The sequence below is a fragment of the Arachis hypogaea genome, chromosome 18 (assembly GCF_003086295.3).
Source record: "Arachis hypogaea cultivar Tifrunner chromosome 18, arahy.Tifrunner.gnm2.J5K5, whole genome shotgun sequence".
In the NCBI taxonomy this organism is placed as follows: Eukaryota; Viridiplantae; Streptophyta; class Magnoliopsida; order Fabales; family Fabaceae; genus Arachis; species Arachis hypogaea.
In genome coordinates, this window is record NC_092053.1 from 16,249,388 (window position 1) to 16,321,476 (window position 72,089).

The 72,089-nt window shown below is 35.9% G+C and overlaps 6 protein-coding genes across 6 annotated transcripts; 2 read left to right on the forward strand and 4 right to left on the reverse strand.

Annotated features, from left to right (window-relative positions):
* Positions 1-17,159: 17,159 nt before the first annotated feature.
* Positions 17,160-17,636, reverse strand: LOC140181258 (uncharacterized). The gene has a single exon (XM_072224785.1). It carries the CDS (start codon positions 17,634-17,636, stop codon positions 17,160-17,162), a length of 477 nt encoding a protein of 158 aa, XP_072080886.1.
* Positions 17,637-26,370: 8,734 nt separating this feature from the next.
* On the forward strand, positions 26,371-29,569 carry LOC112773169 (chitin-inducible gibberellin-responsive protein 1). Its single transcript, XM_025818229.3, has 2 exons — positions 26,371-26,803; positions 27,638-29,569. The coding sequence occupies exon 2, from the start codon at positions 27,673-27,675 to the stop codon at positions 29,434-29,436; it is 1,764 nt and encodes a 587-aa protein (XP_025674014.1). The 5' UTR covers positions 26,371-26,803; positions 27,638-27,672; the 3' UTR covers positions 29,437-29,569.
* A 9,128-nt stretch (positions 29,570-38,697) lies between these two features.
* On the reverse strand, positions 38,698-39,678 carry LOC112769646 (uncharacterized). The gene is made up of 2 exons (XM_025814133.1): positions 39,004-39,678; positions 38,698-38,838 (listed from the first exon to the last, which is right to left on the reverse strand). The coding sequence occupies exons 1-2, from the start codon at positions 39,676-39,678 to the stop codon at positions 38,698-38,700; spliced, it is 816 nt and encodes a 271-aa protein (XP_025669918.1).
* An 8-nt stretch (positions 39,679-39,686) lies between these two features.
* Positions 39,687-41,012, reverse strand: LOC112769647 (uncharacterized). Its single transcript, XM_025814134.1, has one exon. The coding sequence runs from the start codon at positions 41,010-41,012 to the stop codon at positions 39,687-39,689; it is 1,326 nt and encodes a 441-aa protein (XP_025669919.1).
* A 7,236-nt stretch (positions 41,013-48,248) lies between these two features.
* LOC112771671 (probable terpene synthase 2) lies at positions 48,249-51,766 on the forward strand. Its single transcript, XM_025816472.3, has 7 exons — positions 48,249-48,470; positions 48,700-48,982; positions 49,074-49,452; positions 50,031-50,249; positions 50,390-50,531; positions 50,659-50,907; positions 51,213-51,766. The coding sequence occupies exons 1-7, from the start codon at positions 48,354-48,356 to the stop codon at positions 51,279-51,281; spliced, it is 1,458 nt and encodes a 485-aa protein (XP_025672257.1). The 5' UTR covers positions 48,249-48,353; the 3' UTR covers positions 51,282-51,766.
* Positions 51,767-63,478: 11,712 nt separating this feature from the next.
* On the reverse strand, positions 63,479-63,889 carry LOC140181259 (protein MAIN-LIKE 1-like). The gene has a single exon (XM_072224786.1). The coding sequence runs from the start codon at positions 63,887-63,889 to the stop codon at positions 63,479-63,481; it is 411 nt and encodes a 136-aa protein (XP_072080887.1).
* Between the last annotated feature and the right edge of the window lie 8,200 nt (positions 63,890-72,089).

The following is a 72,089-nucleotide window of genomic DNA, read 5'->3' on the forward strand; positions in this document are numbered from 1 at the left end:
AAATTATTTGTTAGTAATAACATTTTTTTTCTTGATAATTATTAAGATAGGTGAAAGAGAAGTGCCAATGAATTATAGCTTAAATGACATAGTCTTTCTATATTCTTCTAAGAAGTATTCGGTTCACGTCTCTCTATTTTTAGTAAAAAAAAAAGATGAGAGTATGTGTTCGGTTGGTCGGTTACCGGACGATTCGGGTTTGGACTTCTGGGAAATGGCAGGGGCTCGTCAGGTCGTGGACTGCCGGGCTGGTGTATGCGAGGTCCCGAGTACTTCGTGTAGAGAAGGGGAGTGTCACCTGCAAAGACACTCCAATGCTCTTGTCAGTAAAATGTGCAGGCGAAAAGGGGTGATGTGATATGTGACGTACCTTGGGGGAAGGGTAAATCCTTCCCCTTATATATTGTGCTAGGGGTGGGCCTACAAGGACAGGCCCACTTTCTCTGGGACGTTCTCCCACAGCCGTGAATGAGCTGTTTGGGACGCGTGTCCGGGTTGGTTGCGGGGCGCCTCACCCGTGACCGTCCGGGTCGGGTGGCGTTCGGGTCGGGCCAACCCGTGGAGGATTTGGGCCAGGCCGTAACAGTGCTCCCACGCGCCAGTGATAGTCGTGGGAGCTATCAGTGGCGTGTTACTTTGCGTTTCATTTATCATTGTTAGGTCGGCCGCTCGTGGAAATCTGCCATCGCTCGTGGAGCCTCCACCGTGTGCCCGTTTCCTCGTGGGGGTCACCGGTTACCTCTACCAAGAAATCTGCCATCGCCTGCGCCTTGATTGCATGTCGGGGCTCATACTGCAAGTCGTATTGGGAGAGTTCGATGGCGCAGGTCATCATCCTTCCAGCCAAATCAGGTTTTTGGAGTACTTGGCGAATTGCTTGGTCCGTTCTCACGATTACGCGATGGCCCTGGAAGTACTGCCTCAACCTTCGGGAGGAGGTTAGGAGTGCCAGCGCCAGCTTTTCCAGTTTGCTGTACCTTAGCTCTGCTCCTTGTAGAGCTCTGCTTACGAAGTAAATCGGTTGTTGAGCCTTCCCTTCTTCTCGTACGAGCACTGCTGCAAGGGCTTCCTCTGTTACTGCCAGGTAGAGGTAGAGTGGCTCTCCGGCCTTGGACTTCCCGAGCACCGGAGGTGCTGCTAGGATCTCCTTGAAGTGGTTGAATGCTTCCTCACACGCTGGGGTCCATTCGAATGCTATCCCCTTTTTCATCAGATTGAAAAAGGGCAAAGCTTTTGCTGCCGATGCGCCGAGGAAACGGGATAATGCAGTCAGCCTTCCTGCCAATCGTTGGACGTCTTTGATACAACCCGGGCTCTTCATCTGGAGAATGGCTTGGCACTTCTCAGGGTTGGCTTCTACTCCTCTTTGGGTGATCATGAACCCTAAGAACTTCCCAGCCTCCATGGCAAAGGCGCATTTGAGCGGGTTGAGCCTCATGCTGTGTTGCCGGAGGGACGCGAACACGCCCGCCAGGTCGTTTAGGAGATCGTCGGGCCGTGTGATTTTCGCGAGGATGTCGTCCACGTAGACTTCTACTGTCTTGCCTATGAGCTCGCTGAATATCTTGTTCATCAGTCTCTGGTACGTGGCGCCAGCATTTTTCAGACCAAATGGCATTACCTTGTACCAGTAGATCCCTCCCAGTGTTATGAACGCTGTTTTGTCCTCGTCGGGTCGGTGCATCGGTATCTGATTGTACCCGGAGTAGGCGTCCATGAAGCTCAGATATCGGTACCCCGCCGCCGCGTCGACGAGCACGTCAATGTTGGGAAGGGGATAGCAGTCCTTGGGACATGCCTTGTTGAGGTCGGAATAGTCTACACACATTCTCCACCTCCCATTGTGTTTTTTCACCAAGACCACGTTCGATAGCCAAGTCGAGTAGTCCAGTTCTCGGATGAACCCTGCTTCAAGGAGGCTGGCCGTCTGCCTGGCCACCTCCTCTGCCCTTTCCTGCGACATCTTCCTCCTCCTCTGGGCCACTGGCTTAGCCTCCGGCTTGACGGCCAGATAGTGTGACATGAGCTGGGGATCTATCCCTGGCATGTCGGCTGGCGTCCAAGGAAAGAGGTCGGCATTCGCTCTGATCATCTCCATCAAAGGTTCCTTTAGTTCATGGGGGAGATTTCTATTTATGAATGTGAACTTCTCCTCCCCATCACCGACCCTAAATTTTTCCAAGTCTCCCTCTGGCTCGGGCCTGGGCTTGTCGTCTATTCTGGCATCCAGGTCGGCAAGGAAAACCCCTGATGCTTCTTTGGACTTTTTTCTGAGAGAGAGGCTGGCGTGGTTGCAAGCGACTGCCGTTTCCAAGTCCGCTCTGATGGATCCTACGGATCCGTCATCCGTAATGAACTTCATTACGAGCAGCTTCGTACTAATCGCTGCCCCAAGGTCGTTGATGGTTTTTCTCCCCAGGATGACGTTGTAGGCTGTGGAGTCTCGCAAGACTACAAAATTGGCCATTACTGTCCTTCGCCTCTGTCCTTGTCCCATGGAGGTCGGGAGGGAGATGATCCCATCCGGCTTGATGAAGTGGTCACCCAACCCTACCACACCGTGCTGGTGGGTCGCTAGGTCGGCGTCACGCAGTCCCAAGGCATAAAAAACGTTGCGAAACATGATGTTTGAGTCCGCCCCTGTATCCACTAGGATTCGTTTGACGAGGCCGGTTCTGACTCTGGCCGTGATGACCATGGGGGGACTTTCCGGTACCTCGTCGAACCATTGGTCCTCGGGGCCGAAGGAGATGGATGGGAGTCCCCGGGAACTTCTCGCGGGTTAGGAGGAGACAGCCAGGACTTTGGCGTCTTTCTTCTGTGCCGATCTCGACCTCGGGGCGGAATTCCTCGCTGTTACCACGTTCACTACCGTGAGACCGTGGTCGTCCCTCTCTGGTTCTTGGCGTCGTCTTGTCGCCCGGGGCCTGTCCTCGCCCTCGTGATCGCGATTCCGTCTCCTCGGCTCCCTTATGAGGTGGGAGAATTCGGCAAGCTTTCCGTCCCTAATTGCTTGCTCCAGGGCATCCTTCAGGTCGAAACAGTCTTGGGTCTTGTGCCCGTACCCCTTGTGATATTCGCAGTAAAGGCTTTTGTTTCCCTCCGTTCTGTCCTTCAGAGGTCGGGGTCTCGACAGTATCCCCTTCTCGGCTATCTGTTGATAAACTTCCGTGATTGGTGCCGTGAGGGGGGTGTAGTTGGTGAATTTCCCTACTCGGGGAAATGGCTTTGGCGTCTTACTTGGACCGCCGTCCCTGGCGTGTTCCTTTTGTCTTTCTCCACCCTCGTAGTGGCGGGTTTGGTTGTAGGGGGTTGCCGTTTGTTGGCAGCCACGACCCAGCTGACTTCTTCATCGTTTATATACTCCTTAGCGACGCATTGGATCTCCTGCATTGTCCATACTGGCTTTGTGGTAAGGTGCTTCCTGAAGTCCTCGTTCAGGAGCCCGTTCGTCAAGCACAAGCTCGCCACTAAGTCCGTCAACCCGTCGATTTCCAAGCATTCGTCGTTGAAGCGATCTAGGTATTTTCTGGTCGGCTCCCCGGCTCTCTGGGTCACCCCCAGCAAATTGATCGGGTGCTTGGCTTTGGCAATCCTGGTCGTGAACTGAGCCAGGAAGGCATGGCTGATGTCGGAGAAGCGGGTTACCGAGCCCTGCAAGAGGTTATTGAACCAATGTATTGCAGGTCCCGCCGGGGTGACCGAAAAAGCGTGGCACCTTACCTCGTCTCCCACTCCCTCTAGGTTCATCCTGGCCTCGAAGGCTGTGAGGTGTTCCAGCGGGTCTTGCGTTCCATCGTACCTCATGTCCGTTGGCTTGTCAAAGTAATTTGGCAGCCAGACCTCGAGTATGGAACGGTGGAATGGGGTCGCTCCCATTATTACGGGTCCCCGTGTTCCCGTCGTTCTTCCCTTGTCGTTCTCCCGACGAGTGTCCTCGTCCCCGCGGTTCGCGGTACACCGCCTCTCACGTCTGGCGTAAATGACGGGGTCATGACGTCTTCTCGCGCGCCCTCTCTCCCCGGTGCTTTCGGACTCAGCTTGGGGGGTAGGCATGCGTCTGGAGCGACTCCTGGAGCGAGAGCGGGAGTGACTCTGCTCTGGGGTATGTTGGTCGCGTTCCCTATTTGCTAGCCGGCGTTCCAGGTCTTGCATTCTATGGCGTAGCTCTTGCATTGTTCTGGCGTGGTTGTCGCCAGTCCCCCAAAGGGGCGTCCCTCGTGTGACTGTGCTGCGTTCCTCAGAGGCGACCTGGGATGTTGTCGGATTTCCGTCGCGGCGGCGTCGCCTCCGGGCACGGCCTCGCAGCCTGTCCCAGTTTGGACTAGCACGAAGTCCATGAACGAGTCCCCACAGACGGCGCCAATGTTCGGTTGGTCGGTTACCGGACGATTCGGGTTCGGACTTCTGGAAAATGGCAGGGGCTCGTCAGGTCGTGGACTGCCGGGCTGGTGTATGCGAGGTCCCGAGTACTTCGTGTAGAGAAGGGGGGTGTCACCTGCAAAGACACTCCGACGCTCTTGTCAGTAAAATGTGCAGGCGAAAAGGGGTGATGTGATATGTGACGTATCTTGGAAGAAGGGTAAATCTTTCCCCTTATATATTATGCCAGGGGTGGGCCCTACAAGGACAGGCCCACTTTCTCTGGGACGTTCTCCCACAGCCGTGAATGAGCTGTTTGGGACGCGTGTCCGGGTTGGTTGCGGGGCGCCTCACCCGTGACTGTCCGGGTCGGGTGGCACTCGGGTCGGGCCAACCCGTGAAGAATTTGGACTAGGCCGTAACAGTATGATTTTGCATGTTTTTGTGAATTTTGTTTCATTTTTATATATTTTTAAATTAATTTTTTTGTAAAGTTATATTATATATCATTGAATAACGACAAATTGGATATCCATATAGAGATTGTGTTGTCATTCTTGTTCAAGAGTACGTCAAAGGTGAAAAACGTTACTCTTTCGAAAATCTTCACTGCAAATGAACCTGAAAACGAATTTAGAGCACCCAATTTTTTTATTTCTTTTCTCTTTCTGAAAAAAAAAAAAAAGATAAACAACAAATGACAAAATTGATTTACAACAATCACTCTATTAATTACAAAACTTAAATGGATAAGAGTTCCAATATCAAATTCTAAAATTTCATTTACATTGGCTATATATATAAATATGTTGTTTTAAATTATTAGGTTTGATAACATTATATTACAACAACAACAACAACAAAACGTTGTCCCACTAAATGGGGTCGGCTACATGAATCAAACGACGCTATTGTACTCTGTCATGTATCATGTCTACAGAGAGACCGTTTACATGTAGGTCTCGTTTGACCACCTCATGGATAGTCTTCTTAGGTCTTCCTCTGCCTTTCGCCCTTTGTCCATCTTCCATCTCATCCACCCTCCTGACTGGATGTTCTATCGGTCTTCTTCTCACATGTCTAAACCACCTGAGACGCGATTCAACCATCTTTTCCACAATGGGTGCTACTCCAATTCTCTCCCTTATATCTTCATTCCTTATTTTATCCAATCGCGTATGACCACTCATCCATCTCAACATCTTCATCTCTGCCACACTCAGCTTATGTTCGTGCTCCCCTTTAGCCGCCCAACACTCCGTACCATACAGCATAGCCGGTCTTATAGCAGTGCGATAGAATTTACCTTTAAGTTTTAAAGGCACTTTTTTGTCGCATATAAAACCAGATGCACTCCGCCATTTTGACCAACCTGCTTGGATCTTATGATTTACATCATGTTCAATCTCTCCATTGTCCTGTATGATGCACCCAAGATACTTAAAACTTTTAACTTTTCGTAGGGTGTTTTCTCCAATCTTCACCTCTATATTGGGGTTTTCCCTTCTCAGACTGAACTTACATTCCATATATTCCGTCTTGCTACGGCTTATGCGCTGACCATACACTTCTAGAGCTTCTCTCCATAACTCCAACTTCTTATTTAGGTCTTCCCTTGACTCTCCCATAAGGACGATATCATCGGCAAAAAGCATGCACCATGGCACAGGCTCTTGGATGTGCTCTGTGAGTACTTCCAAGACTAATGTGAAAAGGTATGGACTTAAGGATGATCCCTGGTGTAATTCTATACCAATAGGGAATTCCTCTGTCACACCACCTTGGGTCTTCACACTAGTTGTGGCCCCATCATACATGTCTTTAATTGCCCGAATATATGCGATCCTTACACTTCTCTTTTCTAAAACCTTCCATAAGACCTCCCTTGGTACCCTATCATAAGCTTTTTCCAAATCAATAAACACCATATGTAGATCCCTTTTATTACTACGATACCTCTCCATCATCCTTCTTAATAGGTATATCGCTTCAGTGGTAGATCTGTTTGGCATAAATCCAAATTGGTTCTCTGTTACTTGTGTCTCTTTTCTCAACCTCCGTTCTATCACTCTTTCCCACAACTTCATAGTATGACTCATAAGCTTAATCCCTCTATAGTTTTCGCAACTTTGATAACATTATATTAGAGTTTAATTTATTTAATGAATAATTTAAGAGCACTTCTTGTTAATTTGTTGAAGACAAGAAGGACTAAAAGGGGGTGGTAGCCTCACTAATTTAAAGTTTTCCACTTTTCCTCATAAATTATCTTACTATTTTTTGGGGGGCTTGTCTGCTCTAAGAATCAGCTTTTATAAACATATCCCCTCTAAACCTGGCTAGTTCTTATGAACATTCAATTTAATGAATGAGGAATGCTAGGAGGCCAGTAATTTTTGTGATTTGTAACCATCAAATAGCTATTAATGATGGTTTTAATGGTGTGAGATTGATGTGAGATTTTATTTAATAGCTCATTTTTTTGCTGATTACATGCTGGCCAGAATTTAACAAAGTTGCTGGCCCCTAGACTTTTCCTTAATGAAATATTCTTCTGTTAAACAAAATTAATGAAATATTCTGTGTGTATGTGCGTTTTATTGTGAAATATATATTTATTGTTTATAATTCTTTTCTATTTAACTTTTACAAATTTAATATATATAGAATGATATTACAGATTTTTTTGTCTCATAATTAATCAATAATATTTAAAAATATTAACTAAAAGTATTAATTAATAGGGTAAAAAACGTATATGAGCCAAGGGGAGTTTAAAATTACCTAAATCCGCCAAATAGAATTCTGATACATCATTCTACCAAAGAACAAATTAATGTAATTCGAATCAATACAATTCGAATTAGATTTGTATGTAATTCGAATTGATATAATTCGAATTACTTGAAAGCATTGACAACACGTAATTCGAATCAATATGTCACGAATTATAAACATAGAGTTCGAATTGTATCAATTCGAATTAGTAGGAAGACGTGCTTTGAAGGGAGTTCGAATCAAGTTGACTCGAATTACTCTATTTTCGAAACTAGTAGTAATTCGAAACGATATAATTCGAATTACTCCCTTTTCGTAACAAATTCTAATAAATTTTTTTAATGAATTTATTTAAATTATACTACAAAAAATATTTAATTCTATGCAAAATAGTTTTTAAAAAATAGCTTAAAAAATATTTTTTAAATTATTTTGCATACAATAAAATATTTTTTTGTGGTATAATTTAAATAAATTTATTAAAAAATATTCATGAGCTATCAAGAATGAGCAGAAGAGTATTGTATATAATTCGAATTGCTCACCGTATAATTTGAATAAGACTTGGTTTGGTAAAGCTTTTACTTTTTAAGAGTAGCTTATGAAAGCTGTCTTTTAAAAGATGACTTTTTAAAGGCTACAGCACTTGCGTTTGGTAAAATTACATTAAAAATAGTTTTTAATAAGCACAAGTTCTATAATTGTGTTTGGTAAAACAGCTTTTAAAAATTAAAAAAAAATATAATAAACATATTTATAACGAAGAATAATATTTTTTTTCAAATTTTAGAGACCAATAATTTAAATATTTATTTGATTTACTCTCTATATTAATATAAATAGAGTTATCATTAGTCAATAATAAAACTTGTACTGATACGTCTATTACCCATTTATATATATTGACTCACTTATACAAATTACAAAAAATGAGACACATATCTCAAGTAAAATTATATGAAGATTGTATTAGAATTTGTGAAGGTTAGGTTGAGAAATTAGAAATATATGAGAATTCCAACGGCAATATAATGACAGGAAATATGTGTGGAAAAATAAATAAAATATATTTTCAATTTTTTGTATGGAATAAAATATTTTCTTTAATTTCTAAATTATTATTGACTATGTAGAGTACTTTATTTAAAATTTGAGTACCTAAGTCATCAGAACATTACAAATTTTTATAGTACTCCTAACATTTTTTAAGCCATTTTTTTTAAATTGTTTTGCATAGAATGAAATATTTTTTGTAGTATAATTTAAATAAATTTATTAAAAAAAATTATTAAAAAATATTTATGAGCTATTAAAAATGGACAAAAGTGTATTATATGAAATTCGAATTGATAGCTCATTAATATTTTAAAGAAATCTCGTGATCAGCATATATGCATTAAAAAAAGTTAACAAAAAATTTAATTACAAAAAAATATTTTAATAAATTTATTTAAATTATACCACAAAAAAATATTTTATTGTATGCAAAATAATTTAAAAAATATTTTTTAAGCTATTTTTTTAAAATTATTTTGCATAGAATAAAATATTTTTTGTAGTATAATTTAAATAAATTCATTAAAAAAATTTATTAGAATTTGTTACGAAAAGGGAGTAATTCGAATTATATCGTTTCGAATTACTACTAGTTTCGAAAATAGAGTAATTCGAATCTACTTGATTCGAACTCTCTTCAAAGCACGTCTCCCTAATAATTCGAATTGATACAATTCGGACTTTATGTTTATAATTCGTGACATATTGATTTGAATTTGTCAATACTTTCAAGTAATTCGAATTATATCAATTTGAATTACATACAAATCTAATTCGAATTGTATTGATTCGAATTACATTAATTTGTTCTTTGGTAGAATGATGTATCAGAATTTTGTTTGGCGGATTTAAGTAATTTTAAACTTCCCTTGGCTCATATACATTTTTTACCCTAATTAATATAATTAAAATTATTGATTCTTCAACTTTATATATATTATTCTCCATATAAAATTACCGATATTAAGGTTTCCCCAAAATAATAATTTTTTTATGTCCTAGGTTGAAATTTTCAAATTTTTTTAAGATAGATTCTTTTGGTATTTTTTAATCATTTTTAAAATTACTTATTGACAAATTATATTTTAGACTACATCGAAATGTGAAATCTTCAAGTGGCTAAAAAAGAATAACATATGAATGTTACACGTAATTAGAATAACGCATACAATAATTTTTAAAAGAAATGGATTATGCTACGTGTGTACTAAAATCAGTCATTAGTATAAAATACATGTTGAAATATAAATAAATATTAAAAATAAATTAAGCTATACATATATGTATACGTAAATATATTAATGGCTGATTTTAGTAACTAATTCTAGTATACAAATAGTATTTTATATATATATATATATATATATATATATATATATATATATATATATATATATATATATATATATATATATATATATATATATATATATATATATATATATATATAATGTGAAATGAACGAAGCCAAGTAAATATAATACACATATCCTTTGTCCTAGGTGTAAATATAATACATGAATTGATGCGCATATAGTCTATATATCTTTTGTAATATAACCAGAATCTAAAAATTAATATAATATTCCGAGAAATAAATGGGATCATGAAACACGTCAGTCTAATCTATTTTTTAATCACCAACAACTAATTAAATCATACTTGGTAATAGATGGTACGATGTATATAATGACATCACTTAAGGTGTGTACAGATCAATTTTCCACAATTTACATAAGATTTTATTTAAATAGAAAAATATCTCAAATGAAGTATGAACAGAGACATAATTTTATGATTAATTGCATTGATTAACTAACGATTAGCCATAAACCATCATGTTTTTCTTTTCAAAATCCCCAGCTTCCAAATCTACAAGAACTTATTTAATCTTATTTCTTGTCTTTTCTTATTTTTTGTTTTTTTTTTTTAATTTATCAAAACTATATATTAAAGAGTTTGGCTAACTAACATTCTTAAAATGAAAAAAAATCTTCTGTTCAATAAAGTATTTGAAAAATAATTTTTTGTTTTGAATAACTTTTTATAATAACATATTAACAAGCATTTTTAGGGGAACTTTGAATAAATATCCTCTTACTAAAATAATATAATTTTGTTCAACAAATCCAGCTAGATTCCTCCAATTCGTAGTCAAACCTCTTTCATCCAAATTATAATTCAATTAATAAATCCTACTTATATTTAATTTTGAAGTTTGAACCCAAGATCAATTGCTATCTATGGCTGCCTTTAATTAACTAAGCTACCACTTTCATATTAAGCATGTGATCGTATTACATAAACTAGGACTAAGATGTAAGTGGATAATGTAGATTACTCTCAAATGTGTGTGCTCATATATCATATTAGAAAGGAACAAGTGGGTCCGGTCCGGGTCAGTGTTGGGATCCGAAAATAATAAAACGGCAGGCTCAATTGACCTAGTTACCCACTAGGGGTGTGCATGGCCCGGTCCGATCTGAAGATCCGGTCCGGTCCCGAACACTTTAAGGGCTAATTTGATGTGATTTCATCGGGTCTAGGGTCGGGTATGGGTCTCAAAAGTAGACCCGGTCATTATTTCGGGTCGGGTCCTGGCCATAGCTCGGGTTACCCGAAATCGGCCCGGTGGCCCGGTCATCATACACAATTAATATTTTGTGTTATTAGTGATGGATGATGGCTATTATTATGTGAAATTTAAGTATTGTAAACCTTAATATTTTGTGTTATTAGTCATTATATATAAGACTATAAGTTAATGTTTTATGTTTAAAATGCATAAGACTTTAGACTAATGCATAATTTTGTGTTATTTGTATTGATTTAAATATTTGGTGTTATTAGGCAATATTAGTATTGATTATGGTTATACTTTAATTTTAGAGAAGAGTTACTTCTTATTATATTTTTCTAAGTGAATTTTACCATGTCAAATAATGGTTGGAGTCTTGGAAATTTGGATATTTTTACATGCTAACTTACAAGAAGGTATCAAGGTAATATAATGTTAACGGTCCGGTTTTTACCCGGTATAATCGTGGCCCGAAAGTGTATAGGTTTCATCGGGTCTAGGATCGGGTTCGGGTCTAACAAATAGGCCCGGTATATATTTCGGGTCGGGTCTGGATCACATCAAACCCGGTTTCACCCGGCCCATGCACACCCCTATTACCCACAGTCCACAAAGCATAGAATTTTCATGACCTTAACAAATAAATAAATATTAAACAATATTTAATTTTAATATCATAATCAACATAATATCATATTAATAAAAATAATTATTTTTAATATTGATTGTATAAATAATTATTAAAAAAATAAATATAATTAAATATTATATAAAATATTTTATAATATTAATATATTAAAATTAAATTTTTATATTAATTGAAATTAGTTAAAATACTAAATATTTTAATCACATGAATAGAGTAATATAAAAAATAAAGAGTATTCTAAAAAATGCTAAAAAATTAATCAATTAAAACATTTATATTTTTTATTTATTTTTTTAAGAAATTTCTTACCAAATGTAAAAAAGACTTATAAAAATATTTTATTCTCAATACTTTAATCTCTTTTAAAATGAAAAAAAATAATAAAATTATAAAGTGAATATTTAACTATTTTTTAATTAAAATAATAAAAATTATAAATTTAATAATAATTATTAGTTTATTTTATAATTTTATTAAATTTTTATTTAAAAAATATAAATTTCATGTTAAATTAGCAGAATGTAAAATAATTTGATCAAATAAAAATAAATATAAATAATAAATTAATATATTGACAAATTATAGAAAATAATAGAAAGAAAAATGACTAAAACACTTGTAAATGGTTGTCACATAAAATTAAAAGAATATAAAGTATGTTGTGGGATGGATGTCTGTGCAGTTTTAGGATAAATTAATGTTATGCTAGTATTTTTATACCTTTTTTAATTCTTAGAAACTAGAATAGATTAGTGTTAAGTGAAAATAAATTCTCTCTATTATTTTTTCTTATTAATTATTTAGTTAAGTGTGATATCTCACCTTATATTTTTTAAATGAGATAAAAAAGAGAGAGAATATATTGAATGATACTAAAAAACTGAAAAAAATTGAAAAAATCCACTTCTATATTATATTGGTGCATATTGGTGCTCTCAGACTTCTTGACCTGAAAAATACAATAGTATCAGTGATATGGTGTGAGAGAAATACATGTGCCATCTTGAGATAGATTAATGTTATCTTAATATTCTCATATGCTTCTTTTACTAAAAATATAATAGTATATACTAGTACTCTTACACTTTTTTTTTTGAATTAAAAAACACAATAATATCCTTCGTAAGACCAAGAGAAAATATGTGAGAGAAAATATTAAATGATGAGAGATTATATTTTACCAAATAATTGAAAAAAATTAAGAATATCTACTCCCTGTACTATGTTGTTAGTACACGCTTCTTTTTCTTGAACTGAAAAATATAGTAGTATCAATTATATGGTGTAGGAGAGATACGTATACCACTCTAAAATATATTAATATTATCTTAATACTCTCACATACTTCTTTCATTGAAAAATATAATAATATATATTAGTACTCTCATACTTTTCTTAATTAAAAAGCACAATAATATTCTCTGTGATAATGTAATATAACATCATGAGTAAAACTGTAAAATGGTATCAATCTTAAGTAGCAAATTAACAATAAATAGAGAAAGTGAAAAAGAGTTACTAGCAGTTAGTGAAATGGCTGCAGCAGAATGAGGAAGAAAAGAATGATTGAGAAGAAACCGAGAAAGAGAGAAAGAGGAGTGTTGTGATGATGAAGTTTCTGATTCCAATTGAATAATACATCATAAGAACTTCACACTATACTATATGGTTTATATAGCTGTGCAAAAGGTATGAAAACAAAAAGGAATAACAAACTATATATTAGCTAGCCCTAACAAACTAGTCAGCTGAACAATCTAACAAACAAACAAAATATACTAACAAATTTTTTACATTTGAAAATATTATTTTCAGCATATATATTAACTAACATCCCCCACAAGTTGGTATTACTTGGCTTGTGTAGATCAAGGAATCCTAGCTTGGATAGCAAGTAGGAAAAGGGTCCCGGTGCAAGAGGCTTTGTAAACAGATCAGCCAGCTGCTCACTAGAGGCAATATGTTGAAGATTTGAAACTCCTTCTTTATATTTGTTACGAGCTACATGACAGTCAATTTCAACATGCTTTGTCCGTTCATGAAAAACTGGATTTGAGGCAATATATATAGTAGATTTATTGTCGCAGAATATATCAACAGGCAGGGGAGGAGAAATCTTGAATTCTTTTAGAAGTTTTAGCAACCATACAAGTTCACAAGTTCCATTTGCTAGAGCTCGATATTCAGCTTCAGAAGAGGATCTAAAGACTGTTGTTTGCTTCTTGCTTTTCCAAGATATAAGAGTTTGGTCAAGAAAGAAGCAATAACCAGTAATAGATTTTCTAGTATCCTTACAAGCCCCCCAATCAGAATCAGTATATCCAGAGAGAATAAAAGAATTAGAGGCAGAAAAGAAAAGACCTGATGCTGGTGATTGTTTCAAGTATCAAATCACTCTATAAACTGCCTTGAGATGAACATTAGTGGGACAAACCATGAATTGAGTAAGACAGCCTACATGGTAGCTCAAGTCGGGTCTGGTATTGATGAGATAAAGAAGACGACCAACCAGCCTTCTATAAAGAGTAGCATCGGGTAGAGGAGAGCCATAATTTCTTGACAAAGATGTAGTATAATCTATGGGTGTAGTGACAGATTTGGCTCCAAGTAAGCCACAATCATTGATCAAATCTAAAGCGTATTTTCTTTGATAAAGAGCAATCCCTGTTTTACTCCTTGCTACTTCCATGCCAATGAAGAATTTTAAAATACCAAGATCCTTTATCTTGAATTTGCTGTCCAAGAAGCGTTTGACAGCTTTAATTTCCGAGAGATCATCACCAGCTAATACAAGATCATCGACATAGACCAAAATAGCAGTGAAGCTAATATTAGTGGACTTGATGAATAAAGAGTGATCATTTTCTGACTGAATATATCCCAAATCAATTAGAGTATTGGATAGTTTGATGTTCCATTGACGGCTCGCCTGTTTCAAACCATAAAGAGATCTTTTTAATTTACAAACTAACTTGGGATTATCACACTTCAGCCCTTTTGGTAACTTCATATAAACATCTTCATGGAGATCCCCATGAAGTAAGGCAGTATTGACATCAAGTTGATGAAGATGCCAATTCTTTGATGCTGCAATTGCTAAGAGAACTCTCACTGTGCTCATTTTAACAACCGGGTTGAATGTGTCAATATAATCAACGCCTGAAATTTGAGTGAACCCCTGAGCGACTAACCGAGCCTTATGTCTTTCAATTGTCCCATCTGGGTTGAATTTCGTGCGAAAAACCCATTTACAACCTATTGCATTCTTGCCATGAGGAAGAGAAGTGATGATCCAGGTCTTGTTTTGCTCAAGAGCAGCAAGTTCTGCATCAATAGCCTTTCTCCAGCAATCATGCATAACAGCCTCAGAGTAGTGCTTCGGGTCAGGGTTATTTATAAGTGCAAAAGTGAAGGCTAGGTGTTTTGGAGAGAAAGATTCATATGACAAATGGTGTGATAAAGGGTACTTACAGTTTGAAGAAGAACGAACAGCATTGATGGGATCCTCATGTGATGCCATACTGAAACAATGAAAGTCCTTAAGGTATGAGGGTAGTTTTCTATCCCTCTCAGACCTTCTCAGGGCAGGCTGAGTTGGTTCAGATTGAATATGATCAACATGAGGCATAAGAATAGTAGCATTATCACTATTTTCATGAATGGATGATGCAGATGCAGATGATGTAGAATTCTTACTAATGTCATTATTCAAAGATGAAAGAGAGCTATTGTTATTAGAGACATCAGAAGTAATTCTAGGATGTGATGATGTATGAATAATATCTTCATAATGTGATGCAGAAGGCAATTGTAATTCAGGAAAAGGATCAAAATCTGTTGGATTAAAAGAGTGTTGTGGGTGAGAATTTGATTTTGCATGAGTCCCAATTGTTGTTTGAACAGATCTAAAAGGAAAATGATGTTCAAAAAATTCTGTATTTCGTGAGATAAAAATTTCTTTTGTCTTTAAATCAAATAAAATAGAACCTTTGGTTCCTGACTTGGATCCTAAAAAAATACACTTTCGAGCTCTAGGATCTAGTTTTGTTCTACCAGCTGTAAGTATTGAAGCAAACACAAGACAACACAAAATTTTAAGCTCATTTAGATCAAGTTTTGAATGAAATAAAGCCTCATATGGAGTTGTATTGTTCAAAAAGGTACTAGGTAACCTATTAACTAAATGAACTGAATGTTGCACAGCATAATGCCAAAAACATTTGGGAACATTTAAATGAAATAATAATGCTCTTGCAACTGTCAGTAGGTGTTGATGCTTTTTCTCCACAACACCATTTTGTTGTGGGGTTTCAACACAAGAAGTTTGATGTTCTATGCCTTTTGAACTATAAAATGAGTCCATTTTGAATTCCATACCATTATCAATTCGAATTCGCTTAATTCTTTTGCTGAATTGTGTTTGCACAAGTTGGACAAAGTCTTGAACCAATTTTCTAGTTTCAGATTTCAATTTCATGCAATAAATCCATGTGAACTGAGTTTTGTCCTCAACTATAGTTAGAAAATATTTATGACCTGAAGTTGATTGAAGAGAAAGAGGTCCCCAAATATCAATATGCAATAAATCAAAAGCATTTTCAGAATTTGTATTGCTTGTTGTGAAAGGTAATTTTCTCTGTCTAGCATATTGACAAGAATCACAAACATGTGAAGAAGTAATGCAATCAATAAAAGGAAAGCTTTTTTGCATAGTAATCATTCTGCTGTAAGGTAAATGACCTAGTCTAGCATGCCAAAGAGTTCCTAGGTCTTGCTGCACACTAAGAGCTATAGATTGTATCCTAAAATCTAATGAAGGCAGTTTCATAGGTTCAACATTCATCACATATAAGTCTCCTTGCATCTCAGCTTGTCCAATCATTTTCAATGAAGGAAGTGCCTGTATCTCACAGTAAGAATCAGTGAATTTAAATTCACAATGTAATGATTTAGTAAGCTTGGAAACAGAAATTAAATTATATTTAAAGTTAGGTATGAATAAAACATTGGTAAGGATTAAAAAAGTTGACAATTGCACAGTTCCACAAATATTCGTAGAGGTCTTAGATCCATCAGGTAGATTAACCAAAACAGGCTTTATATGATAAAAAGTTTTAAAATTTTTTTGAAGATAACAGGCATGATCAGTAGCACCACTGTCTAGTATCCAAGAGGTTTTAGTAAAATATGCAGTCAAAATATGTCTACCTTTTGGTTGAGTTAAGGTGGCTGAGGAAGTGATATGATTCACACTACTTGAAGCTGTCATGGGTGGTTGCTGGAGAAGTGCAATTAAAGTTTCCTTCTGGTTTGGAGTCAAAACAAGAGCAGTTTCATTACCACCTTCTTCTTGACCAGAATCAGTAATGTCACCACCAGCACCTGAATCTTCAATTTCACCTTCAGTGCTGATGTGATTTGCACTTTTCTGCTTCCACTGTGCAGGAAAACCATTTTTCTTGTAGCAATTCTCAACCAAATGCCCAATTTGTTCCAGTAAGTGCATAATTTGGAAGTGTATCCTTTACCAAAAGTCTTCTGAGAAGTATTTCCCTTGCCACCACTTTGACCTCTTCCTCTGCCTCTCGAGGAATAACTACCTCTTTGTTGATGTTGTACTTCCATAGAATTTGTGATTATCTTTGTATCCAAGAAATCTGAACTTAGTTTCCTCTCTTGTTGAGTTAGCATTGCCAAAACAGCATTGATATCAGGCAAAGGTTTTAGTAACATAATCTAAGATTTCACAGTAGAATATTGCTCATTCAGACCTCTAAGAAATTTCACAACGTATTTCTCAGAAGCATAATCCCTAATAATTTTTAATCCACAGTTGCAGCCATTAACACAAGCTATACAGCTAGGGATTGTACGAAGGTTCTCTAATTCTTCCCAAACAGATTTCAATTTGGCAAAGTAGGAAGTAACAGTTAAATCACCTTGCCTGATAGTGTAGAATTCCTCTTTCAATTCTCCAACTCTGAAGACATCTCCATGTGAGTAACGATTCTTTAAGTCCTTCCACAGATCTGAAGCATTGCTAATCCACATCACACTCTTAGCAATTTCTGGGGAGAGCGAGAGGTTGAGCCATGAAAGCAAGATGTTATTGCAGCGATCCCAAACTTCAAACAAAGGTTGATTCTCAACTGGTTTTGGAATTGAACTATCCAAGAACTTCACATTGTTCTTCGATCTGAGTGCTCTCCACATATCATGTGACTATTGGTAGTAGTTTTGAGAAGTAAGTTGAAGCGGAATCAAAGCCGTACCTGAGCTTTCACTTGGATGCAGATAATACGTGCTGATGGGGTCAGAGATTGTAGAAGAAGAGTTTGATTTGTTGAGCTGAACTTGAAATTGCGAGAACTGGCGCATAAACGCTGTGAATCGTTCGAAAACTGCAGCGGAATCTACTTGAATATTGGCATTTGAGCTGTTTTCTTCGCTTCTCGCCATTGATGTAACCTAGCTCTGATACCATGTAAAATGGTATCAATCTTAAGTAGCAAATTTACAATAAATGGAGAAAGTAAAAAAGAGTTACTAGCAGCTAGTGAAATGGCTGCAGCAGAATGAGGAAGAAAAGAATGATTGAGAAGAAACTGAGAAAGAGAGAAAAAGGAGTGTTGTGATGATGAAGTTTCTGATTCCAATTGAATAATACATCATAAGAACTTCACACTATGCTATATGGTTTATATAGCTGTGCAAAAAGTATGAAAACAAAAAGGAATAACAAACTATATATTAGCTAGCCCTAACAAACTAGTCAGCTGAACAATCTAACAAACAAACAAAATATACTAACAAATCTTTTACATTTGAAAATATTATTTTCAGCATATATATTAACTAATACCGTCAAACACACTAACAATATTAATTGTTTAACTTTTCTTCACTTCAATTTTTTATCTTTTTAAATCCAAAGTAATTGCTTTTATTTACAGCAACACTTAAAAATAGTCATAATAACAGAATGAATAGGAGCAGAATTTTGTATTATCCTATTTTATTATATATAAATTATTTTGTTATTATTTATGATTAGTAAAAATTTATATCTTAATTCATTTTTGTGAATTTTGTTTTATTTTTATAATATTTAAATTTAGCATATAAAATTAAAACTTAAGATTCAAACAATTATAAATATTATTAAAAATATAAATTAAATTAAAACTAACAGTTATATAAGATTATTATATAGTATCCTTATACTCGTTTAAAGGTAATGGATTCAAATTTTATTCCTAACTTTAAAAAAAAATCATTAAAATTACTTTAAAAAATGACTAAATTACCTACGGTCCACAGAGTATAGAATTTTTATGACCTTAACAAATAAATAAATATTATATCAATAATTTAATTATTTAATTATTATGTATATAATTTTATCAAATTTTTAATTAGGTCTTTGTATTTTTTTTTAATTTTGTAATTAAGTCCTTCTTAGTGTAAAAAATATTAGAGTTAACGGAATATTTTTTTGCAAATTAAAGGTATTTTATAATTAAAAACTTAATTAAATCTTTGACCGAATATATTTTGGTAAAAATATTATGTTAATTTTAACATTTTTAACATGAAAAGGACGTAATTATAAAATTAAAAGTAGTGTAGAGACCCAACTGAAACGAAAAAAAGTACAGGAACCTAAATAAAAATTTGGTGAAACTATAAAGACCAATAAAATAATTAAATCTAATTTAATTTTAATACAATGATTCGTATAAAATAATTTTGTATATCTATGTAATTATATAATATCATATTAAAAAATAATTATTTTTAATATTAATCACATAAATAATTATATAAAAAAATAAATATAATTAAATAGCTATATAAAATATTTTATATTATTAATACATTAAAATTAAATTCTCATATTAATTAAAATTAGTCAAAATACTAAATATTTTAATTACATGAGTAGAGTAATATAAAAAAAATTCTTTTAAAATGAAAAGATTGATAAAGCTAGAAAGTGAATATTTAATTATTTATAAATTAAATAAAAATTATAAATTGAATAATAATTACTCATTTATTTTATTATTTTATTAATTTTTATTTTAAAAAATAAAAATTTTATATTAAATTAGTAGAGTTGTAAATAATATAATCAAATGAAAATAAATATAAATAAAAAATTTATTCACATATTATAAAAAATAATAAAAGAAAAAATTGTTGGAGATATGTGTGAGCACTTGCATGAAAGGTTAAGAGTCTAAAATATATTTTGGGAGAGACACATGATTATCAGGTAGAGTCAAAAGAATTTAAAGTATATCATGAGAAGCACACTTGAACGATTTTTGGGACCGATTGTTTTTTAGTTTTTGATATAGATTAATGTTATGTTTGGAATTCTCACAAGCTCCTCGATTCTCTCGATAAATTAGTATTATATTGGTACTCTTACTCTTCTTGAATTGAAAAACACAGTTCTATCAATGACATACTGTGAGAGGAACATGTGTGCGGCTCTAAGACAGATTAGTGTTACATTGGTACTCTCACGTTTATTTCTTTGAAAAATATAGTAGTATAATAATATTGTTAGTAATACTCTCACGTTCTTCTTGAATTGAAAAACACAATAATATTTTCAGTAATAATATAGTATAACATCATGACTGAATCACGTGATTGTCACCATCAAACACACTAACGGTGTCAATTGTCAACCCTTTCAATAGAAACCCACGTGAACTCCATCATTATTTCTTAGACGGATCTCTTACTATATAGATCTAGTCTTTGTTCTCACCTTCAAGTGTTATAAATAAAAAAAAAAAAGATAAAAATAAAAAATTAATCATAAAATAATAATAAAATTATAATAAAAAATAAAATAAAATAAAAAATATTAAGAATACTAAAAAGATATAATTTATTTTTATTATAAAATTTGTAATTATAATTTTTTTTACGGTTTATTGTTATATTTTTTATAATATATATTATTGATTCTAATAAAAAATAAATTAAATAAAAAATTAATTATAAATAATAATAAAATTATAATTAATAAAAAATAGTCTAAAACATATTAAAAAATAAGAGCATTGAGAATACTGAAAAAATATAATAAAAAATACATTAAAAAAAAATACAAAATTAATATTTTTATGTATATATTTAAAATAAAATAATAAAATAATATAAAAAATAATTTAAATTTATATTTTTTAATAATTTTTTATTTAAAAATAATTTTTAAAATAAAATTTATTTATTATAATTTATTTTGCTATAAAAAAAATCTTAACCAAATTTAAAATAGTTTATAAGCTATAACTAGTTTTAAAAAATAATTAATCAAATTGATAAAAATTAATTTGTAAATCGATTAACTAAACCAAAATCGGTTTCACGATTTGAAATTTTAAAATTAATTATTTTAATATAAATTTGTTATAAACTTAAACTAATTTTATAATAGATAGACAAAAAGACTAAACTTATTTGTTTAAAGTATAAAAAGTTAGTTCATAAATTAAAGTTTATTTTTATATGAAATTGATTTTTCATAAACTAAGTTTTAAACATTGAAAAATCAATTATTTGAAAAATCAGTTTATTAAAATAGTTTATATTTTAATCACATAAATAGAGTAATATAAAAAAAATAAAAAAATTAATTAATTAAAATATTAATATTATTTATTTATTTTTTTAAAAATTTTTTTACTAAACCTAAAAAAGACTTAAAAGAATATTTTATTTCCAATAAAATTAGAAAATAAATATTTAATTCTTTTTAATTAAAATAATAAAAATTATAAATTTAATAATATTTATTTATTTTTTATTTTATTAATTTTTTATTTAAAAAATATAAATTTCAGGTTAAATTAATAAAATTACAAATAATTTAATTAAATAAAAATAAATATAAATAATAAATTAATGTGTCCATTATTCATAGATCATAAAAAATAATAGAAAAAAAATGCTGAAGATATGTTGCTGTATAAAATTAAAATAATATAAAGTATGTTATGAGAGAGATACGTGTTATCACTTAAAGTTAAAAGAATCCATAGTATGTGGTGTGAGTGATTCTTATACGGCTTTCGGACAGATTAGTGTTATCTTGGTATTTTTAGATATTTTTTAGTTCTCATAATAGGTTAATGTTATTTTAGTACTCTCACGTTTTTTAACTAAAAAACACAGTGGTATCAGTGATATATATTGTGAGAGAAACACCTATACATGGCTCTGGAATAAATTATTATTATGTTGGTAATTTTATAAATTTCTTAACTGAAAATACAATAGTATCAGTAATATGTCGTGTGTGAGAGAGAGTACACTTGTGTGGCTCTGATACTCTTCTTAAACTAAAAAACACAATAATATTTTTTTATAAATATTCTTTTCTTTGTTGATGTAATTAACTTTTTCATTCAACACATTTAATAGAATCTATCTTTACTATATATATATATATATATATATATATATATATTTTCTATTTTTTTTCTTTTATTCTAATTATTTTCTCCCATTATCGTCGACTGGTAACTTAAAATAACTCATAATAAAAGGAACAAAACGTGTTGAATAAAAAAACTGAAATTACAATTACTATAAAAAAATCACAATTTTTTTATTTGAACATTATTACAATTTCCTAAAAAAGATATTAATTGAGATGAGTTAAAATACTAAACATTTTAATCACATAAATAGAGTAATATAAAAAATAAATTTATTATCTATTACATATGATGAATTTGAAAAATTCCAAATTAAATTGATGATGATCAAACATTATTAAAATAATAAATTACAAAATTATTAATTTGACCTTCAAATTATATTTGCTAATTAATAATTTTGTTTCTTGTAAATTTTGTTTTAGGCCGAAAAGAAAAGGAGCAAGCCCAATGTGAAGTTAAAATTCAGCCTTGAAACAAAATGTTTTATTTATTATGGCTGAAAATGCTTGGTTAGTTGGATCAGTATATTGTTGAAATAAGTCCAATATGATAGTGATCAGCCTTGATGCAAAATTATATATGATGAGTGGTTGAATTATTGCTATGATGTTGGGCCAGATTTAATCACTATTGTTAGCCCAAATTAATTTTGGTTAGAAACCAACTAGCATGGTCTAAAAATTAAGAGAGAAAGCAAGGAATGCTTGCAACGGATATCCATCTTCATCATTTAGTGGATTTCAAATTTATTCAACTAGCATTAATAGCATTGGAAAAATGAAAGAAAAAGTTTGAAATTGATTTGATTGCTTTTATTGCTTCACACGTTACTAAGTAAGGGAAGTAGGAAATTAATTCATTTTTAATTTCATTCTTCATTTGCATCGAAAGTTTTCTCTCTTCTCTCTCAAACTTTCGGTCACTTCACAGAGGAAATATAGAAGCTAAGGCAAGTTATCAGAAAGAAGAAGAAGCTAGTAGCAAGGCCATTGTAATGATGGTATCGAGAAAAAGAAAATCAAAAGTATGGTGTGGCTGAGATTTTTACCAAAAAAGGCAAGATGTAGTGAAGTAATCTCAAGCTTTCCATACCCAAAAATGGTGAAAATCCATTTCGGTCAGAGGAAGATCTCTTGAAAGCATGGCTCGTCTCTACCTTTGCTCAACCACTACAGGAGGTAGCTACTATAGTTACGTGGAGAATGAGGCAGAGGATAAGGGCAGGAGGAGCTGTCAAGCATCAAGGACGCATCAAGGGCTAGGAATCCGTCTTGGGGAGCAAGTCAAGATGGAAGGCCCGGATTGATGAAGCTTGGTGTAAAGGGAAGACACAGAGGTAATTGCATGTTGGGTTTTACATTCGGTTTCTTCTCCTCTCTCTCTGACCGAACCAGTTTTTGCATGAAGAAGAAGAACTTGGCTCGGTTCAACAGTTTCAACCTTGAGGCTTCCCCTTCTATAAATAAGGGAGAACAGCTAGGGATTGAGGCAAGGAGTTAGGAGTGCAAAGCACAGAGTTCTCATAGCTACCAAAGCTAACAGAAATTCTTCTTCTTCAATGTTCTTCATTTTGTAATTTTTCTGTTTAGTTTTGTCTGTCTTAAGTCTCATGGAAAAAGGCAAACAGTGAGGTTTGTATGAAAAAGCCATACAGTAGAAAAAGGCAGAGTATACAAAATTAAAAGAAAAAACCATAGATGTCCTAAAGGTCCTTTGTACATCTGTGTTGTGTTTCATGATTCTGTGGGAATCCCTTACAATAGGGGTGTAAGTCACCGAACCGAACCGAAAATTATCGCAGAACCGAACCAAATTTTACAACAACCAATTAAAAATTCGAAAAAACCGTTTTTTTTAATAATAATTGCTCGTTTATTTTATTATTTTATTAATTTTTATTTCATAAAAATGTAAATTTCATGTTAAATTAATAGAATTACAAATAATTTAATCAAATAAAAATAAATATAAATAATAAATTAACGTGTTCATATATCATAGAAAATAATAGAAGAAAAAATTGCCAGAGACATGTGTAAATAATTACTATATAAAATTACAAGAGTCTAAAGTATTTGTGGGAGAGACATGTGTTACCACCAAAAGTAAAAAGAATCTAAGGTATGTCGTAGGAGGTTACTTGTGCGACTCTCAGGACAGATTGTTATTATCTTGATCACTTGATACTCCTAGACGTTTCTTGGTTCTAAGAATAGATTAGCTTTATGTTGGTACTTTCACGCTTCTTGAACTAAAAAACACAGTAGTATGAGTGATATGATATGGAAGGGACACCTATGCGACTTCGAGACAGATTAATATTATATTAGTACTCTCAAACACTTTAAATTAAAAAAATACAGTAGTATTAGTGATATGTTGTGTAGGAGAAACAGTAGTATCAGTGATATGTTAATACTCTCGTACGCTCTTTGAACTAAAAAACACAATAAGAATCTTCACCGACAAATTGTGAGTTACACCGTCAAACACATCAACAATATCAATTGTCAATTCTCTTAAAATTTATTTTATATAAAATTGATTTTTAAATTGATTTTTAAATAAAATTAATTAAAAAATTATTTTTTTTAATTATTTAAAAACTAATTTATTACTTTTATAAATAATTAATAAGTAATTTGTTCTTATTTAAAATTAGTTTGATTTAACTTAATTTTTTTATTAATTTAAATCAAATTTAATTTTTTATTAACCTTAAAATTATTTTTTCATAAATATTCTCTTTTTTATTGATGTAATTAATTTTTTTATTTAACATATTTCATAGAATTTATCTTTTCTAATATTTTATTTTATTTTTTATTCTTTTCTAATAATTTTCTCTTATTATCATTCACTTATCGCTTAAAATTAGTCATAATAAAAGAAACACAAATGTAATTTATCAATTACTTAAAATTAGTTATAATAAAAAAGATACAAATGTAATTTATCAGTTATTTAGGTTGGACAAACATAATTGAAGACTAAAATATTAGAAAATGTTAATTAATTTTTTTTTTTAACTTTGGCAACAAGGATGTGACTAGGATTTAGATATTCAAACTTATAAAGGATAAAGAACAGTAACATTAGTGTGCTGAATATGTAGGGACGTTATAGATCCACTGAAAAAATAATTTTTTGTTTTGTCATAGATAAAGTTTAAAACTTAAGCCGAAATTCGATACACTAATCATCCGCAACCCGTTACAAATTAGATAAGTTAATTAGACTCTTTTTCTTTCAGATGCTAAAAAACATACTTCCTCTCCTGAAATTATTGAACATCATGCTTACTTTTTAGTTACATAATAAACTATTCTTGTGTCTTTGTCTAACAATGTGCTACTCTTTTTTATCTGTTAAAATCATAGATTAAAACTCCTTAAAAATAATTGTTTAAAAAGAACAGATAATAATTTGTATTGAAAGTATAAATGAATTTGAATTATAAAAATATGGGCTAGTATTAAAAAAACGCAACTCTCAAAGAATGTGATTCCCAAAAAAACTCAGTTTATAATCCAACATCTCTAAAATGTTTTATATTAGGATGTCATTATATATATAAGTAGTTAAAGTAGCCTTATGTTTTTGTTTTAGTTGTAATAATTATTTTACAATATTTAAGTAAAGTAATTCTCTCACACAACAATACGGTGATACTGATAAGAATTTGAATCCCTTAGCATATATATATATATATATTTTACTAAAGATAGAAGACTCGAACCTATAACATTTTAATTGAGTATGGGAAGATTATGTCATTTGAGCTATAACTCATTGGCATCTCTTAGCATATATATGTTTAAATTTCATGCCTTCAATGTATAAAAAGTAAAATCTAAGTTTTAATTTTGAGTTGTAGTTGAGCAACTTCATTGATTTCTTAAAAAAAAATATAAAACTATATAAACACAAAAAAAAATCAAATCAATTGATAATTTTTTTTTTTAAATTAAGAGTGAGATTCCAACCCAACTTTTAAGTGAGAATAAAAAATTATGTCATTTAAATTATAACTGTTAGTTTATATTGATAATTAATTTTCATATAAACATGTAGCATAGTTATTCTTTATGCATTCCTTATAAAATCGATCTAGTTCTATTTTAGTTAACGGCTCTCTCTATTTTAAATGAATTATATATCATAAATTTAAATATTTTTATTAGCTATTTTTGTAGTATTAAAGATGACAACAGAATTTATATTTATTAATATCCTATATTCCTATTCACTAATTTATTTAAATATATATAAAAAATATTAAAATATTTGATTTATATTATTTATCCCGTATTCTTTATAATAATAAAAGATAAAAATTAAAGATATATTATATTAATACTAACTGATTTTTTTATTAAAATTAAATTTAAAAAATTAATTTGATATAAATACTTGTTTGTAAATTTTAATCCAAATACCACGTAAATATATAAATACGACTATACCAGTATGAGTTCCGCGTTTCAGTCAAGAGTAGAAAATGCCACGAATGTTCTTTCAAGTCCGAACCCAATGTGTGTGTGGTCGGCTCCGTTAAGTTTCCAGTATCCCCCAATATTCCAAATTTCCAATACAAAACACACGCCTTTTCTTCCGTCATCGTTACCGTCATCATCATTATGTTACTGTTGCAAGTTGTTGCGGCTTCTTTTTCTTTATTTATATCCGCACCACAAAACACAGAACATAACACACTTGCGTGTTCCCTATATATAACCATCCACACCAAAACACACATTCAGGAAACTCATCAAAACCACCACACAAGGAAACGTTCATAAAATAGAAAACCCCCAGAAAAAGGAAAACCAATTTCGTATTCAACACGAATCCCAAGGAACCCAGTCTAGCTCTCAAAGTCTTCAAGCTGTGTGCGTTTGCAGCTTCCTTGAGGTAACAAACTTTTCTCTCCTCTTCAACTTTGATCCATTTTCACTGCTTATTCCTATCAATATTGTGATGGTGAATTTTGAGTTCAACTCTTTCTTCTTGTCGCTTTGATTGGTATAGAAGAGTTGTATTCTGTTTCTTAATGAAAAACAGAAAAAGTAAGAAATTTCCAGGGGTAAAAAAATATGTATATTTGTTGACTAATTGGAATAATAATAATAAAGATGATTACTTTGACTATGTGATTCAGCTACATCACGTTGTTGAACTTTTGAGCAAATGAACTGGGGATTCAATGAGAGAATCTTGACTTTTTTGCCCTTGTTTTGTGTTAATCTTTTCTTCTGTTGAATTTGTTTGCTTCCTTATTATTCTTGCCAGTCACAATCTTTTAGAAATGTGTGCTTGTTTTTTTGTTTTTTTGTTCTCATCCACATGAGATCAATTAGTATTACATCTTTACCTGTATTTTCTTTTTGAAGGGTGAAATGTTTTGTTCTACCCATAAATTTAGGAAGAGGTCACATGAATGATGCCGTTACATATGTCTCATCTTTATCCACTTTATCTAGTTGTGGACAGTGTGCTCGTTTTGCTGTAAGCGGAAAAGATGTGTATAAATAACACATCACACTCTTAAAGATTGTGTTTCCTTATTTGTTTCTGAAAATTTATACACAAGTTTAAAGTTTCCTGCACATGTTGTTGTTAGCTTATTATGGTAAGTGTATGGTTTGATCAGCTTGGATGTTCCAGTTTATGGTTAGTTTCTTTATTCCTTATGCTTGTGTCCTGATTCTTCCATAAATATTAACAAATTCCTCTCTATAATTGCAGAAATTTGGTGTAACTGGTGATGCCATCATCAGAGTATGGATTCACAACAGCTATATAGTTTTGGTGTGACAAGTGCAGGACTACCTTATATTCCATCCTTCCCCGCAATTCCGTCGTCGCAACCCAACAGGCTTCTTGGATCCTTGAAATTTGACACTGGGAACTCGCCCAATTCCCCCTTTTCGACTCATTTTGATTCTGATACTCTTTCAGCTTTTAGTGATAGCCAGGACCAGCAGCACAGCCCTGGAGAAATCCTATCCGGCGTCAGCACCTCGTGCAACTCGCCTTTCGAAACCAATCATTACTTGCATACATCAGTCTCGTCTGCAGACAGTAATAGGGGCAGTTTTCAACTCTATTCTGCCAGGAGCTCTCTTCTGCAGAATGCAAATTGTAACCAGAAAATTCGAAACGTGTTGCTGGAATTAGAATCTGCTCTGATGGCCCCGGACGAAGAAGAAGTCACTACATCGAATGCTTCGATGGTTGAGAGCAGTGGACCAACAACATCTGGCCAAAGAAACAGGTCATGGAGTCATGATCACTACGGCTCGCAATTTGTTCAGAGCCAGGGATCATATGTAACTGGAAGCAGGCAAACAAGTGAGTTTGAACATGTTATGAAGCGCCAGAAATCGATAGTGGAAGCATCATCGCCCCCAGGTTTCCCATCGGGAAATTTGAAACAATTGCTGGTTGCTTGTGCAGAGGCCATGGCTGATGGCAACATGAATGATTTTGATCAATTGATATCAAAGGCTAAAGGTGCTGTATCTATAACCGGTGAGCCATTGCAACGGCTCGGTGCTTACATGGTAGAAGGGCTTGTTGCAAGGAAGGAAGCATCAGGGACCGGCATCTATCGCGCCCTTAAGTGCAGAGAGCCGGAAGGCAAAGACTTACTTTCATACATGCAAATGCTGTTTGAAATCTGTCCCTATCTGAAATTTGGTTACATGGCAGCCAATGGAGCCATAGCCGAAGCATGCCGAGATGAGGATCACATACACATAATAGACTTTCAGATTGCTCAAGGAACTCAATGGATGACTCTCCTCCAAGCTCTGGCGGCAAGACCTCGTGGACCGCCCCATGTGAGGATCACAGGGATTGATGACCCTGTTTCCAGGTATGCTCGTGGCGAAGGACTAGAGGTAGTTGGGAAAAGGCTGGCCATGATGTCTGAGAAATTTCGCATCCCGGTGGAGTTTCATGGAGTGCCGGTTTATGCTCCGGATGTGACCAGAGAGATGTTAAATATCAGGTCCGGAGAGGCTTTGGCTGTGAACTTTCCTTTGCAACTTCACCATACCGCCGATGAGAGTGTTGATGTGAATAACCCAAGAGATGGAATCCTTAGACTGGTGAAGTCGCTTTCGCCCAAGGTGGTAACATTGGTGGAGCAGGAATCAAACACAAACACAACACCATTTTTCAACAGATTCATGGAGACCTTGGACTACTACTTGGCGATCTTCGAGTCTATTGATGTCACACTCCCAAGAAACAGCAAGGAGAGGATCAATGTGGAGCAGCATTGTCTGGCCAGGGACATTGTCAACATTGTGGCTTGTGAAGGGAAGGAGAGGGTCGAGCGCCACGAACTCTTCGGCAAGTGGAAGTCGAGGTTGACTATGGCCGGATTCCGGCAGTGTCCTTTGAGCTCCTATGTGAATTCTGTTATAAGAGGCCTTCTCAGGTGCTATTCTGAGCACTATTCCTTGGTGGAGAAGGACGGAGCCATGTTGTTGGCCTGGAAGAACAGAAATTTGATATCAGCTTCAGCATGGCACTGATAAAAGGATTATATATATATAGGAAATAATTGCTGTAGTATTAGGAAAATTATATATGTTGTTGATTGAGGTTTTAGATTTCCAATGCCATGTATCCTTATTAGGTTCTTAAATTAAATTTTTGTCCATAAAAGTCTCATTTACTAGTCATGCTTTATTTAATACCATTCTTTTATAGAATGTTTTAGGTTATGGCAGTTGTTCTCTTCAAGTTGATGTTGGTACTTGCATCGGGAAAATGGTAACTCAACTACATAGCTTTTTTCGTTGAATTTGCCATTTTTGACTGAATAGTAATTGCTATTCATAACGCTATATCTAGAGGGTTTGTGAAGCTGAATAAGGTCTAAGATCACAAAATATGAAGATATGAATGGATATAAATGAGTTAATGATTGGTTTAACAAAAAACGTAAAGAGAGACAATAATACGGTGAGACGCAGAGACTAAATTATAATGTTCTAGTGGGTACTCCAAGAAAAGAATATTTTTTCTTTCCATATTTAGTACTTTTGTTTGGATTTTCTTTATCATGTCTTTTGTTCTACAAACCTAGTTTAAAAAGTAAACTATTGTTTTCAATCATAGAACATTTAAACACTTTAATAGTTCTATTTATAAAAAAGTAAAACCTCAGATGTAGTCAGATTTTACGTGAAGTTGATATTTGACTGTTAGATGAAAATGTAGTCAAATCAGTCAAATCATTTAAAAAAGAATAATGCTATATAATTAATAAATATTATTATTTTGGATTAATATTTTGTTAGTAAAAATTTGTATCTATATTTTATAAAGGGTTTGTACACAAAAGACATATAATTTATACTTATATTTATTAAAATTTGTACACACAAATTAATACAATTTATATTTATATTTTTTAGAGTTTATACACATGAATTGATAAAATATATTTATTAAATATTATTTAATATTTGTACTGGTCAAATAATGATAAAAAATCTCTCTATAAAAGATATACATTAAATTATATTCATAAAAAAATAAAATACCTAACAATTATTTAAAATGATGTTAATAAATTATGTTAAATTGATTTACTTTTTAATAAATAGTAATTTATTTTATAACTTTCTATGATAGAACTGTCTGTTATGTAAATGTTTTACTATAAATAATAATTTATTGTAACTTCTTGTTTTATAGATGAATTATGAGTTTTAATTAAAAATAGGAAGAGCACCAAGCAAAAGAATTGTTCCTGGAGCAACAGAGAATGATAAACCATGTAATAGAGAATGACATGGATTATTATTGTTGTTGTTATGGGCTTTCGTAAGTACTTTATGTCATTAAAATATATATTTAAAATAAATTAAATAATATATATTTATACACAAATATATAATAATTAATTTAATAATAATTTTTTTTGGTGAGGATAGTATTTTGAAAAATTTTCTCCCTTATGAGCGGCTAATTTTTTTTTTATATTGGAGGAGTGTATGAGTTATGTTTGGTTATAATGTATACAGGTGCTAGACACAGGTGTGAGACAGGGAGAAATCGGACCGTCCGAGTTCTTTGTTAAAAAATTCGTTGACCCAAAATCGGACCATCCAATTAATTTTTATTTTTTGTTTTTTTATTTAAAATGAAATCGGACCCTTCGTTTATATTTTTTATTTTATTTTTTTTTAAAAAATTCAAAACGGACCATCCGTTTATCATTTTTGTTTTTTTTTTTAATTTTTCCTTTAAATGAAAACGGACCCTCTTTTTTATTTTTTTTATTTAAAATTAAAACGGACTCTCCGAATTTTATTAAAAAAATATTTTTTTGTAGATCTCTTCTAATCGGACCGTCCGAGTTCCTTACTCTAAATTCTCGGTCCGATTTCAGCCTGCTAACACCACGTACAGAAAAAATACCCCTATTTTCTATAATGCTGTATCACCCCATACCTCCCTCTCATTCCTCGAGTTATTTCTGTATTTCACTATTTCTCACTCTTTTTTGGGTAAACTACATCACATCTTTCGAGACAGATGTAAAGTTCAATAATCAATGATTACCTAAACGGCTAAAACCGTTCTCAAGAACCTTATCCAGATCATCATCATCAGGTGCCAAAAGCACTATGAAATAATTGAGCCATTCATTTTGATGGTACTGTATCAGATATGCATATCACTTGGCCAGTCATTTTTTGATGGAAATGAATCTGACATCATTTGATCATACACACATAATAGATAGATATCTATTGGGAACTAAAATCTGGATAAGGTTGTGGTTACAATTTATTTGGTCTGAGAGAATTTTTTTAAAATATTCTAGCATTTGTTGTTATTATTCGATATCTTTTATTATATCATAAAAGTAAATCTTTATTTTATATTCTCACCTTTCTTTATCCATATCATTTTGTTCCAAATACTATTTCAATTCTCATCATTGTATATTTTTCATTGTCATGATAGATATATTACAATTTAATTATATTCGATATTTTACTTTTTGTCTTTCCATGAAAATCCGATAGAAATAATTGTTAATATATTAAAAAATGTTAAAAGACTAAAATTTAAAACATTATATTGGAAACAAAACTTAGGATTTTTTTACTAAGATGAATTAAAGAAAACTAGTTTTCTGAATTTTAAGCATAAGATCATCAATAATTTACTAGATCGATGCATTATGATTTATGAACGACAATATAATTATTATTCTCGAATTACATTTGTTATTATTTTCAACATGTAAAAAATAATAAACTTTATTTCATACCATTTTTCTATTTTTTATTTTGTTGTGAATTCTATTATACCTAGTATAATTTATTACGTCCTCTCGTATTCCTATATATATATATATATACTTGTAAATGAATACCAATACGTATACCAATACCAATACAAAAAAATTTTTATAAGAAAAAAAAATAGTATTGATCATAGTTCTAAAAATCAAATCGAATTGGTCGATTTAACTTGATAAATCAAGAATTAGACCGGTCTAATTCAATGAAAATATTATTTGACCGTGAACTAGTTAAAGAATAAAAAAATCAGGAAAAGAATTAGTTAATCATTTGAATTAGTATTGATTCGTCCGAACACTGGGGAGGCCGAGCTTAAGCGCTTCCGAGTGAGTTGACACCGAGGAGGAAGAGCTTGACGTCGGCCGGAAGTCAAACACCGCGGCGGGAATACCTGCACAAGATACTCCGACGCTCAAGTCAGTAGTGATTCACGGTGAGTGAGTTAATAGAAAAGAGTGAGTGAATAAGAGTGATAGAACCTGAGACCTAGCCAAGCATATTAGCTAGGTTTTATAGAAGTTGTCTTCTGCCCGTTAGTGGATAAGTCCTAGTTTATAGGTTGGTTGAGATATTCTGTTTTGGTGCTGTAAACTAGTTGAGCACGTTTCCTATTTTCAGTTGAGTGATGCTGTTTTGGTCCCGATCACGTGCCGAGATTTGCGGACGGCTGATACGGGACCGAGCTTTATGATGCACGTGTCTTTTTATTCGGACAGGTAAGGTTGAGCTTACCTGCTCTTGTTCCGAGCTTGTTTACTGTGTCGCCAGCCTCAGAGATTTGCTCACCGAGTATTTCGGGTGACCGATGCGGGGCCGAGATTATTGGCTCACGTGCCGAGCTTTTGTGCAACCGAGGATAAGGGTGACGTATCATAGCCCCCAAGCTTGCCTTGGTACGGACAAGACTAAGGCGAGCTTTTGGACCAAGAGTGCTGAATCCTCGGTTGCTGACTATGTCTCTTATGTGGTCCCTGGAGCCCCCGAGCTTGTCTTAGTGGGGTGTTGGTTTTGAAGCGTTTTTTGTAGCATTAAATGCATTAAATGGTTACTCTGATTTTTCGCGCCCTCATGAGTGATTGATTTGATTGTGCTCGCGCGTTCCAAGGAATCCCTGACCGTCTGATTTGCAGATTGCTGATCGTGGGTTTTTGATGGTTTTGATTAAAGGGCAACGTTTCATATGTAACTGCTTCCTTGCAATAAGCTTGGTTGCCTTTGTTTCTCATTGTCTCTTTTTCTGTGTTGGTGATTTCTGCAATTTGGAGAGTATGAGCAAAAAAGGTGAGTGCTGATTTGCGTTTTCCTTCCCTCTCCCTATCTCATTTTTGTTTTGTGCTCTTTCCATGGAAGAAGAGAAGGTTGAGGCTGTTGGGGGTGATCGCTATAGTTGGGTTGATACTAAGGTTAGGGGTTATGTTTCTCAGTTTAGTGATAAGGAGTCTGTTGAAGTGCTGGGTTCTAATGTTTGGGTTAAAAGTGGAGGTGAGATTAAGATAGAGATACTGCCCTGTGATGCTGATGATCGTGTCTTCCATTGTCGTAGTGATTGGGCTTTTTTCTATATGTATAGTTGCTTATTTACCGAACTAGGAGTTAGACTTCCCTTCACTGAGTTTGAATGTGGCGTCTTATATTGGTTAAATTGTGCTCCGAGCCAGCTTCACCCTAATTCCTGGGGATTTGTCAGGGCGTTTGAGATTTTGATGGAATTCCTTGAGCAGCCGCCCTCTCTTCGTTTGTTCTTCTCTTTGTTTCAAGCTAAAGGGGTTAATCGGGGTCTTTGGGTCAATCTTAGTAGCTACCCCCGCCGCGCTATCTTTGGTCTTTATAAATCTTCTTTTAAGGATTTCAAAACCATGTATGTTAAAGTGAGGAGTGTACCCGAGGAGTTTCCATTCTATCTAAATGAGTTTCTTGTTGAGAAGTTCCCTCTATACTGGTGTTCCGAACCTGTGCAAGCCTTAGACGTGGATGATAGGTCTGTTGAGGATCAACTTGTGATGGAATTTCTGTTTGAGAAGTTGGGCCCAAGGGGGTTACTATCTGTGTCCGAGTTGTTAAAATGGGATCTTGATAGAGAGGCGGTTCTGAGATATCTAGGTAAATTAGTAGTTTTTGCTTTGTTCATCTGTTTTGCCCTAGTTTGTTCTTACTCTGTTGGTTCTCTGTGCAGGTGACAAGGCGCCTACGATTACTACTGCTGGTCTGAAGTCATTCTTTAGTCAGCGGAGGAAAGCTGAAAAAGAAAGTTCGGCTACCAATGCTGATAAAGGTCTTGTGACTCAGCCGGAGCCTGCCCTTAAGTCTAAACGAAAGAGGGGTCTTGCGAAAGAGAAGATTGCTGAGGCTTATCTGAAGGAGGGAGAGTCTTCTATGGAGCTTCAGCGAGTGGAGTCTGCTTATGAGTCTCAGAAGAAACTGCATGGGTATTCAGAGGATGTACATAGTCGGTCTTTATGGGGTAAGTTGTATCCTTTTTCTGTTATGGCGGATGAGCTCTGCTGCTTTCCGGACGATATGAAGATGATTGAGGACATCGGGCATGTAGGAGTCAGCCGTTTTCTACAGGTAAGAGTTGTAGCTTGTTTTTGTATGTTAATGTTGTTGATGCTGTTATGATTTGTTTTCTCTTTTCTCAGGTGATCGGTGCGCGCATAGTGGCTGTTGGTCGTGCTGAGGAGCTTGCCCTTGAGAAGGAAAATAAGTCTGCTATGGATGTTACCAAGCTCTCCCTGGCTTTGAAGGAGAAAGAGAGGACCATCGCAGAGCTGTCTGCTGATTTGTCTGAGGAGAAACGCCTTCGGCTTTCATCTGCAGAGGAGGTGAAAGCTGCTAAGGTTGAAAATGATCGTTTAGGGTTGCGGATTAAAGAGTTGCAAGCCGAAGTCTATGAGGCTTTTGCACAGGGATTTGAGCGTGCCGCTTCTCAAGTCCGTGTATTATTTCCTGAGTCAGACGTTGATAAACTTGATGCGACGAAAGTGGTTGTGGGTGGGCAACTTGTGGACGATGAGGCCGCCGCTGCTGATGAGGGCGAGGGATCTAGTATTGGTGACAAAATTGAATAGGTGTTAAGTTTGTGAACTTTGTGTGTAGTATTGTTTTGTAGAATTTTCTTGTTTTGTCTTTTTGGGTGTTTCCTGAATATTTTGATGATACTCTGGCTTCCGAGCTTATAGCTTAGCTTAATGATGGCTCTCTGGTATTTTGAGTATGATGATGAAATGTATGTATAAGCCATTTCTTTTGAACGAAGTTGTTTAAAAATAAGAGCGGGCGCTCTAATGTTGTGATTTATAACTTTGGCTTTATAAAATATGGTGCTCCTACAATCGTAATGAGAATCATATGTTGTGCCGTGATTGCAATTATATGTGTGTTTGCGTTTGATGATTGTTGGTAAAGAGAGCAGTAGCTCAAATATAAGGGTTATGGTAAAGTAATCCCTTAGGATTCGCTCGAAATATTTTGTTTATCTTCTTCTTCTCCGAGAATCATGCTCGGAACGTGCGCGTTTCTCTCCGATTATAGAGCTCGGATTAATTTTTAAATGTTCATTTATTGGAATGCATAGTAGAGAAAAAGGTGTTAGTTTTTTACTTGTCCGAGTATTATGCTCGGTATGCGTATGTTGAATTCCGAGTATGAAGCTCAGATTAGTTTGTTCATTGGAAAAAAACTTGGCTTGTGATGTCAGGGTTCCGAGGATTATGCTCGGATACTTGAAATGTTTACTGACTGAAACGTATGCTAACTGTCAAAACGGGAACTGTTTTGATTGCACATAAGTTGTATGGGTACAATGATTTGTTGCGTCCGGCCTCATTAAAACCCTTTCCGAGTAAAACCCTTGCGTTTTGGGAAAAACCTTCGGAGGGAAAAAGAGTACCATCATTCGCTATTATACAGGCTATGTCAAGACTGATATTTCTTTAGAGAAGAGACGTTCCATGTTCCTGGAAGTTGTTCTCCTCTAAGGGTTTCTAGTTTGTAAGCCCCCTTTCCGAGGTTTTGAAGGACTCGGAAGGGTCCCTCCCAATTTGCTGCTAATTTGCCATGTGCTGGTGGTTTCCGTGCATCTTCTGTTCGTCTGAGTACAAGGTCTCCATTGTTGAATGACCTGTGAGCTACTCTTTTGTGGTGTCTTTGCTCTAGGTATCGTTTTCTGGCCCGCTGCTTTATGGTGGAGATGTCTCTGTCTTCTTCTATGAGGTCCAATTCGGCTAACCGAGCTTGTTGATTATTTGGTTGATCATAGAGCTCGGTTCTTAACGTTGGGACGCTGACTTCTACTGGAATGAGCGCTTCTGCGCCATATACCAATTTGAAGGGAGTTTCCCCTGTGGCAGATTGAATGCTGGTGTTGTAGCCCCATAGGATTTCGGGGATGAGGTCGGCCCATTCTCCTTTAGCTTGCCCGAGCTTTTTCTTTAATCCCTGCAAGATAATTCTGTTAGCTGATTCAACTTGTCCGTTAGTTTGTGGGTGCTCAACTGAGCTGAAGTGATGTTTGATGTTGAAGTGTGTCAGAAAAGTGGCGAGCTTATGGTCTGTAAATTGTCTTCCGTTATCCGAGATTACTTCTCTTGGAATACCGAATCTGCATATGATATTTTTCCATAGAAAAGATCGCACTTTTTCTGCTGTTATGTGGGCTAGTGGTTGTGCCTCTATCCACTTAGAGAAATAGTCAATTGACACTAAGAGGAACTTTACCTGGCCTGGCGCTTTCGGAAAGGGTCCGAGGATGTCTAATCCCCACCTATCGAAAGGCCAGCTTACCTTTGTGGTATGGAGCTCCTCGGCCGGAGTCTCTGAGAGGGTGGCGTGCTTTTGACAATTATCACATGCTTTGACCTTTGTGATGCAGTCCTGTTTTATCGTCGGCCAATAGTAACCTGTTCGCAAGATTTTTGCTGCTAGTGCTCGGCCGCCAATATGGTTGCCACAGGCTCCTTCATGTGTTTCGGCCATAACCTCCTCGGCTTCCTCTTTGCTGATGCACTTGAGCAGTGGTTGTGAATATCCTCGCCTGTATAGGGTGTTTCGGAGCACTGTATAGAAGCTTGATCTTCTTCGAAAGAGGGGCAAGTTTGGTTCGTTATTTGGTATGGTGCCTGTGTTTATATAATTGAGGAAAGGTATTCGCCAATCTGGGACCTGTGTAATGCTCAAAATTGTATCCTGCTCAAAACTTGGTTTGTCGAGTGTTAGCTGGGACAGTGCCGATGTGTTTTCGGCTTGCCGAGTTGTGGCTAACTTAGATAACACATCGGCCCTGGTGTTTTGTTCTCGGTTTACATGGATAATATTAAATTCTTTAAATTTTGAAATTAGATCCTTTGTTACGAGCCAATATTTCTCTAACAAAGGATCTTTTACCTGGAATTCGCCCTTTATTTGATGTACCACTAATGAAGAGTCGCAGTAGGCTGTTATCCGAGGTATTTGTAGTTGTAAGGCGAGCTTTAGTCCAGCGAGTAGGGCTTCGTACTCCGCCTGATTGTTGCTTGCGTTGAAGCGGAACTGCAGTGATTGCTCGGCCACCACTTTGTTTCCTTCCTTGAGTAGTATCCCCGCTCCGCTGCCTTCCTTGTTGGATGCTCCATCTACATGTATGCTCCACCTGACCTCTGTATTATGTGTGTCATTGGTCATTTCTGATATGAAGTCGGCTAGCATTTGTGACTTCAGTGTTTTTCTTGATTCGTATTGAATGTCGAACTCGGAGAGCTCGACCGACCATTTTATTAATCTGTCGGCGAGCTCGGGTCTGGTTAGTATTTGTCTTAGCGGTTGGTCTGTTCGCACTATGATTGTGTGGCTTTGGAAGTAGTGCCGTAATCTCCTTGCTGTGGTGATTAGTGCCAGCGCCAGTTGTTCTATCTTCGGGTACCTTGTTTCTGTTGGTTGTAGTACCCTACTGATGAAGTATACCGGGCTTTACTTTTTTCCTGTTTCTGTTACTAAGACCGAGCTTATAGCATGGTTAGATATTGATAGGTATAAATATAGTGGCTTACCTGTCTCTGGCCTTTGGAGGATTGGTGGTGATGTGAGGTGTTGTTTAAGTTCGGTAAAAGCGTTCTCACATTCGTCAGTCCAGGTGAATTTTCTGCCTTTAGAAAATGTCTGGAAAAAGTTATAAGATCGGCTTGCTACTGCTGGTAGGAAGCGTGATAGAGCAGCTATTCTTCCTGCAAGTTGTTGGACTTCCTTTACCGTTTTTGGGCTTGTCATGTTTAGTATGGCTTTGCATTTTTCCGGGTTGGCCTCGATGCCTCGAGATGTCAACATGAACCCGAGGAACTTCCCTCCTTGTACTCCGAACGCGCATTTGTCTGGATTGAGTCTCATGTTATATGCTCGGAGTTGTTTGAAGATTTCTACTAGGTCGTCGCAGTGTGACCCCTGCATAGGTGTTTTTGCTACCATGTCGTCTACATAGACCTCCATATTGCGGCCTATCTACTGTTGGAATACTTTGTCCATCAGCCTCTGGTATGTTGCACCTGCATTCTTTAGGCCAAAGGGCATTACCTTGTAACAAAAGTTCCCATGCTCTGTTATAAAAGCTGTTTTGCTTTGGTCTTCTGGGTGCATTAGAATCTGGTTATAGCCAGAGTATGCATCCATAAAACTCAAAGCTTTGAAGCCAGAGGCGTTATCAACTAATTTATCAATGCAAGGCAATGGGTATGCATCTTTAGGGCAAGCTTTATTTAAATTTGTAAAGTCGACGCACATGCGCCATTTACCTGAGCTCTTCCTTACCATTACCACGTTGGACAACCATGTGGTGAAGCGAATTTCTTTGATGAAACCTGCATTGAGGAGCTTCTGAGTTTCTTCGAGTGCTGCTTGTTTTTTCTCCTCTCCGAGGGTCCTTTTCTTCTGTGCAACTGGTCGGATTGTTTTGTCGGTTGCTAGCTTGTGGCAGATGACTTCTGGGTTGATTCCGGGCATGTCATCTGGTGTCCATGCAAAAAGGTCGGCGTTCTGGCGCAGTATGTGAATGAGTCTTGCTCGGTCTGCCCCTTCTAATGCCTCTCCGACATATGTGCATTGTTTGTCGTCTGCCGTTAGTGTTATTTGTTGAAGATTGTCCATTGGCCGAGGTCTTTCGCCGAGGTCTTCTCTCGGGTCTAGATCGGCTAGTGTTGCTGTGGTGGTGGACGTGTGGATTGCTTGAACCTGGGACCGAGCTTCCTGTTTTGTTTGTATTGATTTTAGGCCAGCATTGTAGCATTGCCGAGCTTCTTGATGGTCGGCATGCACCGTAGCGATCTTGTTTCCCTGCACTGGAAACTTGACACACAAATGTAATGTGGACACCACTGCCCTGAATACATTCAGGGCGGGTCTCCCAAGTATAATATTGTAAGGGCTGTAACAGTTTACTATCAGGTATTGAATATCGATTGACTTTGACATAGGGATTTCTCCCATTGTGGTCTTTAGCCATATTTGTCCCATGATGGGGACTCTCTCTCTCCGGAGAACCCAATTAGCTCTCCGGAGGAGGGCTGTATTAATTTTTCTGATAATTTCATCTTTGTAAAAGTAGAGTAAAATAAAACATCTGCGCTACTACCTGGATCTAACAATGTCTTTCTTACCAACAGTTCTCCGACCTGGATTGAAATTACCACGGGATCATCGAGGTTAGGGCTTGCCGATTTGAAGTCTGCTTGGTTGAAGGATATTGTGACATCTGGTTCTTTGTCCTTTTTTGGTTGTATAGTTCCTTCGATTGCCAGCATTGCTCTATAGCTTCGCTTCCTGGCCGAGCTTGTTTCTCCTCCGCCTGCGAATCCCCCTGATATATGGTTGATGACTCCTCTTGGTGGATCAGGAGTCGTCCTCTCTTTTTTGTCGTCGGCCTTTGGTTGTTTATGTTCTACTCTGTCCGCGTTTCCTCCTCTGCCTTTCCGGGTCTCGACGTATTTGTCCAGCAGCCCTTGGCGTGCTAGCCTTTCTAGGAGGTCCTTTGCAACGATGCAGTCATCCGTAGCATGACCGAACTTCCGGTGGAAAGCACAGTGCTTCGTCTTGTCCACGAACCTTTGATCATGGTAGTTCCCTGCTCGGGCTGGTGGCTTTATGATTTTGGCGTTGAGGATTTCTCTGATGATGTTCTCTCTTCTAGTGTTGAATCTGGTGTATGTGTTGTACTTGGACGCGGGCTTAGAAGGTTTCTTAGTGTCCCTGTTGCTTGGCGATCTGAATGTCCTTTCTTCGTCTCTCCGATGTGGTTGTTTGTCTGGCTTTTGAGCTTCTCGGAGTTCTTCGATCTCCATTTGACCTGCCGCCCTTTCTCGGAATTCTTCTAGCGTCTTCGGCTTTGTTATGGCAATGGTCTCCCGAAATTTGCCAGGCCTGAGGCCGGCCTTGAGAGCGTGCAGGTGAACGGCCGGGTCCAAGTCTTGGATTTCCATAGTGGCATCCGCGAATCTGGTCATGTAGTCTTTCAGGCTCTCGTGCTGACCTTGTTTGATGGTGCCGAGGTAGTCCGAGCCATGAACATAGATTCTTGATGCGGCAAAGTAATCAATGAATGATCTGGCGAGGTCTTCAAAGGATGAGATCGAACCTGCAGAAAGTTTGGAAAACCATAGCAACGCAGCACCATCTAGGTACGTGGGGAATGCTCGGCAGAGAACGGGCTCATTGTTAGGGCCGTTGAAAAACATCATCGATTGGAACTTCTTCACATGGGCCCGAGGGTCGCCGAACCCCTTGTACGGTTCTAGCGCGGTGGGCAGTGTGAAGTTTTTCGGCATCTGGTAGTTTGTGATTTCCTCTGAGAAAGGGTTGTCAAGGGTGAACTTCTCCTTTGGCGGGATGACGTTTAAAGGGTCCGCCGCACTTTGAGCCGAGCCTTTGGAGTTTTCTCCATTATTTTATGTTGAGAGCTCAGCTATCCTCCGTACCTCCGCCTGAAGCTCAGTAATCTGAGCCAGGAGGTCATCCTGTGAGAGTTGTGGATTTTCCTTGTCAGCCATGTCCGAGGATTGGGAATCCTGCAAAATAAAGTAGAAGACTAAACGAAGGAAAAGATGGGGTTAGATGTACTCCGGGCCCCACGGTGGGCGCCAAGTGATTCGTCCGAACACTGGGGAGGCCGAGCTTAAGCGCTTCCGAGTGAGTTGACACCGAGGAGGAAGAGCTTGACGTCGGCCGGAAGTCAAACACCGCGGCGGGAATACCTGCACAAGATACTCCGACGCTCAAGTCAGTAGTGATTCACGGTGAGTGAGTTAATAGAAAAGAGTGAGTGAATAAGAGTGATAGAACCTGAGACCTAGCCAAGCATATTAGCTAGGTTTTATAGAAGTTGTCTTCTGCCCGTTAGTGGATAAGTCCTAGTTTATAGGTTGGTTGAGATATTCTGTTTTGGTGCTGTAAACTAGTTGAGCACGTTTCCTATTTTCAGTTGAGTGATGCTGTTTTGGTCCCGATCACGTGCCGAGATTTGCGGACGGCTGATACGGGACCGAGCTTTATGATGCACGTGTCTTTTTATTCGGACAGGTAAGGTTGAGCTTACCTGCTCTTGTTCCGAGCTTGTTTACTGTGTCGCCAGCCTCAGAGATTTGCTCACCGAGTATTTCGGGTGACCGATGCGGGGCCGAGATTATTGGCTCACGTGCCGAGCTTTTGTGCAACCGAGGATAAGGGTGACGTATCAAGTATAATTTTTTAGTAATTAATCAATTTAAAATAATAAATTATAAAAAATTAATTTTAAAAAATACATTTAATATATAAATATATTATTTTATTATATCCAATTCAACTCATGTTGACTTTAGTTAAACTTTTGAACTTTTAAATCAATTCTCTCATAAAGATCTTACGGCTTTAACAAAATAAAAATGGTTAAACAATCCTCTAACTAAAAGGGTTGCACTCAATTCTCTGAGAGTTATGCAAAGAGAAGATTAGAGAGAATAGAATTCAGAGAAAAAGAAGAAGCGATTATTGATTATTGTATGTGTATAAATTAGATATATGGGTGTGTTTGGAGATCATGTTGGAGAATAGAAAAGTCTCTTTAAACGTATTGTCATGTTTGGCAATTTTTTAGAATCTCTAATCTAGAAGTGCTTTTACCTCTGAATGTACGTTCACGTGAAGTTACAAATTTAAACTTTTACGTTCACATTGGAAAAATTAATTACCGTTGGAGGAATTATATAAAAAATTTATTCTATATCTACCAACTGTATCCTTCATTTCTTCTATAAAAAGGATGCACATAATCACATCATTTCACATTAGTTCTTTGTATGTTCTTTTTTATAGTTTTTTTTCAGATTTATTTTTATCACTGTCAAGGTAAAGATTTTAATTCTTTTATTATTTTTAATTCTTTCTTTCATATTTTGATTTTTATATTTATATTCTTTTATTGTATTTTTTATTTATATGATAAATATTTTTCATATCATTTTTTTAGTATTCTGATGTTATTTTTTTAATTTTCTATTGTTATATTTTTATTGTATTTTTTTATTTATATGACAACTATTGTTGATATAAATTTTTATTTTTATTAATTTTTATGATACTTTTATTATTTTTTGTTTATATAAATGATACTAAATTAAAGAGTACTAACGACACTAAAATAAATTATAAAATATTTTTTTGTTTAATATTATAAAATATATAGTACTCTTTTTTATATTTTTATTTCTTATTGTTTTTTAGTTCATATGATTTTTTTTATTATTTACTGTTTTTTATGTTTAATATGTAAAGTGTATTTTTTATTTTTATTTGACTTTGTTCTTTTTTATTTTTTACTTATTTTTATCATTAACTTTTTTTTATATTATTTTTTTTCAGTGTTCTAATCCCTCAGGTATGTTATTACTTTTTCTATGGTATTCTTATTATTTCTTGTTCATATGAATTCTATTTTTTTCTCTTTTATGCACTATGTTTATATCTTATACGAAGTTTATTTTATTTTTTTAGTTGATATAGTTCATATAATTTTTTTTTATCTTTTATTATATTTCTTTTATTCATATGATATATATGGTTGGTTTTATAAAATTTTTATCGTTTTATTTTATATTTTATTATACTTGATTTTTGTTTCGGCTGAAATTTTTTATTTTTTATTCGACTATGTAAAATTTATAATTATAATTCTCATATATTATATTTTATTGTAATTTTTTTTATAATATAGATTAATTGATCCCATTAAAAAATATAAATTAAATAAAAAATTATTCATAAGTATTAATAAAATTATGAATGTTGGATGCCAAAAAAGGTCTTATAAAAATAAAATTATTGAGAGTACGGTATAAAAATAATATTAAATTAACATTCTCACGTTATTATCTGTTTAAAAAAACAGCAACGTAATGGAACCACTCTTATAAAAGAAGGTTGGAAGGATGCTTTGTTTCAATTTAATGAAAAAACTGGAAAATAATATGATAAGATTCAATTAAAAAATAAGTGGGACAATCTTAAGAAGAAATCATTAGCATGGTACAAGTTTTTTGGCAAAGAAATGAGTTTAGGACGGGATTATACTAAACATACCGTTGATGCACCAAATGAATGGTGGGAGAGAAAACAATTGGTACATAGTAACTTATTATTAAAGCAAAAATTTTAACTTTAATTTTGGTAATAAGTCTTGTGTTGATTAGTTGTACACATGCAGGAAAATTCCTTATATGGAAAATTCAGAAATAAAGGATTTCTTTTTAAAGATGAGTTAACTATATTATTTAAAGGTATTATGGCCGATGACAAATTTGCTTGGGCTCCCTCATCTGGGATATTACCTAGTGGCATAGAAGAATATGATGATGGATATCAACCATACTTTGAGGAAGGGTATGTTGATATAGAAGAAGGTTCTGGAGATAGTGAAGAAGGTATAGGTGTAGTGTGGGAGTTAGTTCTGAATTTCAACACATAAATATTAACTCTTCTCAAGAAAATAATAGTCAAAAGAGTACGGGAAAAAGAAAGAGAGATGTGGTTTGTTGAAACAACAAAACAGAAGAAAAATTTTAAAGTCCCTGCCTCAAAGCAAATTGCCGATGCAACAAGTAAAATTGTCTCTGCATCTGAATCACGCTCAACTATTGTGTCCACATTTCTAGTACCCGGTGTATCTATTGGGAAAGTAATGGTTGAGATTCAAAAGATGGAAACGATCACTAATGATGTTGTTGTCAACTATTGTGTCCACATTTTTATAGTTGTTGTTGTCAACTAATGATGTTTAAACCTGCTAGAGAAATGTTTGTATCCTTACAAGGATATGAGCAAAGATTGTTGGATTGGCTCAAACATGCAACATATAATTCACCACCATTCATGCAAAATTAATATTTTTTTATGATTTTCATGTAAAACTAGTTAAGTTATTATTGTACTCCATTTTAATTTATCCATGAATTTTTTGTTATACTAGGATAAGACAATAAAAAAATTTGTGTATTTTTATTTAGTTATTTATCATTTTATATAATGTTTGTGGTACTTAATTATTGTTCTTATTATATAAAATTTATTTCTTAGCTTGGTATTGATAAGAATTTATTTATATTCTTATGTGGGACTTAATTTTTGTTAATTAATTTGGAATGAATATGGAGTATTTGTTTGAAGAGTATGAAAAGGAACAATATAAAGAATTAAAATTACTTTTCATTATAGAAGAAGAAATAGATGAAATGGAAAATATTTCTGCATTAATTAGTCAATATGCAGTCAATTATCTGTGCAAAAAACCATGCAGAACTAGTGAACAAACAGGTTATTTATGGGTGCAAGAAATTTTATGTGGCCATGGCATTCGTTGTTATGAAATGTTTCGGATGGAAAAACGTATTTTTTTTTTCAATTTTGTGATGAACTAGTTGAACAAGGATTAAAATGTACAAGACAAATGGGAGTTCAGAAAATGGTTGCAATGTTCTTAAATACTGTTGGTCATGCAGTGGGTAATAGGATGATACAAGAAATGTTTCAACATTCTGGAGAGACCATAAGTAGATATTTTCATGAGGTATTGGTTGCTTACTTGAGATTATCTATTAAATATATTAAGCCATCGGATCCTAAGTTTCAGAATGTTCATAGCAAAATAAAAAATGACCAACGATATTGGCCATTTACTGCGCATGATGCTCATGTATTTGATAATGATATTACAACTCCTACCATGAATTTTCCGCATCCTCCTCCAGGTTAATTTTTATCATTTTCTTACAAATAAACTATATTTACTTGGTTATCATGTAACTATTTTTTTCTTCATTAGGTAAATATTATTTGGTAGATGCCGATTATCCAACCGAAAAGATATATTTGTGCATATAAATGTGAGCGCTATCATCTTGCAGATTTTAGGCGTTCTTATGGATTTACAAATCATAATGAAGTATTTAATTATTATCACTCAAGCTTAAGATGCACAATAGAAAGAACTTTTGGAGTGTGAAAAAATAGATTTACTATCTTGCGACACATGCCCAAGTTCAAAATTGAAACTCAAGTGCAGATAGTGTGTGCAACAATGGCTATTCATAATTTTATTAAAAGACATTTTGAAACAGATACTGAGTTTAATCAATATGAACATGCAAATATTCTTGGTGGAGAAGATAATAGTTATGTTGGTGAAAACTCAGATCAAACTCTAACCATCAGCTCTTCTGCAGAAATGGACCGTGTTCGAGATTTGATTAGGAATCAAATTATTAATCACATGCAGTAGAAATAATAGTGTTCTTATGTACTAATTTTATATAAGATATTATTTTTTATGTATTTCATTAGTATTTTATCTTTTAATTTAATATTTATTAGTGTTTTTATGTATTAAAATATATTTTGTCAATTTTTATATGTTACTTTAATTTAGTAAGTAAATATTAACTTTATTATAAAATTAATTAATAAGATTTATTCAAATATCTAAAGTAAAATAATAGAATAATATAAAAATTATTTTAATTGATGTCTCTTTTAGTAATTTTTCATCTAAAAGTGATTTTGAGTAGTATAATCTAAACAACATTTACTTTACTATAATCCATTTTGACATAAAGATTACCAAACATAAATCACGTTAATACAAACTTATTTTTCATCAAAATCAAATTTGCAAAATCAATTCTATACAAACTTCCGTTTGTAAACTGTAATCCAAATACACACTAAACCATAAACAGAAAGTGGTTATGGTTATTAATTTAACAAACTCTCAAATAATAATGTTTTATCAGTAGTGGTTTTTTTGTTTTGTTGTTTCTTTTTCGTTAAGAGCCCATTGTTTTTCACAAAAATAAACATAAATTGAGTTAAGTATTTGCTATAAAGAAAAAGGTTTATATTTGTATTTTTACTATTCTGACTTTTTATTTACAATGACAAAAATCGAATTCTAGATTGATTGATTATAAAAATTATAAAATTATAAACGATTTTATATCTAATATTATTGTTTTTTAGTTAACAATAGTTTAAAAAATTAGACTAAACCAGTCACTTAACCAATCTAGCTTAAGCAAAGGAAAAGCCAATCAAAAGGTCAAAAATGATAAAATTAGTCAAAAACTAGTAAATTAATAGTTTAATTATTCTGTTTCTCTTTATAATTTTATTGAATTTTTAATTAGGTTTTTATATTTGTTTTTTTTTTTTTTAAATTAGGTACCTATACTATATCAGATCTTGTAATAAAATTCATAATGTGACAAAAATATTGGAATTAACAGAATATTTTGTTTAACTATACAGAATATTCAGTCAAGTGTTAGGCATATTCGTTTTGTTTAATAAAATATTCCGTTAATCCTAATATTTTTGTCACGGTAGAGATTTAATTACAAAATCTAATATGATATAGGAACTTAATTGAAAAGAAAAAAAGTATAAGGACATAATTGAAAATTCAATGAAACTATAGAAAACGACAGAGTAATTAAACCTAAATTGATTAAATAATAGTCCATTCTTTTATTGAAAATTTGGTTAAAAAATATTTTTTTAGAAAATATATATTTATTATATAAAAATATATTATTGGATTATACTCAATTCAATCTTGATTAAATATTTAAATTTGTGAATTTCTAATTTTGCCCCTTCAATAACCATTTCAGTGTTTAGATGCTTGTGATTAATCGAAGGATAGATCAAACTCTTATATTATTACTACTAGTTTTCAAAAAAAAAAAGGAAAGAAAGAAAAACAGTTAACGTGAATGATTTGGAGATTTGGAGCATAGATTGGAGGAAAATACATGTGAACATTCCTCTAACTCTATGCGACTGATATTCTTACATTGATCAACAATAATGTGCGCTTAAATTTGAAATCTACATGAGCAATATATAGTCAGCTACGGTCTCCCCCCAAAGTTTTGTGGATTCAATATTCAAATTCAATTAAATGGTATTAGTAAAACACTTTGCACTTTTGGAATTTTCTCCATTCTTCTCATCTCTCTAAGCCTATTCTCTTCCTCAATTTCAAGAAATTGCTCTGCATGTTACACATAGACAAACAATATATATTTCCAACAAACTAATCTTTAATAAAATTAAAAAAAGACAATTATTTTTAAATTTTTTTTATTAGAAATAATCATTTTTGCTGATGTGTAAAATTACGCATTAAAATTAAGTTCTAGACATTAATACGTCTTAATGCTTAAAAGCTAATCTATCAATTTTGTTTCGTTAGAAATGAAAATTAAACAATTTGTCCCATGTTGAACCTCCGTGCAAATTGGAAATTGTTCTTCACATATAAGTACGAAATCCAGAACGTAACAATGTCAACATTGCCTTCGTTATTCATGTTGAACAGATGAAAAGAAATTAAAACTCGTAAAAGGAATTCCACGTTGAATGATGATCCATATCAATCTTATTACTTTGCGGTTTGGCCACGCAATCAACTCCATGAATCAGAAATAACTTATAAATAGACCCAGTTAACGAAGATCCTTCATCATATCATTCTCATTGCTACACACACATAATCATATACACATCCTTACATTAATTAAGACCTTAGCTTCCACATTACCATATATCTCAAAGCCAGTTACAATAAAAATATAATAATGACTGTTACAGCTAATTCTGATCAACATGCATCATCTTACATTGCACGACCATGTGCAAATTTTCGTCCCAACATTTGGGGGGATATTTTCCTTCAATATCATAATTCACCATTGGTATATATATGTTACTTAGCTAAGATATCTCATGATCATTAAATATGAGTTTAACATTTTTTGGTTTTTGTTTTTTACACTCGGGAAATATCAAATTAAGTTTCATACATTATTTTGACATGAAATTTAGAGCTTTAAAAAAATATTATTTTCCCTCATATATATATATATATATAAAGTATCCAAACCCTTATATATATAACATTTGATTCATGTAAACTATTTGCAGGATGTCGTGAATGAAAATATGAGGCAACAACTTGAAACATGTAAAGAGGAAGTGAAGAAGATTTTTCTATCTTCTAGCAATACTATCTCACAAAAATTAAACATCATCGACTCAATGCAACGTTTGGGTATATCTTATCATTTTGAACGTGAAATTGACGAAGCATTAGAACAAATCCAAAAGATTTCCATCAATAATGCACTCGACATAGGAGAAGGTGACTTACACTCTATTGGATTACTCTTTAGATTGTTTAGACAAAAAGGATATCACATTTCATCAGGTACATATATATTTATAATCTACTATAGCTTCTTTTTATATACACACCACCTATGTTGATATATAATATTGTTTGTGATTAATTTATATAGACATATTCAACAAATTCAAGAATGAGGAGGGAAAGTTCAATGAAACCATTGTGGAAGATGTTGAAGGATTATGGAGTTTGTATGAGGCAACACAATTAAGCACTCATGGTGAAGATTCACTAGATGAAGCACATGATTTTGCTTACACTAACCTCAAGTACATGATCACCAATAATAAGTTGAGCACATATCTTGCTAAGCAAATTGATCAAAGCTTAACGCTACCAATTCACAAGGGAGTTCCAAGGATAGAGACAAGACGTTACATGTCTTTCTATGAAGAGGATCCTTCTCATGACAAAGTCCTTCTAACTTTTGCAAAATTAGACTTTAATGTTTTACAGAAAATGCATCAAAAAGAACTTGGAAATATCACCAGGTACGTGCTTAAGTGACTGAAGTTTACACATAAGATAGGGTATAACCAAGTGGTAGTATTTCTTCTCTCTCTTTTTTTTTTGGTTACTTACAATTGCTTTCTTGGACTGGGCAGCAAAGAATAATGGCAAAATTATTATTATACGAAGCCCAAGTCCAACAGCGTAGTAGGTTTTTTTTTTATCATTATAGGGCTTTTAGGGTGACAAAAAAGGAACAAGTAATAACAATACTAGACCAAGACCAAAAAATAAGAAACCAAAACAACTTGGCAACTTATCTTACAGATACCATGGAAATATAGAAGGTGAAAAGTCTATACCAAAATAAAAAAAAAACAAAACTCAGCTAAGACTAGAATATGGTTTAAAAATCTCATAGTGTGGGTTGATGGGTGTATGAGTAATGTAATGACAAAAAAGTTAAAAGATAATCAATGAAATTTTGGACAAAATAAAGGGTAAAAAATAGATGAAATATCATAACTAAAAATAAAAATAAGCATGAACCCATTTTCTATCAACCAACATTATGACTTAACTTTGCATTATTATTAATTTATTATTGTTACAATTGCAGGTGGTGGAAAGAATCAGATTTTGCAACTAAGGTTCCTTACGCTAGAGAAAGGGTGGTTGAGGCATACCTTTGGCCATTTTCTATGTCTTCAGAGCCTAAATATAGCACTCATAGAAGGATTGTTGGCCAATTGATTTCATGTATTTGTCTTCTTGATGATACTTATGATGCCTATGGCACACTTCAAGAACTTGAACTCTTCACAGAGGCAATCAAAAGGTTAAGCGAGAAGAGAAAAAAAAAAAACCTTATCTTGAACTTGATAAAAAAGAATGACTTAAAAAATTTCTCATATATAAATATATCTTCTATCTTCCTCACTAACTTTCTTATGTTATTTTCATTTTCATTTTCATCAGATGGAATGCTAATCCTATCAAATCTCTTCCAACATGTTTCAAAGTGGTATTTAACGCAATTTTAGAAGTGGTGGATGAAATTGAATCAGCAGTAGTAGATGCGGAAAAATCAAGCCTAGTGTCGAAACATGTTAAACAAGCGGTAGGTTTAAAACTAGTGCTTATTTTGTATCCATAGTGAAAAAAAAAAAAATAACGCTTTAGTTTGCAATAATTAACCTCCACTTTAGTTAATTAATCGTCATTATAATTGTTGTATATACTTGCAGTTTCTGAATTTGGCTGAAGCTTACTTGTTGGAAGCAAAATGGTGCAATGAGGATTATGTTCCAACTTATGATGAGTACAAGGTTAATGGAGCTATGTCTTCTTCATTGCAACTTCACATAGTAGCATTTGTTGGTCTTGGTGAATTTGCAACCAAAGAAGTCTTTGATTGGATTTTTAGTGATCCAACAACAATCATAAAAGCTGTATCACTTGTTGGCAGACTCAAGGATGATCTGGCTTCACATAGGGTGAGTTATTTCTCACTAATAATATAGTTTAATTTTAATGTCTCCTAAAATGTTTTACACTGTCATTCAATTACATCTAATCTTATAGATGATTATTAATAATAAAAAAATAGTTATTTTTGTTAATATGACAATATATAATTGAATGCACGTGTAAAATTATTTTATATTGATAATGTATAAAAAATTAAATTTTTAATAATAATATATCATATCCTTTTTCCTCCAAATTTATTATTATAATCTCTAAGATATTAATTGTTTTACAAGTTATAATTTTGGGTTTGGTTAATTTATTTTTATAGTTTGAGCGGGAAAGAGATCATGTTGCTTCAGCAGTTGAATGTTGCATGAAGCAATATGGAATTTCATAAGAAGAGACATACAAACTCATTCAAAAGGAAATCAAAGATTTTTGGAAGGATATAAATGAAGTGTGCCTCAATCCAAATAATCATATTCCAAAGGCAGTGCTTGAATGTATTGTTAATTTGGGACGTATATCTGAGTTTACATATGCAAACTTTCAAGATAGATTCACAAACGGAGAATTTATGAAAGAATGCGTTTCTGAACTACTTTTAGATCCCATCGCTATTTACTAGTTTTTTATAAATCATACATAAAATGCTGAAGATGTGTTTGGAATAATAAGGAGTGAAACTATATATAGTAGTTGCCCTAAATCTAGCTAGGTCAAGATATGGAAAATGTCATCAATCTTGTATAATGAATAATTATACAATAATTATCTGTTATTTTGTATTGAATAAAGATATTGTATTATTGTTCCTACCTTTGTACTTCAAATATAATGTCTAAAAATATCATTAATTATAATTTTTGTTTTCAATGTTTATCTTCTATATTTTATTTGTTCAATAATCAATATAGTTAATTAGTATGTGTCATAGGATTGAGTGCATCTAACTTAATCGAAAAAAAAAAACTTAAGAAATAAATGTTGGCTTGTATTTATAAAAATTATTATAGAGATTATATTTTATAAATTTTAATAGATGTAAAACTTATTATAATACTCCATTTCACGTTTAATTAGATATAAACATTTCAAATGTGAAATATCCATAAACTAAGTAATTCAACTGATTATTTATCTTCTATCTTTATGAACTATTTTTTTTTTTAAATTTAAGTTATATATATAAATACTAGCTCACTACTGACTCTATAATAATCTGTGTGTTCAATCACAATGTAGTTCCTTTCTTCTCTCTTTCTCTTCTATTTTTCGTTCTCCTTATCTAATTAGCTCCTTCAATCTCTGATCCTTATTCTGTTGTAAACTCCTGATACCTTACATGGTATCAGAGCTGAGTATTCCTCCTCTATGACCCTTCTCCATTGTGGAGTTGCCAGTGCTTCAGAGATTGACTTGGGTAGGGTATTGACTGAGCTTGATGCTGAATCCACTACTGCATTGAGAACTTTGGGTTTAAAGATTTCACTTTTGCTCCTGGTTTGCATGTGGTGGCTATTCTAAGTAGCTGTTTCAGCAATGTTCAGGTAAGGAGGATGAAAAGTGTATGTAGTTGGAGGGATAGTGTTTGAGGGTTGTGTATGGTTAGGTTGGGAAAAATTGAGAAAGAGGGTTGGATAGGAAATTCTTGGTCAAATTTGCGCTTCTTGAATATGAAAAGTGTATGTAGTTATCAAACCCGGACAGGACCGTCCGATTTGACAAAAAACCGGTGAACCGAACCTTTAACCAGTCCGGGTTAACAATAAAACCACACAAACAAACGAACAGGTTCAGTTTGACACGGCGTCACCTACTGGGTTCGAACCTGGCACTTCTGGAAAATAAAGGGATTTGTGACCACCAGGCTACCATGCTTTTTTGATTTTATTAATGCCTTTTTATAAATATATTATAACTTATTAACAATATCCTAATTAATAACTTTATTTTATTAACTCTTTTATTTTATTAACTCTTTTACTCACTTAAATTAATTATTTTTTAATTTTACATAATTATTAAAAATATTAAATATTGTTAAATATTCTTTAAATTAAAAGATAAACAAAAATATTTTTATTAATCATACCATATTTTTGTTATTGATAATTATATAATATTTATTAATATTAACTCTTTTTCAACATATATTTGATTAATATAATTAATTAATAAATTATTGAAATATTAAAATAATTTAATTTTGTATAAAAAAATTTATTATAAAAAAATTAAATTTTATATAATTATTTAATTATAACCGAGTCAACCGGTTTAACTTGTGACCCAACGGTTGAACCAGTGACCCAGTGACCCAGTAGTCTCACCGGGTTGATTACTGGTTCGGTTCTGATAACTATGATTTTAACAGGGTATAGTTTGGTGTGGTGTTGAAGAGTACTTCTAGCTAGTGGGGATTTAAAGTTCAGTACTAGGGTGGGGAGTCTGTTGATTAGGTAGGTGGAGGTTAGGATTGCTTCATCCCAAAAGGAGAGAGGCAAAGAGGCTTGGGAGCAGGGGAGAAGCTAGGTTGAAGTTTAGGGAGGGGCCAAAAATTAATTTTGTAATAGAAAAAGAGTAAATAAAATTTTTAAGGGAGGCTAAAGTAAAATTTATACACAATTTATAAAGAAAATTTAAAGTTTGGGAGGGGCCATTGCCCCCCTTTTGCTATATGTGGCTCCGCCCCTACTTGGGAGAGAAGAGTGAGAGCTGTTTCAGTTAGGTGGCGATGCTTACGCTCAACACACCCATTTTGTTGGTGTGTGTGAGGACAGGTAAGTCTGTGATGAATTCCTTGGTTCTTGAGGTATTGTTGAAAGGTGTTGGAGAGGTATTTTCCACCATAGTCAGTCTGTAGGGCTTTGATAGTGTTGCCTATTTATTTTTCCATCAGGATTTTATATTGGAGAAAGGCTGTGAAGGTTTGATTTTTGGTATTTAGTAGATAGGTGCAGGTGTATCGGCTGTAGGCATCAATGAAGCACACATAGTATCTGATGCCGGACCTGCTGGGTTGTGGTGAGGGGCCCCAGAGGTTAAAGAACACTAGTTCTAAGGGCTGTGTGTACTGAGATTGAGAGGGAGAAAAGGAGAGCTAGTGAATTTTGCTGATGAAGTAAGAATTGCAAGGAAAAGTGATTTTAGTGGTATAGAAGGGGATTTGTTGGTTGTTGAGGATGGCTTTGGTGATATTGTTGGAGGGGTGACCGAGTCTTGTAGCCAAAGGTTTTCACCAACGCCAAGAAGTTGACTATGACCAAATTTTCAGTCCTGTAGTGCGGCCTGCTACAGTTCGAGTCATGCTCAGTGTGGCTCTTGCAAAAGGATGGAAAATTCATCAATTCAACTTCAACAATGCGTTTCTCAATGGGGATCTTCACGAGACTGTTTACATGTAGCAACTAGAAGGGTTCAAGGCCCCAAACTCCCTCCAAGTCTATAAACTCCAAAAATCTCTATATGGACTCAAACAAGCATCTAGAGCCTGGTTCACAAAGTTCAGCTTTGCACTTCAAAAATTTGGCTTCACAAGCACTCAGTCAGATGTCTTTCTGTTCACAAAGTTCACATCATCCTCAGCTACATACATCTTGGTGTATGTAGACGACATCCTTGTAACTGGTAACTCTGAATTTGATATTAAGGCACTCGTGAATGAACTCCACAACATTTTTGCCTTGAAAGAATTGGGAGAAATGAACTACTTCCTTGGCATTGAAGTAAAAATCCCTGATGACACAGTGACTCTCAAGCAAACAAAGTATGATGGTTTATTAGTGGCTAAGAGAAGGGGGGAGGGTTGAATATTAGTCCCTTTTTCACTTAATAACAGTTACTGTCCTTTGAAATACTTGAGGAGATATTTCTTGTTTTTGTCTCGTGCCTAGTCAAGAGACTTTTTCTTTTTGTCTCGTGCCTAGTCAAGAGACTTTTTCTTTTTGTCTCGTAACCAGCTAAGAGATATTTTTTCAGTTTTGTCTCCTATGCAGCAGAAACAGAAATGGAGTAGAAGAGAGAGAAAATCACACCAAGATGTATCATGGTTCAGCTGCTAAGTGCAATGCAGCCTACATCCAGTCTCCATCACAACAATGATGGAATTTCACTATAATCATGATTACATACACCAATTCTCCCTAGGAACTACCCTTCCTATCCGGGACAAGTCCAGAATCTAATCCCCAATCCTGAACTTGACTTGGTCACTGCCAAGCTTTCAACTGCTAAGTGCTAACCCAACTTGCAAGGGGATTCCCACAGAATCATGAAACATAACACAGATGTACAAAGGATCTCAAAAGACATCTATGGCTTTTTCTTTTAATTTTGCACTCTCTGCCTTTTTTCGCTCTATGGCTTTTTCTTACAAACCTCACTGTTTTCCTTTTTCCATGAGACTCAAGACAGACAAAATTAAACAGAAAAATTACAAAATAGAAAATATTGGAGGAGAAGAACTTCTGTTAGCTTGGGTAGCTATGAGAACTCTATGATTTTCACTCTTAACTCCTTGCCTCAAGTCCTGGCTATTCTCCCTTATTTATAGAAGGGGAAGCCTCCAAGGTTGAAACTGTTAAACCGAGCTAAACTTCTTCTTCTTCAAACCAAAACCGGTTCGGCCAGAGAGAGGAGAGGAAACCGAATGTAAAACCCAACATGCAATTACCTCTGTGTCTTCCCTTGTCACCAATCGTCATCAATCCGGGCCTTCCATCTTGACTTGCACTCCAAGAAGGATTCCTAGCCCTTGATGAGTTCTTGATGATGACAGCTCCTCCTGCTCTTATCCTCTGCCCCATCCACCACGTAGCTACAGTAGCTACCTCTTGTAGTGGTTGAGCAAAGGTAGAGACGAGCCATCCCTCCAAGGATCTTCTTCCTCTGACCGAATGGATCTTCTTCCATTTTAGGGTATGGAGAGCTTAAGATTACTTCACCACATCTTGCCTTTTGTGGTAAAGATCTTAGCCACAACATACTTCATATTTTCTTTTTCTTGATGCCATCATTACAATGGCTTCTAGCTTCTTCTAGCTTATTCTTCTTTACTCTGATATCTTGCAAAAGCTTTCATATTTTATGTGAAGTGACCGAAAGTGAAGAGAGAGTAGAGAGAGAAGAGAGAGAAATTGAAAGACTTTGAATTAGGAAAGAGAATGAAATTAATTGAGTTTGTTTCTTCCCTTTTGTTGAGTAGCGTGTATCATTAATGATAGCAATCAAATCAATTGCTATTTCTCTCTCATAATTCCAATGCAATTAATGTGAGTTGAATTTAATTTGAAATCCATCTTATGATGAGAGGAAGAGAGTGACCCAACTAAGCATGCAAGTTTCCCTCTTTCTCATTTTTCAATTTGGACCAAGCTAGTGGATCTCTTCTTCAAAAATGATCCGGACTAATATTTTAAATTTGGCCCAACAAGTATAATGACAATTTAGCCATAACACCTTAAACAATTTTGAACTAAGGTTGAATATTATATTTACATTGGGTTTGCTAATTTTTCTTTCCTTTTTGGCCCTTAAACAAAATCTGCAAATAATCAAAATTATTAATTAGCAAATATGAAATTAAGGCTCAAATTAATAATTTTGTAATTAATTATATTAATAATGTTTGATCATCATCAATTTAATTTGAAATTTTCTAAACTCATCAAAGTACATTAAGGACCTTTTGAAACGGGCAGAAATGACCCATGCAAAACCTGTAGCTACTCCCATGACCTCCTCCCTAAAGCTGTCTGTCTTTGGAGATGGCTCTTTCAGCAATCCCACCCTGTTCAGGTCTATTGTGGGTGGTCTGCAGTATGCCACAATTACAAAGCCTGAGATCTCCTTTTTAGTGAATAAAGTAGCCCAGTTTCTTTACAATCCTCTTGAGTCCCATGGGAAAGCAATAAAAAGAATTCTCAGGTTCAGCAAATTCACAAACTTTAGGATCTATGGTTTTTGCGACTCTGATTGGGCCAGTGATATTAATGATCGCAAGTCAACCAATGGGTATGGCATTTACCTTAGCTCAAATTTGGTTTTATGGCAACAGAAAGCAAACGACAGTGTCGAAGAGCAGCATTGAAGCTGAATTTTGGGGGATTGCAGATGCTGTGACTGAAATTATCTGGCTTCAAAACCTTCTTAGTGAAATCAGAGTCTCGTGCTCAACAAAACCTGTGGTATACTGCGACAATCAAAGTACAGTCCTACTCTTTGCCAATCCAATTCTGCACAACAAGTCCAAACACTTTGTCCTCAACCAGTCCTTTGTCTGAGACTATGTAACCAGAAAAGAAAGATTTGTTCAACATATCCCAACTCAAGATCAACTGGCTTACACCCTATCCAAACCTCTCTCAACTATAACCTTTGACAATTTCAAAAAACTGCTAAGAGTTTTCAATGCAGCATCATCATAGTCCCTTGTTTTGAGGGGGTATGTTAATGTAGTCGCTCTCTAGAAGTTCTCTTTGTTCACTCTCTAGAAGCTGCTTGTGCCAGCTCAGCTGGAGTTAGTTACAGCTGTTAGTCTCTCAACTAACTTGCTGCTTCACACCCACACACACACCTTGCATTTCACTCAACTTGTATAAGTACTAGTTCATTACTAACTCTATAAGGTATCAGTAGCTTACAGTAGAGTAAAGATCACAGATTGAAAGAGCTAATTAAACAAGGAGAACGGAAAGTGGAAGAAAAAGAGAAGAAAAGAACTGTATTGTAATTGAATACACAGATTATTACATAATTAGTAGTAAACTAGTACTACTAAATGCTTAATTGTTACTCAATAAATAATTAATCAGATCCAAACAAATAATTATAGAAAAACACGATTTAATATTACTCACGACCTCACATTTCTATTTTCCATTTAAAATAAAAAATAAAATCCCTAAAAACTCTCTTATGTTCAAATCAATTTCTGTATATTCAAATCAAACAGAAGAAAATATGAAAAAAAAACCTCCCTACCTTTCTTTTATCCCCTTTCTGGTTCGGCCCTTTTCCCTTCAAACAATTGTTGCCTGGATAGTTTTTTCATTTGCAAATTATATTAATTATGAAAACTGTGAGTTTGATTTGGAATTATGATTTATTATTATATTCATCAATCATTGAGTTGCCTTTTCAAGACCATTTGGATATTTATTAATTATTTATCAAAAAAGGAGAAAAAAGAAAAATGCAAAAGCACTCACTTGGCCCTGCAAAAGTTGTAGATAGAATTTCCCTAATAAAACATGCAAAGATCTTTTTTTCACGTGAAAGAATAAATATATTACAGATATATCTTTTTTGATTTTGTGCAATATATTATCGTCATTATTGATTCAACATTATTTCGAGTTTTCAACATCAGCAACATCAACCCTTAAATTGAAATGAATATAATAAATATATATGGTATATAGATTCTATGGTGTTTAATTTTTATCTAATTTATTTTTTATAAAAAAACTAGAATAAGCCAAGGGAAGTTGCAAATTACCTAAATAAGTCAAAGTGAATTTCGTTTCAGCAATGAGCCAAATCATATATTTATATAATTCGAACCAATGTGGTTCGAACTCGAATCATTAATAATTCGAACCAAGCCAGTTCGAATTACATGGAGATTAGTTGGTTCAAGTAATTCGAACCAAGCTGGTTCGAATTACAGAGGGAGAAGCTGCAACATATAATTCGAACCAAGCTGGTTCGAATTATAGGGAGAGATGCTGCGTCAAGTAATTCGAACCAAGCTGGTTCGAATTACACAACAACTAATTCGAACTAGTATGGCTCGATTTAATGGTAGACAGAGCAGTATATATAGGGTTGTAAACGTGAGTTGCTCTCATTAGAGGGTGTAAGATGGCTAGTGAGGAGAGTTTTATTGTTTTGGTTCACCACAGAGGATCCATTAAGAGGAAAACTCGTTCCGGTGTGAAGTTCACAGATAAGGATCCTCTCTGTATTGTCGTGAATCCAACGACGAGCTATGATGATATTGTTAGATCTGTTCTGATGAAACTTGGTCTGGAAGGTGCGAAGCAGGTGAAGAAGTTTTTCTACCGCATTCCAATCACGGTCCTGCAGAATACCGTGAAGTATGATTGTTTCACCATTGGCAGTGATGAGGACCTGCAAGTCATGTTTCTTTGTCGGAGGCAGTTTCCGGAGGTGAGGACACCAAAATTGTTGGCAAAGCTGGTTGATGTGGTATCCAGCTCAGGGGTTTCGAACCGGAATACCACCACTGTAGCCACGGCGGCCGGTTCCAGTTCCAGGCCTGCCGTTGCTTCTTCCTCCGTCCCTGTGTACGAGCCAGCAGTCCAACCTGTCGCCTCCCCGTCTTTTGCTGTTGATCTCAATGACGGTGTAGGCGACGAGGTAGGATCATTTGATATTCTGTCGAACACTTTACAGGGCGTTCCACCGGTTGGCGTCGGAGACAGATTGTTGGGTGATGCAGAGGAGGACGATGTCGAGCCGGATATGATTGACGATGACAGCGGCGACGAGGTTGGAGCGACTGAGCCTGCATTGGCGGTCGGTGGTTCTAGTTCTGGCACACAACAGTATCCACCACATTTTTCCTCTTTGGACCTAGATGCCATGAGGCAGGAGGGGGTTTCAGGGCACTCTGTTGGATTCGGAGCTAGAGATGCGGAAGGGACTGCTGGTCTGACAGAGTTCCAAGTTGGTCAGCAATTTCAGGATAAAGATGAGGCCCTGTTAAGTGTGAAGACTTACAGCATCCGGCGAGGGGTACAGTACAAGGTAGTGGAGTCTGATCATCGTCGGTATGTGGGCAAGTGTTCTGAGTTTGGGAATGGGTGCACATGGTTGATTCGACTGAGTCTCCGGCAGCGCAAGGGCATTTGGGAGGTCAAACGGTACAATGGACCTCACACTTGTCTGGCCACATCCATCTCGAGTGATCACAGGAGTTTGGATTATCATGTGATTTCATCGTTCATTATGCCAATGGTTAGGGCTGATGCATCCGTCAGCATCAAGGTGCACCTGAATGCCACGGCAGCACACTTTAGGTTCCGGCCGACTTACAGGAGGGTCTGGATGGCGAAGCAGAAGGCTGTTGTCCTTATCTACGGTGATTGGGATGAGTCATACAATGAGCTGCCTAGGTGGGTGTTGGGAGTCCAGCTGACGATGCCTGGTACTATTGCAGTCCTAAGGACGAGCCCCGTTCGAGTTGGAGGACAGGTAGATGAGTCTCAAGCATATTTTCACAGAATTTTCTGGACTTTTCCACCGTGCATCGAGGCATTCCGTCTTTGCAAGCCCCTAATCAGCATTGACGGCACACATCTGTATGGCAAGTACGGGGGAACGTTGCTCATCACGATTGCACAGGATGGGAACTCTAACATTCTACCTGTTGCGTTCGCACTAGTCGAGGGTGAGAATGCGGAGTCGTGGACATTCTTTCTCTCCCACCTTCGACAGCACGTGACACCACAGCCGGGTCTGCTGGTAATATCGGACAGGCATAACGGCATCAAGGCTGCGCTTGAGGCTCCTGATGGAGGGTGGTTACCTCCATCTGCCTACCGTGCATTCTGCATTCGACACGTAGCGGCTAACTTTGCCCTTACCTTCAAGGGGAAGGACGCACAGAGGCTTCTAGTGAATGCGGCGTATGCAAAGACCGAGGTTGAGTTTAATTACTGGTTTGATATTCTGCGGTCTGAGGACCCGGCGATGTGTGAGTGGGCAAACCGGATTGATTATTCCTTGTGGACTCAGCATCGTGATGAGGGGTGGAGATTCGGTCACATGACGACGAATATCTCTGAGTGTGTGAACTCGATCCTCAAGGGTGTCAGAAATCTCCCTGTATCCTCCCTGGTGAAGGCAACATATGGTAGGCTTGCGGAACTCTTTGTTCGCAAGGGGAGAGAGGCAGAGGCCCAGATGGGAACCGGACAACAATTCAGTCAGCACTTGGTGAAGTCCATTGAGGCCAACTTGAAGACGGCCAGGTGCTTCACGGTGACTTTGTATGACCGAGATAACTCCGAGTTCACCGTCCAGAGACCACTCCTACTGGTTCTTTCTCGTTGGGTAACTACAGAGTATCGCTTGCCTCTCAGACCTGTGACTGCGGGTACTTCCAGGCGCTTCATTTCCCATGCCAGCACGCACTTGCATGCTACGCCTACTCACGGGTTACCTGGTCCTCTTATGTTCACAGCGTGTATCAGATTAGTTCAGTGTTCAGTGTGTACCGGATGGGATTCACACCACCGATACCGGAGGGCTTCTGGCCACCTTACAACGGGCCCACCGTGATTCCGGACCCTGCCAAGAGGCGTGCGAGAGAGGGTCGTCCGAGATCCACTAGGATACGAACAAATATGGACAAGGCAGATCCGAACCGGCCAAAGAGGTGTGGCCTCTGTCGCCAACCCGGACACACCCGTCGGAGTTGCCCACAGCTTGGAGGATCGTCCCACACGGGGGGCCGGTAGTAGCGATGTTGTTACTGTTAGTGCTTATTGATTTTTATTTTTCCTGTTACATGTTATGTTAGAGGACTTATGTAATCTGTTGATCTTTCTACCTTCTAGTAATGAAAAAGTTGTTTCTGAATTTGAGTATAGCTAGAAATCACATAAATGCAAAACTTGATAACTAATTGTCAACATTAAAGTCTTATATGATTCAATGATAATACATATTCACTGATCCACTAGGTAAATACCAGATTTTGAAGTACAATAAGATGAACAAACAACAAGGAAAAACAGCTCTAAAGTAACAACAGTAGTCCACATGGGTATCATACATGAATGAACCCTAACGTCTAAAATACATGAAAAGTAAATCATCTAAACAAGTGGGAGCCCGTCCCACAGCGACGGGGTACCCGTGGCCTCTGACCTCTGCGGATAAACGGCTCCTCATCCTCTATCTCATCCGCGTCCTCATGCGGGGCAGGCTGTGCGGGTGGCGTAAAATGGACGGGTGCGGCAGACGGCCCGGCGACAGACTCTGATGTAGTGGTGTAGGCGAAAGGTGGGGTACCTCCCAAACCAAACTGGTCACCAACAGGTGTCGTAGCAGGCTCGTTCAGATCAACATCTAAGGGTGTCTGCGTGCCGGGGGTCTGACCACGCCTCCTGCCCGGCACGTCCTCCTGCATGATAGCCGTAATCTCCTCTAGAAATCGTGGACTGCCGAAGTCCGCATCAAGCGTATCTGCGCCAAGGAAGTCCTGCCACTGTGATCCCGGAATAACCCATGGAGTACCGTCCTGCTGAGGCTGGTCATGGGCGGGTACTCCAACAAAGTAATGTCCAAAAGGTCCTGACCCAAGTCCAGCGTCACTAGGCTCAGCCCCGTCACCAAAAGCTGAGCCATACCACTCACCTCCGTGCCCCCCATCCTGGGTACTAACACCAGCAACTGCAGCCGCCCCTGCACCATCCCCGCCCTCGGGCCCATGCTGATCGTCGTCATCGTCCTCAGAGTCAGGTGCAGCGGCATGAACCGCAGCACGCCCTCTACCTCTGCCTCGTTGGCCTCGTCGTCGACCCCCAGCGGGGCCGGGCTCGTCATCATCCTCCATAGCACGCTCAAGCCACCCCCAGTCACGCTGGCTACGCCGTGTCGCCACGCGAGCTCGCCTCTCAACCCGCCGCCTGTCCGGCACGTCGTCAGGACGATCCATCTCAGGAACTCGCCCAGGTCCCCGCTGTGAGGCCTCAACAGGAATAGCAACGGCTCTCGGATCCCCCAACTGCGGATCCGGAGACAAGAACCTCTTCCCGTGCTGACTCCACCACTCCAGGAACTCATGCGACGGACCAGGGTTAGCAACAACATCAAACCTCAGCACGCTTTCCGCACGGGACTCCCAATGGAGATGCCACTTCTGCAAATGGTACGGGAACCATCGATCGCCGCCTCTGCCATCCTTCGACATCAGAAAGTCGATGTTCAGGGCGGGATGTGGACGGGGCTGCACCCCTCCAAACTGCGGAAGAACCCTATCTATCTGATGCCACTCTATGACGGTAAAGTAGATAAGCGACGTAACAGACCACCACAGCGCCATGTGCCGAGGCTCCAAAACCTCTGGATGCACAACCTGAAGAACGTCGGGGCTGCTGTACGGCATCCAGATAAACTGCACCAAGAACTATACAGTGTCAGGGCAACTCATGAACCCAACTCGTAAGGTGTGGTTAAATAAAGAAACTTATTAAGTTATATACTGACCTCTCTATCCTGCAACCGGTCTATCCAGAGCCTCCACATCTGAACTCTAGGACCGTTCTCGCTACTGGAAGGGTTGTAACCTGACCACCTGCATCATACACATGTCTTACCGCTACTTAAATGTGTGCTTAGGGCCTCCAATACATTATAAATGAACACGTAGTTATGTATAGTAAATTGAAATAGACAAGGCTTAGTACAGTACCTCGAGGCCAATGGCCAGCTGAACGTCTCAAACCCTGTAGGCCTAAACCGAGGAAATCGCCAGAAAATCCATGACTGAAGTAACTGAAGTGGGCCCGCTAGCTTGATAACATTTCTGTTCGCCACTCGGCACATGCACCGGTACAATCATGTCAGTGCTGCAGAACCCCAACTGTAGGTCCCCATCTCCTCCAGCCTAGATACAAACGGAAGCCATCTGATGTGAATGCGATTGCCGGACTTGTCCGCAAACAGCTGCGTGCCCAACAACATCATGATGTACGCACGGGCGTATCGGCGCACAGTCTCGTCATCGGCTCCCTCGGGGCACTCACCAAAAGTCTCCTGAAACCAGCTGCAGTTCACTGCGTACTTCTGAACCTGGCTAGGAGGAGGTATCACTCCAAGCAACTCTTGGAACCACTCCCATGCTGGACGCCCACCCTGGATGTATATATGGAACTCTGATAGGCAGCCGCTAACATAACGCCCATCCACTGGCAAACCCAACTGGTATGCCACGTCCTGGAGTGTGATCATGCACTCTCCGAAGGGCATATGAAACGTGTGCGTCTCCGGACGCCATCGCTCGACGAATGCACTGACAAGGGCCTCGTCTAACCGGAACCATCTATCGTTCAGCCTTGCAAGATGGTATAGACCGGCCATCTGCAAGTACGGAACATATCTGTCATCCAGTCCCATGCCCTGCTGCCGCCGCATGCTCCTGATGCATCGCTGAGGCTGCGCATGAAATGCACGGCAATGTTAGAACCAGCTTAGTAAACAACGCCAAAAACCACCAACACGATAAATCATCAACAAAACATTATACTAAGTAAAACCGCATCAAAATACATCAACAAGAACCACATGCAAAACAAACCAATAGACCGCACAACTAAACCGCTAACATAGAACAGCTTAAGTAGAACCACTGACATAAAACTACTAACACAAACCACTAACATAAACCACTAACATAAACCACTAACGTAAACCACTAACATAAATCACTAACATAAACCACTAACATAAACCACTAACGTAAACCACTAACATAAACCACTAACATAAACCACTAACATAAACCACTAACGTAAACCACTAACATAAACCACAAACATAAACCACTAACTTAAACCACTAGCATGAACTACTAACATAAACCACTAACATAAATCTCCTACATAAACCACCATCTAACCCGCATGCAAAACCACTAAGTCACATATACCGCTAGCACGAAGTTAATTATGTACTAACCTCCTCGTTGATGACCCCGGCTATATGAGCAACTCCATCCAAGCGATATAACCGTGCCGGATCGTCCCCCATCAGCAGAGTATTCCGTTCAGGTCTTCGTCGGAGAGAATCTGGGTCGTTTTCTCTGGGATTTGGTGGGGTAGGGCAAAGGAAGAATGGTTCGAATGAGGCTGATTCGAACTCCTTATATAGCCAATTCACGAGTAATTCGAACCAGATTGGTTCGAATTACTAAGGAGCCACTTCAAGGGTAATTCGAACCAGGTTGGTTCGAATTACATGGGTTCATTTCAAATGCATAATTCGAACTACCCCAGTTCGAATTACATTCATTCTGAGTTCGAACCACCCTGGTTCGAATTACGTTCAATGTTTCTCTCACCCTAATTCGAACCACCCTGGTTCGATTTATTAACGATTGTAGTTCGAACCACCCTGGTTTGAATTACATTAAAATAGTGTTTGGCTCATTGCTGAAACCATTTTCGCTTTGGCGTATTTACGTTACAGGATTCTTGACTTGGCTTATTAGGATTTTTTGCCCTAAATTTTAAATATTTAATAATTACTTATTTTTATATTTTTAAAATTAAATATTAATTTTAATCTTTTTAATAAATTAAATAACTACTTTTAGATATTATAGCTATCACTAATATATATATATATATACCCAACCAAAGGGCTACTGCAGTACCAATCAAAAAGATGGTTGTTGATACTGGACGACAAAATGGGTTTTGAAATTTATTAACATTCTCTAAAAAGGGTACTGTTAATAATCCCGCGGGGCCTGAGAGACGGTGGTTTACCCTGTGGCGGATGTCAGCGGTTCGAGTCCGCTTATCTCCAACTCGTGAACTTAGCCGATACAAAACTATGCTACATGATAGCACCCAATTTTTGTTATTGCCGATCGGGAAGTAGGTCTATGACCGCAATCTTGGTCATTTTTGAGTAACTATATATATATATTCACTCACGGACAAATTTGTCCATTTCATGAGTTTGAAAATTTGCAACTTTAACCTAATGGACAACAAATAAAATTAAATATAAGTTAGTTATAAAAAATTGAATTGGATAAACAATTATTTTTACTTACAAATATTCAATGATTAATTTCGATAAATTCATTCATGAAAAATATGATTTTTTAATAAAATATTCAAATTCTAAAAATTATTAAATTTTTTTAATTATTTTTTAGTTGTCACAAACAAAATTATTCAGGTGAGTCATGTCTCCAACTCAATTCAAATCCCACACACCTTCACAAAAGCTCTCCACTCCTTAGCCTTCCTTCATTTTAGGGACAAATTCAAGATGTAGAACTTGGAAAATTCAGCACCCTTAAGTTTGCGGGGGCATGATAGAAGGAATGAAGAAGACATGTGAAGCTTATGATGGAAACCCAGGAGCTCAGGATTCAGTTAGTCAGTTAGTGAAGTTAGTTATACACGTTTTTCTTTTTCTGTTATTACCTTCCATTTCTGTTGTGCTGAGTTGGCATAATCTGTTAGTAATCAACTCACTCACCACCCTTATACTCCCCTGTCACACTTCTTGTATATATATTCATACGTGTATTCTCTTGAATAATCAAGATACAACAATCACAAATTCCTCTTCCGTTTCTCTTCAACTCTCTTTGTTCACTCACTTAATCAGAGCTTCTGCTCTCTGATTGAATCACAAGCTTGTGATGCCTTTCATGGTATCAGAGCTTGGCTCTCAAACAAACCATGGCTGCTCCACACAATCCAGCTGCTGATTCACACTCAACTCAAACGGCGAGTGCACCAAGTTTTACAGCGAATCCAATATACATGAAGGTTGACAATGATAACTTTCTACAATGGAAAGATCAGGTAGAAGCCACGATAGAAGGAAATGACTTACTCGATCACATTACAGGAGCAGGAATTCTGCTACGATTTCTTAAAAATGGAGAAGCGAATCCAAAATTTCAAAGATGGAAGAAGCAAGATGCATTGCTAAAATTCTGGTTGCTGGCTCAATGTCAAAGCCATACACAACTCGAATGGTTGGCTGTGTCTTCACCTACTAGATTTGGAATAGATTAGAGAGTCACTTTGCGTCATAAGTCAAGGCCAAAGTAATTCAGCTGAGAAACAAGCTAAGCAACACGAAGATCGGTGCCTCAGTGAATGATTATGTGCTAACAATCAAGAGCACAATCGATGCACTAACTTCAGTAGGAGAAAAGGTAAGTGAAAGTGAACATATGAATGCGATTCTTCACGCCCTCATTCAAGATTATGCACCAGTTCTCACCTCAATCCTAACAAGGCCTCAAGGGGTCACAGTTGGAGAGCTAGAGGCAGTTCTGTTTGCACATGAAAGCATGCTAGAGAGGTTCAGAAGGCCTGAATTAGATCATTTGGTACAAGTGAATGTTTCTCAATCAGATTACAAATTTCATTCTCACGGCTGTTATGTCAAATCTCAGGATACTAAACAAGTAATCCTGCAAGGGGATGTTGCAAGAGGCATGTATAGGCCTTTCAACTTTCGTCTTGAGCACTCACCCTCTGCACTCACTAGTTCACTCAACACAGACACCAATAAGTACATGCTCTGGCATGCCAGACTTGGACATGCCTCAGTTACTGTTGTCTCCAAATTCCTAAAGTCATGTAATCTTTCCTTTTCACCAAATAAGTCTCCTTGTAGCTCTTGTTACATTGAAAAATCACATGCCTTACCTTTTATTGAGTCTGAATCTATTTACAATAAGCCTTTAGAACTTGTGTATTCTGACATTTGGGGTCCTATCCCAATTTCTAATTCAAATGGTCATAACTACTTTGTCAATTTTATTGATGCTTACTCTAGATTTACCTGGATATATCTTATTAGAAGTAGAGCTCAGTTAAAATCTGTATTTTTGCATTTCCAACACATGGCTAAATTGCAATTAAATGCTAAACCGAAAGTGTTTCAAAGTGATAATGCAGCAGAATACACTAGCCTTTCTAAGTCACTACAAGAACAAAGAATAATTCATTGATTTTTCTGTCCACACGTTCATCAACAAAATGGCACGGCTGAGAGGAAGCATATACATGTGTTGGAAATGGGACTCACATTGCTTGCTGCAGCATTAATGCCTATTAGGTTTTGGGGAGATGCTTTTACAACAGCTAAACAAATCATAAATATCTTGCCCACACCAGTGCTGAATGGTGTGTCACCTATTGAAAGATTGCTTGACAAGAAACCAGCATATGACAGCCTAAGAGTGTTTGGCTACAAATGTTTTCCACACTTGAGGCCTTACAACAAGAATAAGCTCCAGTTCAGGTCATCAACCTGTGTGTTCCTCGACTATAGCACTAGTCATAAAGGGTACAAGTGTCTCACCAGCTCACGCAAGATAATGATCACTAGAAATATGGTGTTTGATGAAACCAACTTTCCCTTTAAGGATCCACACTCAGAATTCAACAAAACAACACAGCAGCCTCAAGAATAACCTTTCTATCCAACTCTACCACCACTACAAATCATATCTAAGGCTCCTGCAAAACCTCAACCCTTTCCCATCCTAGCCAGACATAACAATACATCACTCATGAATAGTCCCACCAACCATCATCAGCCAGATCTCTCACCCCTTCCTATTGTACCTGTCTGTTCAAGTGTTCCCTCTTCAAACTCCAATAAGAACTCTTATCAAACCTCACCCAACACCACCTCCACCTCACATATAGCTCCATCTGACATACTTATCCCTATCCCCATATCAGACCTTGAAATTGTGCTACCCTGGGACTCAACTTCAACCTCCCTTAAACCTCATGATACAATAACCAATTCTCACCATATGGTAACAAGAAGCAAAACTGGCTCCTTGAAATCAAAAGTCTTTCATGTGAGTATGGAGCCTAGAAGTGTGAAGCAGGCACTAACTGATCTAAAATGGAAAAAAGGCAATGGATGTAGAATTTGAGGCTTTGCAAAGAAACAACACCTGGAAACTAGTGTCACTGCCACTTGGTAGAAAAGCTATAGGCAATAAATGGATTTATCGAGTCAAATACAATGCTGATGGAAGCTTGCAGAAATACTAGGCACGTCTTGTTGCTCATGGATTCTCCCAGAGACCAGGCTTCGACTTTACTGAGACCTATAGTCCAGTTCTCAAGCCAACATTAATTCGGATAATACTCTCTGTTGCATTGGCAAGAAGTTGGTCAATCAGACAAGTGGATGTCAACAATGCATTCCTGCATGGGAAGATCACAGAGGATGTTTACATGAAGCAGCCACCAGGATATGTCTCAAGTGATAGTACCTTGGTGTGCAAGCTTACTAAGGTACTCTATGGCCTGAAACTGGCACCCAGGGCCTGATATCATAAGCTTTTATCAGCCCTTCAAAAGCTTGGTTTCTCTCCAACCAAATATGATGTTTCTATGTTCGTCCAACAAACAATATTCTCAATCACCTATGTTCTAGTCTATGTTGATGACATCATTGTAACTGGGAGTTCAAATGAGGTGATCACAATTGTTACTCAACGGTTGAACTCAGCTTTTGCTCTCAAAGACATGGGGAAGCTGCACTACTTCCTGAGAATTCAGGCAATTAGGACTAACGATGAAGGCCTACTAATGACTCAGGCAATTAGGACTAACGATGGAGGCCTACTTGCAAAAGCAGGCATGAGTGGTTGCAAGTCGTGTTCAACACCACTGCCATCATCCTTAAAGATTCAAGCTATAGGGGGAGCAGAATTTGACAATCTCCACTTGTATCGATCAATAGTAGGAAGCCTGTAGTATTTGACAGTAACTAGGCATGATCTAGCCTTCAGCATAAACAAACTGGCTCAGTTCATGCAAGCTCCACTAGAATCACACTGGAAGCTAGTAAAAAAGATACTGCGCTATGTAAGTGGAACTACAACTTTTGGCCTCAAGCTTCACAAATATCTGTCCATGAAGATAACAACCTACTGTGACTCAAATTGGGCTGGTGACCCAAGTGACAGGAAATAGATAACGACTCCAGGGATTCTCTTTCCTCGGTATGCTAGAAAGAAGTTAGGAGGAGGGTTGTTTCAAGCTACGAAGTCATTTTTGTGTTGAATTGGACTTGGTAGTGTCAACCTATCTTTATTGAATAGAAGAAAACAAACCCGAGGTAGCCCCCCCAACGTTTATAGGCATAGGTGCAAATGGTTGGATGGCCCACTCTGGACCCCTATCTTAGCGCGCTACTCTGCAACTTTGTTTGTAGCACTTCGCTCGTAGTTGAGAAGATTGAATCTGGGTGCAACTTGATTTGTTGGAACCAGTGTATTCATATTCCGAGTAGGATTCGAAAGGACGTATCTCATGGAATATAATTCGCTTCTAAAGGGTCTCGTGCACTCAACAAAAGAGGGCTTTGCCAGAAATACTATGAATTATCAGGTAGGTTTTATCCTAAAGATTTGGTATAAAGGACGGAGGTTGGGTAAAGGGAAGAACAGCGATTGGCAGACTAGACTAAGTGTCCACTCACTACCATTAGAGAAAAATAAGATTTTTGCTGCTAAGAACAAAATTATCCAAAATAGTTAGCTAATAACGATTCAAACGGATTAGTTAATCGTTCTCCCAATGACCTTTTTGATTGGGTCACTGGATTTATTTTCAAACAAGGTCTTTTCCGCTCGTGCTAAACACACGATTCCGGAAATCCTCAATCCATACATTTACCCATCGATCAGACCATAAGCTTCTGGGCGATATTATGCTTTAAACATGTGGTCTTCACCTATATAATATCAAAGGCTTGAGTTATGTCACTCTGCCCAGAGACTCCTACCCTTCTCTTATATTATCTTAGAAGCCTAACCTTTCTTATTTAGACCTCTTCCCGGCTTTATATTAGATGAATTTTGTGTATATGTGGGAAGAAACCTGGTCTCCTGGCACTCAAAGAAATAAGGGGTGGTAGCTAGATCGAGTACAGAAGTAGAGTATAGAGCCTTGGCAGATCTAGTGGCCGAACGGATTTGGATCAAAGGCTTAGTAGGAGAATTAAAATGGCCTGCTCAAGAAGCTCCCATGGCTTATTGCGACAACCAAAGTGCTATGCTCTTAGCAGCGAATCCTATTCTGCATTCAAAAATAAAACACTTTGAAACTGACTTGCATTTTGTCAGAGATTATGTCACAAGCAAAGCTATTTAGGTGAGTCATGTCCTCAGCTCAGTTCAGATGACAGACACCTTCACAAAAGCTCTCTCCTCTCCTCATCCTTCCTTCATCTTAAGGACAAACTCAAGGTGCAGAATTTGGAAAATTCAGCACCCTTGAGTTTGCGGGGCCATGATAGAAGGAATGATGAAGACACGTGAAGCTTTAATGGAAACCCAGGAGCTCAGGATTCAGTTAGTTCAGTTAGTGAAGTTAGTTATACACGTTTTCCTTTTCTATTATTATCTTCCATTTCTATTGTGCTGAGTTGGCATAATCAAGATACAACAATCACAAATTTTTCTTCAGTTTCTCTTCAACTTTCTCTCTGCTCACTCTCTTACTCAGAGCTTCTGCTCTCTGCTTGAATCACAAGCTTGTGATACCTTTCAAGTTTAATCTAATCTAACTCTAGTTCTAGTTTTATTCAATCCTCAATTTACTATTACGGTCGTCACCACCACCAAGTAAATTACCTTTTATATAAAATAAATTTTGCTAAAGACAATACTCGTTATTCATTTGCGATTTTTTTGTAAGAAAGTGCTAAATCACAAAATTTATTCTATAAATGAGAGTAAAAAAGTGCTGGATCATAAAATCTACTCCATAATGAGTGTCAGTTTATAATTAATGAGCCACTAAACATAAATACTGCTGTTGATTTCAATAATTTATTGCAAATGAATTGCACTGAAATTTTAAAAATGAAATTTCTTTTAAATTGAACTGCATCCGATTGCTAATTTTATGAGAAAAGTGTTGCACATTGTAGATTTGACGGTGATCAGTTCCTTTGCTTCTGATCAGAAGGAATGATAATGGAGTTCATAAGAACAAGAGTGTAAAGATTGAGAACTCTCGTTAAAAAAATCTTAAAAATCTAATTCCTTTTATCTATATCAGTCCTATCTCACCTAAATTTTTTGGTGGTGGTAAAGGATTGAAAATTGAGATGGAGTAAAATTAAAATTAGAACTAAATTAAGTTAAATTAAAAAAATAATTTAAATTTTTTAAATATTTTTGAGGATTTAAATAATTTTATAAAAAATATATTTTCGTGATATAATATTAATAAAAAAATATATAATTGCACATCTTAATAATATGAGTCTTTTCTTCTCTTAATTTTTTTTATAATATAATACTACAAAAGAATGCATGCGTGACAGTAACAGCAACAGCTAGAGCTTTTTTTTGAAAAAATATTAGTTTAGTGTCATTTCACAAATTGCAAGAAATTGTATTAGTCAATTTAATATGCAAAAGCAAACT

Bases quoted from the DNA above. Each gene is read 5' to 3' on its own strand.
- LOC140181258 (XM_072224785.1), bottom strand. From the start codon at position 17,636: ATGTGGAGAGCACTCAGATCGAAGAACAATGTGAAGTTCTTGGATAGT.
- LOC112773169 (XM_025818229.3), top strand. From the start codon at position 27,673: ATGGATTCACAACAGCTATATAGTTTTGGTGTGACAAGTGCAGGACTA.
- LOC112769646 (XM_025814133.1), bottom strand. From the start codon at position 39,678: ATGGGAGAAATCCCTATGTCAAAGTCAATCGATATTCAATACCTGATA. The intron at 38,839-39,003 runs GTAAGGAAGAGC...GGCTATAACCAG, and splicing joins GGTTGTCCAACGTGGTAATG to ATTCTAATGCACCCAGAAGA.
- LOC112769647 (XM_025814134.1), bottom strand. From the start codon at position 41,012: ATGCCGAAAAACTTCACACTGCCCACCGCGCTAGAACCGTACAAGGGG.
- LOC112771671 (XM_025816472.3), top strand. From the start codon at position 48,354: ATGACTGTTACAGCTAATTCTGATCAACATGCATCATCTTACATTGCA. The intron at 48,471-48,699 runs GTATATATATGT...AACTATTTGCAG, and splicing joins AATATCATAATTCACCATTG to GATGTCGTGAATGAAAATAT. The intron at 50,250-50,389 runs GTTAAGCGAGAA...CATTTTCATCAG, and splicing joins TTCACAGAGGCAATCAAAAG to ATGGAATGCTAATCCTATCA.
- LOC140181259 (XM_072224786.1), bottom strand. From the start codon at position 63,889: ATGCCCTTCGGAGAGTGCATGATCACACTCCAGGACGTGGCATACCAG.